General features: G+C 35.4%; 3 protein-coding genes and 2 non-coding genes across 7 annotated transcripts; 2 read left to right on the top strand and 3 right to left on the bottom strand.

Moving 5' to 3' along the window:
* Window positions 1–5,097: 5,097 nt before the first annotated feature.
* LOC136224094 (uncharacterized) lies at window positions 5,098–9,649 on the top strand. The gene is made up of 3 exons (XM_066012348.1): window positions 5,098–5,660; window positions 6,422–6,589; window positions 7,824–9,649. Exons 1-3 carry the CDS (start codon window positions 5,112–5,114, stop codon window positions 9,510–9,512), a joined length of 2,406 nt encoding a protein of 801 aa, XP_065868420.1. The 5' UTR covers window positions 5,098–5,111; the 3' UTR covers window positions 9,513–9,649.
* A 3,192-nt stretch (window positions 9,650–12,841) lies between these two features.
* Window positions 12,842–12,913, bottom strand: TRNAH-GUG (transfer RNA histidin (anticodon GUG)). The gene has a single exon. It is a non-coding gene; the product is annotated as a tRNA-His (tRNA).
* Window positions 12,914–49,253: 36,340 nt separating this feature from the next.
* LOC136225241 (small nucleolar RNA R71) lies at window positions 49,254–49,360 on the bottom strand. Its single transcript, XR_010686967.1, has one exon. It is a non-coding gene; the product is annotated as a small nucleolar RNA R71 (small nucleolar RNA).
* Window positions 49,361–58,056: 8,696 nt separating this feature from the next.
* LOC136222673 (UDP-glucuronic acid decarboxylase 6) lies at window positions 58,057–62,478 on the top strand. 3 transcript variants are annotated; one of them, XM_066010403.1, is made up of 14 exons: window positions 58,057–58,214; window positions 58,412–58,523; window positions 58,640–58,748; window positions 59,466–59,552; window positions 59,703–59,790; window positions 60,056–60,147; window positions 60,644–60,708; window positions 60,797–60,885; window positions 61,161–61,238; window positions 61,328–61,421; window positions 61,594–61,660; window positions 61,756–61,819; window positions 61,917–61,957; window positions 62,080–62,478. In XM_066010403.1, exons 3-14 carry the CDS (start codon window positions 58,659–58,661, stop codon window positions 62,263–62,265), a joined length of 1,041 nt encoding a protein of 346 aa, XP_065866475.1. In that variant the 5' UTR covers window positions 58,057–58,214; window positions 58,412–58,523; window positions 58,640–58,658; the 3' UTR covers window positions 62,266–62,478. The 3 variants fall into 3 exon arrangements, with proteins under 3 accessions (XP_065866475.1, XP_065866477.1, XP_065866476.1); XM_066010405.1 differs by having other exon boundaries at window positions 58,066–58,214; window positions 58,463–58,523; XM_066010404.1 differs by lacking the exon at window positions 58,057–58,214 and having other exon boundaries at window positions 58,225–58,523.
* Window positions 62,479–67,341: 4,863 nt separating this feature from the next.
* Window positions 67,342–67,775, bottom strand: LOC136224957 (ATP synthase small subunit 6-A, mitochondrial). Its single transcript, XM_066013383.1, has 2 exons — window positions 67,514–67,775; window positions 67,342–67,388 (listed from the first exon to the last, which is right to left on the bottom strand). The coding sequence occupies exons 1-2, from the start codon at window positions 67,632–67,634 to the stop codon at window positions 67,342–67,344; spliced, it is 168 nt and encodes a 55-aa protein (XP_065869455.1). The 5' UTR covers window positions 67,635–67,775.
* Between the last annotated feature and the right edge of the window lie 4,314 nt (window positions 67,776–72,089).

The following is a 72,089-nucleotide window of genomic DNA, read 5'->3' as shown; positions in this document are numbered from 1 at the left end:
ATTTTTTACCACTATCATTAACAATAAAACTCAAATTAGTTCGTAAATTAATCCAACAACCCATTAATTAGATTTACAAAAACCTTCAATCAAATTAAAATTAACCTCTTGTTTTTATTTATTAATTTTAAATTTTAAATTTTAAATATTTAATCTCTTGCTTGAAGTACCATGTTCTAAGCACGATGGAAGATAGCAGTCAAGCAAGAAAAAACAATACAGATCCTTAGGTTTGACGTACGTGGATCATAGTCAACCCCATATTATGGATTATATTTTAAAACTACGCGGATGTGGATTATTTATTAAAATACTGAAAAGATTACAAATATAAATATTTACTATTCCATTTGCAAAAACGAAAAAAGAAAAAATGATCTGTTACAATTTTTATATCACAACAACTCTTTCTTTCTTTGTATAGTAATAGTACCACGTGTGCAGAAATCTAGATTGCCCTGGATTAAATAATAATAATAATTTCTACCAAAAAAAAAAAAAAAAAAAATAATAATAATAATAATAATAATCTTACCAAAAAAAAATAAAAAAATAATAATAATAATAATAATAATGTAGTGATATTCAAAACGATTTTTATTGATCGGTAGTATTATTTCCGAAGTATCTCGCATTGGTGATACATTACAGCAGAACTATTTTTTAGAAAATAGTTGCAAAGAAACTGCCATTATATTTCTTTATTTAAATAAAAGCGTGCACATAATTTGATCAATTTTTTGATTATGTAGCCCAATTCTGGAAAATTGATATACATATTTAATTTATATATATATATATACAATAGACATATTTAAATCAGTGAAGCCTGAAAGTTACTCTTATATTTATATATATATAAAGTGCCATAACATATAGTCATAGAAGACAACTTTTAGGTTTTTTCTGTTAAAAAAAATATATATATATTATTTTGAAGGGCTAGAGAAACTAAATCGGAACAGTTTTTGCGGGGGTCCTGTAATAACCCACTACGTTTTAGCGGTACACTTTCGGCGGAATAAATTCTATCAACTATATATTATATGACCAATCGTCTAAAGTTTTTTTATTTATTTAAATACCTATAAATGCATTTAGGCGCAATTAAGGAATTGATTGGATTGAGGCTTTTAAAAGTTAAATAAGAAGTTAATTATTGAAAAAGATAGAAAGTGAATGGTTAAGTGACGGCTCCAAATAATCATTTGGTTGTTAGGGGTGATTGGGATAAAATTTGGATGACAAATATTCTTATAAAATTAGATTTTTTGTTTGGCGTCTTGCTAGAAATTGTTTGTCATTGCGTTTTAATTTGTGCAGGAAAGGATTATTGATCCCGGTGGATAGGTGTGTTGTATGTGGTGATGATCTTGAAGATGCTTGACACCTATTCATTTTATGTCCCTTTGCTGTTAGTACTTGGAGGGATACGGGCTTATTGTTGCTTTTGCAACCTTTGGCGGATGCAGCTGATAGTTTTTTGGATTTTATTTTTGCTGCTATGATTGTTTTATCTAGGTTTAATTGGAGAAATTCCTAATGATATTGTGGAGTCTATGGAAAAATAGAAATAAGTTGTGGCAGAATGTAGTGGAAAGTTCATTCCAAGCTATTACGGTGGCTGCAGAGGTTCTGAGGGACTGGAGAAAGGCAAGAGCTGCTGCAAAGAGTGGTATTGTGGGGGCTGCAGTGAGTCTTTCTGAAGTTCAATGGAGGAAGCCGTCTTCGGATCTAAAATGTAATGTGGATGCGGTCTGTTTTGGGGATACCATGCAGGTTGGGATAGGCGTTGTTTTAAGAGACAAGGATGGAAGGTTTGTTGCAGCTAGAACCCAACTGTGGTTGGATTACCGTCGGTGCAAGAATGTGGGCTTTGGCACTTTTTTCATCAATGAAATGGGTAACGGAGGAGGGATATAGTCATGTGGTTTTTGAGTCGGATGCGAAATCTGTGGTCTATGCTATTAATTCCAGAACTGACGATATATCGGAGTTTGGTTCATTGGTGTCCTGTTGTCGCTCTCTTCTTCTTAACAACAATTATTCTGTTTGTTTTGTAAGGCGACAAGCGAATGAGGTGGCTCACTCTTTAGGCCACAATCATTAAAATACAAAATTATGCGACCATCATTAAACCATCTCTAACTTATTTAATATTGTTCTTACAAATGACTTTGGGAAGAAATATTTCTTTGTGAAGTGGAAATACTGTTTTTGCAAAGTAACTATAAGAACGATATTGATACTATGATATTGCTACGTCCTGTGTTAGAGGTAAAACCGTCATCGTTAATCCATTACAATCATACTTGGCATGTAAGTCATTTAAAAAAAAACTCTATCGAGATCAAACCCTAAACAAAGAAAGAGAGAAGAAAATCAATAGCAAACAAGAAACATAATATGAAGAATAACTAAAAAATGCAAAAGTAGAAACTTGAAAAAAAAAACTTCATCAAGTATTTAAAGAGAGGCAAGTCATGTAAAAAGAAAATTGTACGAACACGCAAATATAATTGGTAAATGTAGACACATGAACATGGACAAAGCATGGAGGCGAGGGAGAATCTACATATGAATGGAGAAAGCGTTTTACAAGTATAAATTGTTAGGAATAATTGAAATTATGATAAACGAAAAAAATAAGCAAACACATAAAAATTGTTTACCCAATTCGCCACTCAATATGAATGGCTACGTTTGGGGGCACTACCAAGCCAGAATATTTACTATAATGAATGAGATACAGATTACAGAGAAAGAAGTTACATTTATACTCTCGAAACCCTAACCGTCTAGGGGCCCAGTTGGATCGCTGCAGTTGGGCCCATCACTTCAGTTGGGCCTATATATATTAGTCTCCATAAGCCCAACATAAATGAGTAAATTTATTCAAGTCGTGAGTAATACACTAAGTCACTTTATAATTAAATGTCTTAATTATAATCTCCCTGAACAAATACTATTGGATATTCTCGTTCCAACAAGGATGTACGATGTAAGGATGATCTTAGAAATCAGACTGTATTGAAATAAATAACCTTCAGAACACATGGACCAATAAAAATTCACTCTCAATTCTCTTTGGATCAAGACCTTTGATTCAAACTTAAAATTAAGGAATATCATTTCTTGTATTATTACTAACTATCTAAATATGTTCACTACGCGGAAGCTGACACATGTCCAAAAAAATTAGAGTAAAAATCTTCACCGACCACGAGATTTTTTCCTAACACCCTATAGAGAATATGACTTCATAATCAAGTTACATACACATTTATTACAATTATTACTCAATTATGCTAATTTAAATATCAGAGTGGAGTTCTCAGTCAACGGTCTCATCTTAATTTTTTTTTTTCTTATTATTTCATACATGTAATGAGTTCTCGCTATCACGGACACACTATCTCATATATTCAGTACTATCACCTATTTGACTTTTTTTTTTTTTATGACTTTGAATAAACATAAGCTAACAATAGAGATTTTACTATACACACGACCCACGAATTATATGATATAATTTCTCAATCTGAAACTTAAAGTGTACCAATTAAATACACTGGCAATTAAAGTTTGTAATTCTATTAGTATTTTATTTAATTATGTATATCACACTCTAATGGGCTGGTGGATGTAAAAAAAAAGTATATACATGCTCTTACTTTCTCAAGCCAACTTGGTTTAAAAATTAACCCAAATTAAAAACCACTAATTCGGCTCTTGATTGATTGATCGGCTGAGCCAATCTTATAGCAGTAATTCTCATCAATATTAAAAAAAAAAAAATTATCCTTTCTAATTCATGAATTAAGGCCTTGTTCTTTATTACTTAATTTCAGTAACAATCAGTTCAGTTCAGTTCAGTAGTAATCAGTTCAGTTCAGTTCATTTCAGTATTCAGTTTCAGTATTCAGTTTCAGTATTCAATAATTTATCATTATTTATTATAATTATTATATATTATTATTATTTATATATAATTTATTATTATTATCATTATTTATTTATAATTTCAGCAATTTATTATAATTATTATAATTTATTATATATTAATTTATCTATTTTCATTATAATTATATTTATATATAATTTATGTTTTGTCATTATATATATTATCATTATTTATTATAATTATAATTATTTGGTGCAACTTATTTGCAAATTTTGCGAAAAGTAAATAAATATTATATTAATACGTTTACATTACAATGCTCTAAAAAATTAACTGGCTCAACTACCTTAATATATCAAATAGTGCAATTTTATCCCTAATATTAGAAGCCAATAGCAATTTTACCCTTAACATTGATAAATTGAGTCAAGATTTTGTATTCATATGAAAATTCATATTTAGACGTTAGGAGTAAAATAACCCCGGACCCAAAACGTTAAAGGTATTTTTGTACCTTAATACTTAATTGTAATAAAAAGTTAAGAGTGTGTATTCATATAAAAATTTGTATTTAATTTCATAGGCTTTAAATTATATATAAATTTGTGTTTGTATGTAATTTATATTTTTAATTTAAATTAGACTCATTTTTATTTAATGTCATAGGATTTTATCGAGCCTAGATTTTATTTGATATTTAATTTAGTTTAATCTTTAATAATATGTTTATTTATTATTGATATTATTTTTTTTGGTAGAAATATTATTATTATTATTATTATTATTATTATAAGCTTATTAATGTCCAATATTATCATTAAATTATTTTAAAGTCTAATATCATCATTATTGTTACGTTCGATTAAATTCGGTTAAGTTCGGTATCATTCAGTTAAGTTCAGTAGCATTCAGTTAAATTCAGTTCAGTTCAGTTCAGTTCAGTAGCATTCAGTTCAGTTCAGTTTTTTTCAGTAATAAAGAACAGAGCCTAAATACTAAGTACCAAATCAAAATTATTTGAAATCATACATCACCCCACAAATAAACCCCAAATGGGCCCCACCATACCTTATTTGTGGCTCATAAATTTCCACTTCAATTTTAAAAACTCCCTCCTCTCCTATCCTCTCTCTTTATATATATATCTACACAGCCCCTTAAATATTACTACTCATTCTTGCCTTTCTAAACTACACAAACAACCACAATGCCAACCCAACCAACCAACTCGTCGGAACGGGCACGAATGGTCTGGCGACGTTGCCTAGTCTCCGCCTTCCGTACCGGTCTAGCCTGCACCATAGTAGGTTGCTTAACCTTATACGGTCCAGCCTCTATCCACCATCAAGTAGCTTTTCCAGCATTCTCCTACGTCACCGCAATACTTATAGTTAACGACGCAACATTTGGGGACGCAATACACGGATGTTGGATAGCGCTTTACGCTACATTTCAGAGTCTAGGACCGGCTATGTTGAGCCTGTGGTTGATTGGTCCGGCCCGGTTTAGTAGTTATACTATTTCGGTAGCGGTGGGGTTGGGGGGGTTGATAGTGGTTTTACCTGAAGGGACAACTTTGTTGGGTAAAAGAATAGCATTGGGTCAGATAGTTATTGTTTATGTTATAGCTTATATAAATGGTGGAAGAGTTGAGGCTGTAATGCATCCTTTGCATGTGGCTGCCAGTACTTCTATTGGTGTTTTGGCTTGTGTTCTTGCCTTGCTTTTGCCATTTCCCAGATTGGCCTGTGGTGAGGTAATTTTTTTTTTAACTTTACCTCTTACAGTAAAATTATTATTATTTTTATTGTATGCACCATCTTTTGTTTTTGTTTTTATATATATTATACCATGCTTCATGCAGGAAGTGCCCATAATGGTAGATTTATTTGTTTGGTATTTAATACAAAATTTAATTATTATTTTTAAGGGGTTAAGTGTTTAATCTAATTAGAACTCCACTTGTATATATATCTTTGGAGTTGTACCAAAAAATAATGTATTGAAAAATAATGCCACCCAAGTAATTACTGAACACTATAGCATTAGATATTTCATATAAAAGAAATTTATTTTAAAATGTTGAGTTATCGGTAGATATTTGCTTCACATTTCAAATGGTTTTAACGTGAATTATATAGTGTGTTAAATATTTTATTATTGAGTCTTATGGCTTTTTATATATGTGAGTCAATCATCTCTCTTTAGGGTATCTTTTTGGTTTGTGTTAGACCTTTATTTACATTGTGATAAACCATTATATTTTAATAACGGGCCACCCATAAGTATGCAGTTGGTGTTTTAAGGAGTTCGGAACATGAAAAGAATGTGTTAGATATCTCATATTATTAATTATGGAGCTATATATACATATGACTCGTTATTATTATATCTATCAAATCTAATAATATTAGATGTAATGGTGACTGACCAATTTATATTTTTTCTTACAAGAGGTACTTTTGCATTAATATGTTAACTATATATTAATTTAAATTCATGTATATGTTTGTGCAGTTGAAAGAGAATTGCAAGTTGCTTGGTGAAAATTATTCAGAGAGGCTGAAGCTGTATGTGAAGGCATTCTGTGAACAAGATAGTTCAGTAGCCTTATTGTCTATCTCTCAGGCTAAATCTTTGGCTATTGCTTCAAACAAACTTCTCCCCAACATCAAAAGATACCAAGTAAGCCATATAGCCTTTTATATTAAATGGAAAAAAATAAAATTTTGTCCATGTATTTGCACAATTGATCAGTTTAGTCCTATATTCAATTCTAACATATAGCTCATGTACTTTAATTTTTCTCATAATTTGACAATTGACTGTCGACAGTTATATAGCACTATTAGAAGATTTATGGTCACACTTTATCCTCTGATTGCGTCACAATGCACATTCTTAGATTTTAGAAAAATTAAAGTAAATAATCTATTAGTTTATGGGTTTTTTTATTATTATGCTATTCATTCTTGTATTATCAAAAGTACGTTACAAGGTCTTTAAATTATTTTTCGTCAACAATTTAGTCCATTCTGTTAAAAACCATCCAAAAAATTGTTAACCACATTGGATGGAAAGATTAAATTGTTAACAGAAATAAAACTTAAAATTCTTATAATGCTTATTTTAAGAATTGAGGATCAAAATGACTCATGAAATTGATAAGGATAATCTAAATTGAAATTTAGATATCAATTCAAGACTCGTGAAATTTACAAAATAGATTTGCTTCTCTTTTTTTGTTCCTACAAACAGAATTGTTCTATTTTTACTAAAAACTAAAAAAAAATAGTAATTCTTTCTCGGATAATCTAAATTGAAATTTAGATATTAATTATATTTGATGATTTAAGTCAAATACAATCAATTTTAATATCTAAAAAATTTATTAAATTTGGCCAATTTGTCAGATATTACTAACTTTATAACTAAATTACCTAAACTTTAACTTAACTAATTCTGTTTATCAATTTTGAGAGGGTATTTGACTCTTAATTATTATTTTTATAATATGAGAGACTAACTAGTGTAATAGATCATGAAATCATTTGAACTAAAAAATTAAGCTACTCATATTAATATCTAACACACCTCATACTTGGATGTTTAGAGTTTGAAACGTGCACAACACAAACATATATTAACATGTTTTGCGATTAAATTAACAAATAGAGACTGTTTGGAAGCGAACCCTAAACCACTAATCAACCAGACTCTAGTACATGATACCATTTGAACAAAAGCTTAAGGCTAATAATTATATTTCCACTTCATATATATCATAAAAATCAAAGTAGAAAGGCTTTAATAACAAGTTGTGGCAAATACAAGATGTGCCCAAATTATTATTTTTTTCTTTCTTATTAAGTAGCTAGATTTTCATATCATTAATATGTTTCTTGTTCTTGGTGAACAGGCAAGCATGAAATGGGAGAAACTTCCATTCAAAATATTGAGGCCATATTATGCAAATTCAGCAGCAAGACTACAAGAAGTAGAGATACCCTTAAAAGGAATGGAAATGGCTTTAAATACCATCTCTTCCTTTCCTGTGAGAATGATGGAAGGAGAGAACAAAGCAAGTTCACAACAACTTAAGGAACATCTTAACCTTACATTAAAACAAATGAAAAACACTTCCCCTAATTGTGATTCTGTAACTGTTCCTGAATCAAATGCTCAAACCATCACTCAATCTTTTCAAACTCTCCAAATTATCCCAGAAGATCACAAAGACTTAACCTCTCTTTTCTTCCTATTCTGCATCAAACTCCTCCGTTCCAAACCCCCCGTTTCGAAACCCGAAACGGACCTATCATCATCAAACCCTTCAACAAAGCAAACTGCAAGCTTTCTCCAAACATTAGGGAGAAACATGAAGTTTATAAACACAAAAAGACTTATCCCAGCTTTCAAATGTTGTCTCTCTTTAGGCTTAGCAACACTGTTCGGTTTATTATACAGCAAAGAGAATGGCTTTTGGTCAGCATTACCAGTAGCTATTAGTTTTGCTGCAGCAAGAGAAGCAACATTCAAAGTTTCAAACATTAAAGCACAAGGGACAGTTTTAGGAACTGTTTATGGAGTACTAGGTTGTTTTGTCTTTGAAAGATTCTTGCCTGTAAGATTCTTGTCTCTTCTTCCATGGTTCATTGTCACCAGTTTTTTAAGGCGGAGTAAAATGTATGGACAAGCCGGGGGAATTTCTGCAGCAATTGGGGCTGTTTTGATTTTGGGGAGGAAAAATTTTGGACCTACAAGTGAATTTGCCATAGCTAGAATCACTGAAACTTTCATTGGTTTAACTTGTTCAATTGTGGTTGAACTTGTTTTGCAACCTACAAGAGCAGCCTCTTTAGCTAAACTTCAACTCAGAAAAAGCTTGGAGTCACTTTCTGATTGCGTTAGCTCAATAGGGTTTGAACCAAATAAAGCTAAATTGATGGAAAGTGCCCAAAAGTCACTGAAATTGGAAGTTAGTGAGTTAAAAAGGTTTATTGAAGAAGCTGAGGTGGAACCCAATTTCTGGTTTATGCCTTTTCGTAGTGCTTGCTATCATACTCTTGTTGGGTCTTTGTCAAACATGGCTGATCTTTTACATTTTAGTGGTTGTGCATTCAGATTCCTTGAGCAAGAGTCACAGAAATTTGGAGTTTGGGAAGAATGTGTGAAGAAATTGGATGGTGATCTTCAGATTTTTAGGGAAATGTTGGGTTCTTTGATAAATTGTTTAGAGGATGTCACTCTAATGAAATCTCTCAAGGAACTTGACGGTCGAAACGTTTCTTGTGATCCCGAAATGGGAAAATCTCCGAGCCCGAAAATTTTTAAGATTATGGATTCGGAAGGAGATGGGATAGAGAGTATTATGGAGTCTTATCTCGAACATTCAAAAGAAGTGGGAGATAAACTCAATGCGGTTGAAGGGGAAGAGAAAAGCCAAATGGTGTTATATTTGGGGGCTTTAGGTTTTTGCTTGAACACTTTGATGAAGGAAACAAGAGAGATTGAGAAGAGAATTCAAGAAATTGTTCAGTTGGAGAATCTCGGAAAGACCATAAATTTGTATGAAATTTCATGTAAAATTCGAGCTTCACGAACTTGAAAGTTGTACCAAATTAATACAAAATGTATTACACACTAGTGTGACATGCTCTTACTACAATTTGCAAATTCACAATCTCTATACTTTATCATGATACGTATAATGTATACGTGCTAATAAGAGTAAGTGCCTCTTATCGTGTCTTAAGTAATAAAGAATAAGTAGAGATTGTTTTCCTGAAGATTATGTCTATAAGTACTAATTTATATCCAAATTTTATATTATTAAGGCAACCAATTAATAAAGATAGAATTTCTAATTAATCAAACTTAAAATAAGATAAAACAATAAAAGGAGCAAGATAAGAATGAGAAAAACTTCTATGAGATGGAAACTAGGTCTTTAAGCTTCACTTAATCTCTTATTATTTAGTAAATTCAATCAAACATTATAAGTTTTTTATCACTTTTGAGATGGTGATTCGTTCTATATAAAAACAGTATGCAATTAAAAAAGAACATGTGTCTTCTCGATAAACAATAATAGAATAATAAAAATAAAGCAAACTTCATCACTTTATGATACGGATTCGTGACGATAGAGTTGATATTAATCATAAATCAACAAAGAAAGTTTTTCACTAGCTTAACTAGTAGGAGTTAATCTCATTCAAAGGTTAGAAACCTTGCTTCTAAAGGAAATAATATTTGATTAATAAAAAGTTGTTCATTCTTATAAAACTTGGAACTTAAATACCTCTCGTAATTAAATGATAAAAGACCTTAAAGCCTTTGCTAGGGTTACAAATTCTATTTACAAACTAGGGATGATATAGGGTAAAGAAAACTTAATGGCAAATCTGTAATTAGGCCCAATGGCAAGACAACAAATAATGGGTGGCAAAACAGTAAATAGATTGAAACAGGCTGATGGCATGCTTGTCTGCTTGGTGGTCAAGGAAGTCCACACGGCGTGTGGTCTATCTTACACGTCGTGTGGCTAACAAAAGTTGGTTACTCAGCACGGTCTGGATGGTTTCCTCAATGGCCCTTCCAACAGAGTCACTCGTCTTGTGAAGAAAGCCACATGCCGCGTGAATTTGTCCAAAAGTTGATTCTGCAAGCAGGCCACACCATGTGTGCACGTCATGTGGTTCTTTATCCATCACCTCCTTCCTTCAGTATATTGCTCACACGACGTGTTGCTTAGGTCACACGTCGTGTGAGCTTCCCCTCACTCTTGCATTTGACTTCTTAAGGAGATGCCCTCATCATTATCCCCTTCTTAAAAAGAGTTGGTCGCCTTTAGTAAATTTAAGAGACCCATCCGGATTGTACGGGCTTATATCACGTACATTGAAGGACAGTGATATCTGTCCTAGCCAATTTGGAAGAGCCACGTGGTAAGAATTAGCATTGACCCTCTTGGTTACCTTATATGGACCATACTTTCTTGGCCGAAGTTTGCTACTTAGTGCACTTGCGAGCCTCTCCTTGCTTAGATATACCATCACCTCATTCCCTACTTAGAATTAAAGGTCCCTTCGGTGCTCATCAACCTTTGCCTTCAACTTCTTGTTCCTCTCTTCAAGAGCTTCCTTCACCTCCTAATGCATTTGTTGATATTCATTAGCAAGCTTATGAGCGGTCACGTTTTCTTTGTCTCCTCTCGTGAGGTCTATAATGTCTAGAGTATGATTGAGGGTCGTCCTATATACCATCTCAAAGTACGAATTTCATGTTCCCAAATGGACGGCTCCATTGTAAAAAAAAACTCTGATTAGGCCAATACCAAGTCTCGCATCCTTGGTGTATCCTTATCTTTTCTCCTCAAGAGGTTTTCCAAAGTACGGTTGACCATCTCATATTTGTCCATCAGTTTGAGGGTGGACGGTTGTGCTAAAATTCAATATAGTATCAAATAGAACCCATAAGCGATGCCAGAACCCATAAGCGATGCCAAAAATGACTTAGAAACTTTGTATATCTATTTGAAACAATATTTTTTGGTACACCATGCAACCTTACCACTTCTCGAAAAAAAAAGTTTAGCAATTGTCAAGGCATCATTGGTCTTTCAGCACGGGATAAAGTGTGCCATCTTGGAGAATCGATCAACCACTATAAAGATGGAATTCATGCCTTGTTGCGTCCTTGGTAAACCTAACACAAAGTCCATCGATAAATCCTCTCATACGGAATTTGGCATGGGTAGGGGCATAAGCAATCCCGAGTTGGTAGAGTGCCTTTTGGCAGTTTGATAAAGGTAACAATGCTCCACTAGGTAGGCTACATCCTTTTTCATTCTTGGCCAAAAGTATTTGAAACTCACCGCTTCGTAGATCTTGTCTCTCACAAAGAGCCCCTGAGGCTTTGTCTCTCCCAAAGAGCCTCCAAGGCTTCCCCCATATAGATCTCAGATTACTTTCTCCCAAATAGAGGTGCATGGTAAACATAATTGATTGCCCCACATGAGGTACTCATCAAATAGATAATACTGAAAGTATATATTTTAAACTTCTCATTTTTAAACTTTGATTCTTAAAATATATAAAAATAATAATTTACTCGTTTGGTATAATTAAAATACAAGCTAATTAAAATGACTCTCTATGTTAAACCCCTAATTTTTGTGACATGCATGTGTAATTAATTCTTTCATAACATCATGTAACCTATCCTTTTGAACTAATAGAAAAAGGAAGAACTAATACAACCGACAGATTTTTGGGCTCTTCCAAATTGGAGACCCTGGGCCTATTGCAACCCTATTCACTTATTTTAACAAAATCAGTTATAAAATGGTAAAAATTAATTATCAATATGTTACTATTTTTGATATATTATAAATAAATAATATTTATTTATTTTAATTTAAAAATTCTAGACCTTAACATATAAATCCAAAAAATTTAAAAAAAATATGTTAAATTCCTAATTTATAAATAGTAGTTCTTAAAATATATTTAAAATACTAATTTACTTCGATTTTATCTTAACATATAATTATAAAACCTTAAAAAAATATACTAAACTCCTAATTTATAAACATGAATCCTTAAAATATATTTAAAATACTAATTTACTTCTTCAAATTGATATAGATAATCTTTTAGAATTGAATTTATTTCGCATTTTTCCTTTTTCTGACTTTTTTAGGGGAAAATAGGGGGAGCATGCCTTCAAATTATATACCATTAAAAAAAAATTAAGAAAATAAGGTATATACATAATGAAAAAAGGTTAAAAACAAGAAAATGAAACAAATAAGGCCCAAGAATCTGGTAAACAAGGCCTAATCTTTCTGATCCTTAAAAGGCCCAGAAAGGCCCAAAATAAAGGATACATGAAATCCGAAAATAGCATAGCGAATTAAAAAAACCAAAAGAATGTGGCTGCTGGGATTCGAGCCCAGGTCTCCACGGCCACAACGTGGAATTCTTACCACTAAACTACAGCCACATGTGATAACATGTTCCGAACTATTTTTAATGACCCTTTGACTGTTAAAAATTCAATCTTTGCAATCTTAAAAATGAAAATTTCTATTAAAAATAAAAACTAGAAAGATACCCTTGCTTTGCTTCGGGTTAAAAAATAACTTTATGTATTTATTAAACTTAAAAATAAATTATAAAATAATAAATTTGTATTTTAAAGAAATAAAATTATCAATTATTTCATCATTAAAATATAACTTTTTCATGCAAGAAATGTGAAAAATATTGAAATAGAAAATATTCGAAGGTAAAATATAAATTTCTTTTATTTTATTAGAGTATAATAGAGTCATGTTTTTTTATGTTTATATTTTTTTTTATAAAAATTGGGACGAGGCAGAACTAGGGCGGGGTGAGCACCCATGGTCCAAGAACTGCCAAACCCGCAAATATATTAATAAAAGAAAAAAGAGTGTTTGAACAAGAGGAGATGAATGAGAACCAACAAAAGAAGGGGGAAGGAGAAAAGTTTAGGAAATTTAAGAAAAACGTAAGTAAGAAATACTACAAATGTCATCATTGATGAATCTGTGGCAAAAAGCAGGAACGGAAGGCCGCCAATTGATCACTGAGGAAGAGACTCCAAACTTTGCCAATGCATCGGCAACTCTATTACCTTCCCTAAAGATGTGAGAAAAGAGAATGTTCATCCTAGAGCAAATGTTGAGATAGTGCAACCGTTCTTGTCGAATACTCCAAGGAACATCCAAGGAACGGTGACGAATCAGATTAACTACGTACATTGAGTCTGACTCGACCCAAAGCTAGTGCCAATTTTTCTCCCAAGCAAGTTCAATTGAAAAAATAGCAGCTCTCAATTCAGCCAAATAAGCAAAAGAGGGAGAGGTAGAGAAAGCAAAACAACCTTTGGAAAAGCCTCGATAGTTGCGAAAAATACCTCCCGCTCCAGCCTCGCTAGGAGTGTCAAAAGCATAGCCGTCCACATTAACTTTAACCCATCTCGGAGGAGGTTTAAGCCAATGACCGGAATAATGTTGGGAGCAGGAGGAGGTCTAGGAGAAGCCAAAAGACGGGATAAGACAATAGCATCTCTCTGCGAAGAGCAAAAACCTTTAGAAGTGGCAAAGGACTCTTGAATCTTTTGGAAGAGGATGATCTTCGAGTGTTGAATAGAAGGAGGAACATCCTTAAAGATTGCTTCATTCCGGCAATGCCAGATTAACCATATGCAAGTGACAGCGGCAACACGTCAGATCATCAACACCTGAGAGCCAAAATGAATGCTACGAAGAGAGCTGAAGAAGTGAATGAATTGGGAATATTGAGGCAAAGAACAGTCGAAATGAATCTCAAGGGCTCTCCAGAGAGAATCTGCAAAAGAGCAGCTAATGAATAAGTGGTTAATGGACTCAGCATCCCTACCACATAGAGCACATCGAGAGGCAAAAGAGAATCCAAGACGCTGCAGGAAATCGTGAGTCGGAACTCGGCCATGCAAAACTCTCCAGAAAGTGAAGGAACGAGAAGGGGGGTGTGAGCATTCCAAATAAATTTATACCAGTCCACCGAGGAGCAAGGACTGATAACCGAATAGTACTCTTTGGCAGAGAAAATACCCTTCGTAGAGGGTTGCCAAGCGCATAAATCAAAATCATCTCTACCCCTGTGAATAGATCGAATACTGTTATCTTGCATTTTCATATAGTTTTTAATATATTTTAATTATAGAAATCATGCATTTTAAGATAGTTTTTAATATTTTATAATTATTTTATGTTTAGTTTTATGTTTTAAGAGCTAATGCTTGTTCTATGTGTTTTTAGGTATTATTTGGGGCAAAAATGCAATTATGGAATCATTATTCAAGTAAATAAAGTTGCACAGTTAGAACTACTTCTAGTTGGTGACCTCGTAGCAGTTGAAGAATGAAGACTCGTGACTCTTTAAATAAATCCTTATTGTCATAAATTCCTTAAATAACTATCCAAGGAATGTTATGAAAGTTAAAGAGTCTTTTGAATGCTCAAGAAGGAGTTACACTACTCAATGCTCCTTTTAATTACATGAAAGTTAAAAAGTAGCAAAGAAGAATTCAACTCTCCATATGTTTAAGAAGTTAAAGCAAAGAATTCAATCCTCCATTAATCTTCTCTTTAATAGCATTAAAGTTGGAGGTTACAATGAATGCATGAAGGCATGTGCAACTATAAATACCTACATTGGGAAGCATGAAAGCAGACCTGGAACAAACATGGAACAGGCCTCACCACATCTTTTTAGCTCTCTTTTAGACTTTTTGTAGTTTTCTTTTTGTTCATTTTCGTTCTACCTTTGTAACTGATTCTAGTTCTATTTCAAAGTTTATTCTCCTTCATCTTTTCTTTTCTTTTATTTAATTATGTTTTCTAGTTTGTTTTCTATTAAATTTCTTGTTTTCTTTCCATCTACCATGAGCTAATTCCTCCATAGCTAGAGCTATGGCGGATCCTAATCGAAGTAGATGATTTACTTGCAATCCAATTTCAAATTCATAATTTATTAAATAGAGAATTAAACTATGGAGCTTAATTTCCTAGTTAGATATCTGATCAATATTTAGCTAAATTACAATTAATGATTTTGGTTGACCGACACTAAGATAATTAATGGAACTACATAGTTTAGACTTGTGTCTATGCGGTACGGTTTTTCAGGGTTTAGTTTTACGACTTAACTTTGGGGTTATTTCAGAGAACTTAATGCTTTCATTATACCTTTATTCTTGACTGGGCCAAAGCTAGGATAATTGTACGTGAAATAGGATTAATCTTAACTAGACCAAAGCTTGGTTAATTACTTCAGGAAATAATCACCGTCTCTAGATTAAAACTTAAGAACTTGGATAAGATTGTTATGTGGATTATATACATTAGGTTAGGTGAAGCCTTGCTCTAGTGATTTACATCATATTTAAATCCATTTTATTTCCTTGCTTACTTCATTTAATTGTTTTAAATTATTAGTTTAATATCACAACCAATTCAAGTTTTGATTGCTTAGATAATAGAAATTCACAGAAATCAATAGATATAAACACAATCCTCGTGGGAATGATACTCTACTTACTATTTATTACTTGATAACGATAGGGTGCACTTGCCCTTAGTTTTGCACGATACATATTTCATCCATCAAATACTATCTTGAACAACTGAGGGAAGAGTACCTAAGTCAAGCCACTCCGAATTAGTCAAAAATTCATCAAACAGAATTATATCGCGAACGCTTTTCCTGTTGATCAAGACCCAATCTGTCCGCCACCGATGGAATGATCCACCGATCAGTCCAGAAGTTGAGAGTAGAAGACTGGCCAATCCTCCAAAAGGTCTGATCCCAAATGGATGAATAAACAAACTTACAAGAAGACCAAATCGAGGAAGGAGCAATGGTAGCTTTAGGCAGACCAGAGACAGCCAGGAATCTAGATTTCATCAGAGAAATAGCTAGACTGGAGCCTTGAATTAAATCCCAACACATCTTACCCAAGAGAGTCTGGTTAAAGATCCTAAAGTCCTTAATACCCAAACCTCCACCCTCCAAACTTTTGCAGCAAGTTTGCCATGGAACCGTAATTAGCTTCCTCTGATCAATACAACCCGACCAAAGGAAGTTCCTCACACTTCTATTGAGCTTCTTCAACAATCCCACAGGCCACTTATATATCAAGAAAGAGTGAACCAGAGAACCAGTAATAGCGGACTTAATTAGAGTTAAACGCCCTGCAAAGGAGAGCGAGCTACCTTTCCACTTGCTAAATTGAGATAGAAATTTGTCTGCAAGGCTGCTGAGATGATGAGCCCTTGGAGCTCTAATAAATAGAGGGACTCCTAAATAACTGAAAGGGAGAGACTCCAAACGGATACCAAGACAGTGAGCAAGACGAACCCTCCTCGGAGTACTCACCTGAGAACCAAAAAAGACAACAGATTTGTCCCAACTAACCTGCTGGCCAGAGATCTGACCATAGAGCAGGAAGAAATCCTTGAGAGCATACATGTTGCTCAAGGAAACCACCTTAAAGATGAGCATGTCATCAGCAAAAAGAAGATGAGAGGGAAAAGAGTTCCTTCCAGAGTAATACATAGGAGAATAATTACCCTCCCTCACCATTTTATCAAGCCAACGAGAGAAAAAATCCTCAGCAATTTCAAATAGAAGAGGAGAAATGGGGTCCCCTTGTCTAACCCCTCTAGAACAAGAAAAGTAACCCTTTGGAGAACCATTAATCATCACAGAAATACGAGCAGAAGCCAGAATGTTAAGGATCCAATCCCTAAAAGTGAGAGAAAAACCAAAGGAATCCAGCACAGCCAAAAGGAAGTTCCAATCTAAAGTATCAAAAGCTTTACGAATATCAATTTTTAATGCCATGTGTCCACCCAAACATTTCTTGTCAAGCAAATTAACACCCTCAGAAGCTAAGGCAATGCACTGATGAATGCTTCTACCTTTAAGGAAACCATACTGGTTGGGAGAGATAATCCTTACCGCAATAACTGCAAGGCGATCAGCAAGAATTTTTTAGATGATTTTGAAACCAAAGTTACTCATTACAATAGGCCGAAAATTCTCAATTCTGTCAGCTTCAGCAACTTTAGGAATTAGAGCCATAATACTAGAGTTTAAACCAGGCAGGATGCAACCATGATCAAAGAAAGCCTGGACCATATTGCAAACATCCTTCCCAACAATATCCCAAAAAGAAGGATAAAAAATACCCCCAAAACCATCAGGACCAGGGGCACTGTCCGGATCCATGGAAAAGACTGTCCTTAATAGCATCAACTGGGGGTTTAGAAATTAATTCCTCATTATCCAAAGAAGTTACTAAGTTGGGAATTACCTCATTAATTGGAGAAAGATCAATATGCTCCCTAGAACTACGAAAGAGATTAGAGAAATACTCTATAACATGATCAGATAAAATTCCAGTGTCAGAAGTGGGACCCTCATCACCGATCCGTAAATGATTGATGTCGGCCCAAGTCTTTCTAACTCTAGTAGAATTTTGGAAGAAACTAGTGTTCCTATCCCCCCTCTTTAAGCCACTTAACACGGCTTTGCTCTCTGTACATCATCTCCTGCCGAAGGAGTTGTAAATCAAGGTTGGAGCAGGCATCAGAAGCAGCATTACTCAACTCCGGAGAATCTCCTTGCTCAGAAATTTGCTTTTGAATATCTGCAAGATGAACTTCTGCCAGGTGAATATTAGAATCAACTCTGCCAAACACGGTTTTATTCCATTCCCTGAGAATAGGCCTAAGAGTGCGAAGTTTATGATATAAAAGTTGAGCAGGAGGGAGAGAGATGTGGGAAGTAGTCCAGTGATTAGCAATTACCCCCTTTAATGAATCATTATTGATCCACATTGCATGGAATCTGAATCTAGCAATCCTCGGTTCCCCAATTCTGCATTGAATGAGCATCGGAGAATGATCAGAACTATACCTTGCCAAAGTCGTGCAAGAGATAGAGTCGCAAAAATCCAAAAAGCCCTTAGATACTAAAGCTCTATCAAGTCGACATTCAACATGAGCCGCCCCATGTCCACTATTGGACCAAGTAAATCTCTGCCCCAAAGTATCAATATCAATAAGATCACAATCATCAATAAAGTTCCTGAATTCCCTGCAGGATCCAGCAGCAGGAGGTGAACCAAGCTTCTCATGAGAGCCCGTAATAGCATTGAAATCCCCAAACACCAACCAATTATTATTTGGAAAGGCACAACTATAAAGAGAAGACCACAACTCCCTTCTTTCAGAAGCCAGATTACTACCATAGAAAAAAGAAAGCAGAAAAGACTTATCACCCATCTGGTGTTGAACAGTAACATGTTGGGCATGAGTAGAATGAAGAGAAAGAGAAGAAGCATCCCTAGAGAGAAGCCAAAGAGTCGGCGAATCCTTATCATTCCAGGCAAAGAGAGAAAGACCTAGAGATCTCCATAACCGATCAGCAGTGTCACTAAAACAAACAAGAGGTTCTGCAAGACACAAAAAATCAGGACGATATTGTTGGCACAGAAGCTTCAGGGCTCGTTGAGTGCGATCATTATCGATGCCCCTACAGTTCCAAAATAACACAATCATTGAAACCGTACAGGCAGCTTGCCATGCCGTTTACCACTGACCTCAAGGGGAATACTGTTATCCTTGTGCTTCTTCCTTTTCTGGACTTTAGACCAAGTCTTTTCCTCAGTATCATTAACCACCTGCAAACTATCACTGTTTTCTGAATGCTCAATGATTTGCAAATTAGAAAATTCAAAATCTTGAGGATTGGGATGAGAGGTTTGCCAACCCAAGACTCTCAAATCTTTATCAAGTTGATAAGATGGAAAGCTAAGAGAAGGGGAGGCAGGGGTCGTTCCAGAATCAGAATCTAGAACTGGCTCACTTATCTTGACAGAACTATGAAGTACCATCTGCAATTCTCGGTTATTAGGCTTGTCAGACTCTCCGATGGGAACAGCCCTTTTAGAGGATTCACCAGTATCAATGTGAATTCCTGGCTTCTGTTGCCAAATTCGAGTAACCGACCTACCTCGGGGCTCGGGAGATCTCATCTTTTGCTTCCCATTTCTTTGCTTTACAATAGGTTCTTCACGGTGAAGATTCCTCCTACAAGCTCCAGCAGAATGACCAATGGAATTGCAAGTTGAGCATAAGTCAGAAAGTCTTTCATATTCAATGGAAATCCAATGCATAGAGGTGTCAGTATCCACCCTTAGCTTGTATTGAATTTCCTTAGAAAGCTCCACATCAATCAAGATACGAGCGTAATGACCCTTTTCACCCTCCACGGTATTCTTGTCAAAACGAAGGGGCACCCCAATCACCCTTGCAATGCTTGCCATGATCCGCTTATCCCAGAATTCCCAAGGGAGATTGTAGAATCAGACCCAAACATGAGCAGAAGTTGATTTGTGAGAGTCCGGATTAAATCCCGGCATCCAAGGAATGAAGCGCATAATCCCAGGCCTAAGAGCAATGACACCACGACTCCAAACAGATTGGAGAGCCTCTGCGGATGACAGAATGATGTGGTAAAAACCTCTACCCAAAGAAATCAATTTCCAATTAGGGGAACAACCCCAAATAGATGAAAGTTTGGCCTTCAAGTCCGGTTGCTTCCAAGGGGATTCCCCTTTAGCCAGAGTGATACGCCCGATAATAGAGTGCTTACAGAGATTGAGTCTTTCATTGTAAATATCCTGTTGTATTTTGACGGCTTTAAAGCCGCCTTCTTCAGATATAAGATATTGATTCATAGGGGGAGGAACATCCGGAGAGATAGCCGCAGAAGTAGCAGCATCAACAAGTGTAGCCGCATAGGACTTAGGGCCATCAGAGGGCCCGGGTCTTGAAGGAGGACAATTCATAGCTTTACTAGATCCGAGCCGGGCATTTTTCAAAAAAGAGGATCTAGAAAAAAGATGGGCAATGGAGCAATCCATCTCCATCAGACAAGCCACACAAACCCTAGGCAAAAGACCAAACCGCCCAAAAAATTAAGACAATGTATAGAATACAAAAAGAAGCCGAAAACCACCGGCGGCAGATCCGCGGCTTCTCACAGAAAAAACTCAAACAGAGCTGCAGAGAACCTGAACCCTAGCAGAATTCCAAACCCAGGTGATTATTTTTCTGATTAAAATTAGTCATCGTCTATGTAACTCAAATTATTAACAAATTTGATAAATATATTGACAAATATTGATATTTTAAATGTTTGGCTCAGGGACACAGATCCGCAAAGGACCAGATCCAGGGAAGAACATGGAGATCGGTGAAAGAAAACGGTGGCAGCAGAGCGTCGGCGAGAGGAGGAGCGGCGGAAGAGAGGCAGCGGCGCACCTATCAGATCTCCCAAACGATCTCACGAAATAAAACCAGAAGATCCTGATGCAAATCAAAACACCAGAGCTATGAAAGAACATGCAGCGACGGCGAGAGGGAGATCGGTGTAAGAGGAACGGCGGCGGCAGAGCGGCGATGGCGGTAGTGAGGCGGCGACGGCGGCGGTAGTGAGGCGACGGCGCCAAAACCCTAGCAGAGCACGGGACCTCGCAACCTTCGTGTTTAATTTTTGCAAATCCAGCTTATGTTTATGTTTATAATAGGTTATTTAAAGGTGTTTGTGTGACTCTAATTACATATTTAATCTCAATATTCGAAATAGTACAAATTTAATACTTGATTGTCTCAGACCTTTCTAACGTCAATTATATATAAAATATTTAGTGTATAACTATTATGATTATAATAACTGTTAAAATGCTAACAAATAAATCTATCATATATAAGTGTAATTACAACCTTTTTTTTGTCAAAACGTATAACAATTAAAGAACAATCAATACAATACATTAAGGTTTGTCCTTATCCCTTACACATTAAACCTTTAATAATTGGTAAATTTATATCTTAAATCCAAGTGTTGAATTTAATCAAACTATTGACTACCTTTTTATCCAATCCTATATGGAAAGATCTCCATAAAGATAAGAAACTTTATTTTTTAAAACTTTCCAATATGAATTGCAATATATATGCATCATATGTATCTCAAATATCCTTAGTCACCAAATTTTTCCTCCCAACATGCTTGTCTGTCTTTTTCTTTTCTTTTATATTTTGATAAGTGTAAGATTATGATGGTTTTATCCAATTAATATTATGTATTTTTACATAGTTTTATAATTCATTATGAAAAAATAGATAAACTTCATAATGAAAAAATAGATAACATTCTTTCAACTGTCAAAGATCTTTTTCTTTCTTGTAAGCTTGAGTAAAATAATATATTAATTCTTTGATTCTAGCACATAACCAAAATAAAAGAAAGGAAAAAATGATCAAAACTTCAAAGCTCTAGATCTTGAAGTTCTTTAGGCAACTTTATATTCTCTACTGTTAGTGTCTCAGAACATCTTTTCAAGTATTCAGAATCCGCCTTCTTTTGCATCAGTTTGGTCCTATGCAATAAAAAGAAAATAAATAAATAAAATTGAGCAATCTAATTTATTCAATTTATCCAACCCAATAATACATATTCCCTATAATTTTTCTTCGCCACAACAATTCCATCCAAAAACCAGACAAAAAATAGTGAAAAGAATGTATAAACATGATACCAAGCTCTTCTGCTTAGAACCTGACTTCAACATGGTGAGGATGAAGATTAAGCTGTTCTAGTAGAGCAATATTAAGCTTTCAAAAATTTCTTTCTCTATTGTTAAATCAATTTCTCATAAACTGTACATTTGTGTTATCCTCAAGAAACATAAAAACACAATTGTTGCTTTAGAATAAATGCAATTATTCTGTAGGATAATTAGAGAGTTCAAACACCATTTAACCATTGAAAATCTATGGATAAAGTAAAGGGTTTCAGATGCATCATTAAGAAAGTTATGATTTGATTCCCAAAATAAAGCAGGCACAAATCACATTTACTCCAATCATCTATCAAATAAACTTCAATCATGTATATTGTAATATACATTATAATATAGGTAAGTAATGAATAAAATTAAATTTTCAAAGAATGGTTAGCTTTGTACAATGTCATTAATTATGTTTTAGTTTTATAAATCAATAGCTGTAAATTTAAAACACCAAAATCATACTTAAAAAAAGCAATTCTGAATATTTGTTTTACCATCATGTCAAGGTATAATAACTAATTAATATTGAAGGCTTCACATATATAGGGACCTAATTTCACAAATTAACTTGAGTTACTATTTCTATTTATCACCAATCCAATTATAAGTAAAAAAAGAATAGCATGTGATTTAACTCAAAAGCAATAGGGTGAGAAGAACAGGGAACCATAGAATCATGCATATGAACTTTAAAAAGGGCAAAAAAATAGCCAAAGCGCCAAATTTGCAAGTTGTAAGAAAAATCAAAGCGTTCAATGTTAACGTGTCAGCTTCCACCCATCTTAAAAAAGATTGTCATTTTGAGGTCAAAGACATTTGCTTTTTTCGCTTCCCAGCTAACTAAATTAAGAAATTTCCATATTCAATAACATCATTGACTAAATTCCTAAAATATCTTCAACTAAATTCAAAAGCATCAAAAGATCTTACCCCTGTCATCCAACACATGATTTTACATATACAAATCCAAGTTTCATGATATTTTTTGGTAGCGCTGCCTCTCTGTAATGCTAGCACATTTTAACACACATTTAGCATTTAACACATGAATGCTTCAATTTACCACTTAGAGCCTTTAAACAATGGTTCAAATGCTAATCCCAGACATTTCCATTCTAAAACTGAGGAAAGGGATAATGGGAACAATATGAACTTAGATATAAAGATTTTTCACCATCCCTTGTAGAAAGATAAGAAGGAAGAGATTAAAGAAATAATCATAATAAAAAAATAGCAAAAAGAAACACAATTAAGATAGAAATATAATTAGAAAAATTCATGGCAAATATATAAAAGCATATGGAAAAAATTCGAACAAAAAATTTAAATTAACCATGAAATTTCAATTTAGCATAGCATTTGAATAAGTAGTTGTTTGTCAATGAAAATCAGGAACTACTAAAGGAATCATAAACAAACAACAAAACAAAATGCATTAGTGAGGAATAATAAGATGGAAAGAAAGAAAATGTAGAAAGAGGGAAATAGACCTTACCCAAAATCAAAGTTTACAGACCCAAGTTACAATAATATTTGATCTGGAATGAAAATAAGAGTTAACTGAGTTAGATGAAAAGTAACAAAGATACAATTATATAGAAGAAAACAAATCTTCAATCAGATATAAACGCACCCATTTTCCTATTAACAAAATGACTTGGAATTGATTGAAGTTTAAAGGTATGGATGTGTGTAGCATCGGATCTGAATCTAAACTTAAAGGCCCAAACCGCAACAACATCAGATCTGAACGGAAACTTCTAGACCCAAGCCACAACAACATGAGCCTGAAATGAAGATTGAAATCAACTAAGTTACATCATAGATCAAATAACACACACGAAAATAAAACTTAAGATAAAATAAGGATTCAGCATAAAAACCAAACCAGAAACGGATCTGTAACTCTAAGTAAAGTAGAGAATAGAAACCCATCAGGCGATCTGAGGCTGGATTCGAAAAAAACTGGAAAATTAGTGAAAACGAATTGAAGTCAGATTTAGTACAAAATAGTGAAGAAAAACTAAATAATGATATAAAAAGAAGAAAAAGAATCACATATCGGAATCATACCGGATTAAAGTTATACCACAGCACAGGTAAAAAACGGATCTACCTGTAAACAACATAAAAACCCAGTCAAAAATAGATCTCCAACTCGAGTACATAAGAGAATCGAAACTGAGAAGAATGAAACAGCGATAACGCCACCAGTGGCTGATCGGAAGACAGATTCACGGAAAAAATCTGCAAAATTACGGAAAAAGAAATGAAAGCTAAATAAGGATATAATAAGGAAAAAAGAAGCAGGAATAGGAGACATACCACCAAGGCCGGCCCTAGGCCTTGATTTTTGGAGCGCATGCCCAGGGGCCCTAAAATATTTTTTTTAGTTCACTAAATATGAAAAAAATTATAATTATTAAAGAGTAAAATGACCTACCGTTGCGCCGCTCGTCTCTGTGCGATTTCTTCCTTCTCTTCTTCTTACGATTTCTTCCTTCAAAGCCTTCTTCTTCGTTTTTGTGTCTTCCCTTCTTCCTTCTTTTTTCTCTTTTGCCGATGCTTGCCGTCTGACTTCCGTTTTGTGGCGTCATCTCCTTCTGTTCTGTCTGATGCTGCTGCTTCCTTTTGTTTTGGTGTTTGCTGCGTTTGTTTGTTTCTTTGGTAGGTAAGTAAAAGTAAATTCATAATTTATGAGTTCAAGTTAGCATAATGATTTTGCTGCTTTGGTTTTGCTGTTCTATGATTTTGGTTCTTTAATTGATTTGATTTGTGTTTTTAGATAAGCTTGATGTTTTAAATAAATTTAATTTTAGATAAGTTTGATTTGTATTTTTCTATGATTTTGATGCTTTGATTTTGTTGTGCTTTGATTTATGTTTTTCTATGTTTTAGATAAGTTTAATTTTGCATAATAATTTGCTTTGATGTGCGGTTTTTAACCAAATGAACCGAATTTTTAGAATTTTAAATTATTAGTCTGTCTATGGCAATACAAACAGATGATTTTTTTTTTTGAAAGTGAATTTGGAAGGATTTAATCTCTGTCTATGGCAATCTAGGTTAGTGTGGGTTATGGATGCGGCCGGCGGTGGTCGTATGCAACTGGATTCAAGGCTAAATGAGTTTAGATAGAGAGAAGAGAAGAAATTAGAGAGAAATGAGATGAATCCATGATGCACTGGTGGATAGAAATTAGGGAATAGGTACTTTGAAAATTGTAAAAAATGAAAAGATAAAAAGCCATTTTTGAAATTGTAAGTTCATTGAATGAAACCATGAATTTTGAATGGTTTGTCAGTGAATAACATTAGGTTTTAGGACTAGGAAGGGGAGATGTATTTTTTGTCTTTGAAAATTGGGTGCGTAATCAATAAGATAACTTAAGAAATAGGAAATTTTGTTTAGGAGGATGTAGGAATTTTTGTAGTAGTTAAGTTTATTTTATGTATTTCTATTGTTAGGGGGGGTGCCAACTTAGTTGGGATTTCCGTCAACCTCTATTTCAACATTTAAATAAATTTTATTTTTAGAAATTTTATATTGAAGGACCCAATTTTATTCTCTCGCCCCGGGCCTACAAAAGGTCAGGAACGGCTCTGCATACCACCAGTCTTTTTGATTTTTGAGGGAAACTTTGTTGCTAATCATGATTCACAAAGAAGAAACGGAAAAGGCATGGTGTGATTCACATATTAGAAACATGAAAGAAAAGGAGTAGAAATTTGAGGAGGCTATGTGAAAGATGAGGAAGGAGAGCAAGTGGAGAGAGACGGAAGAAGTGTATCCCTCAAATTAGGAATATAGAAACCCAACAAAAATTCTAAAAAAATAATAGAGGGAAAGAAAGGGCTAGAAAGAGGAGCAGCCTTAGTAGGAAAAACGGGGGAGGAGAGAAATGATTGAAAGATTAGGAGTAACCCTAAACAGGTGAGAAAAGTTTGAATTGCCCATAAAGAAACGACGTCGTTTTGATGCAAGTGTGCTAATTACATAAATGTCTACATCACTTCTTCTTGGACAGGGGCAATTTGAAGAATAAAATCAGAAAGAATTGAAATGACAAAAAAGGACAGATAAAGTGAAAGATATAGAAAGAATAAGGGGTGTAATTGGAAAATTTTGACAAAATCTTTCAATTGTACTGTTCAATCTCTTCACTTTTATAGTATATATATAATCATGCAACATTTAACTTTTAACATGTATAAATTGAAGAATAATATAAATTTTTTTTAGTAAAATTAAATTTAAATTATTATTCTTAACATAATCTTTTTTTTAATATGTTTTTAAACTCATGAGTATGGAAATTATCAATATATGAGATTTTTATTATAAACACTGAGTGTTTGAGTAAAGGATGCGTATCATTTTTCTGACAAAAATGACACATGTCATTTTTCAATAGATATTCTTGTGAGAATCAGATGCTTGCAATAATTTTCCAAATATATAGATATAGATTGTAAGAAAGGTAATTTCTTCATTTATACAACCATATTTAAATGAACGTAGATGTTTATCGTATGAAATTATTCTATATCTTGTTGTATACAATTAAATTCTATGGTGAATTTTACTATATTTAATATTGTCGCTTTATAAACTGTTGTCGTTATACATGAAGTCTTTCAATACTTTACTGTTCTACTCTTAGTTTTTATTCCCCGATAATTGTTAGTAAGTTGCATAAGATTATATTTTTATAGTGATTGATATAAAAAAACGATCTTATCAATGAAATTTAAAAGTTAGATTATTATAATAATCGAACTAAAATTTTATTCTCATTCTAAAGTGATTAAGATGAGGCTTAATTCTTCTCATGTATAAATGAAATTTATGATTAGAAAAATATTATCCTTCACAACTAAATCACTTTTTTCTCATATTCTTAAATATCTTCCGGCTTATTCTCGTTGTTTTATCGCATCCTCTTTTAAATCAAAGGTTAATTACAAATTTGGCTTAATTAAGAGGCTTGTTTATATTTTTAGACTCATTACAACATATCTTACCAAACTACACACTTTCATTGTGAATTTTCCCAAAGTACACTTACTATATAGTTCAAACCACCGACTGCAAAGTGTTATGTGAAGCAATTGCAGATTCCTCTCAACATGATAACACATGGGAACAATCGCTACTATTTTTGATGGATTTTTGCATCAATTCAATGGAAAAGGTCAGAGAGAAGGTAAGTTCCAATCTCTTTGCATTTAATAATATGAACGCATCATGTTTATGGTTTAGGGTTTGTTTGGGTTTAGGGTTTAGAGTATAGTTTTTCGTATGATTTAAAACCTTACTAGGGTTAGAGTTATGTTTAGTAGCATGTTTATACATTGAAAACTTATTTGGGATGTATTTGCATGATTGAATGTGTTAGAATCCTCTTTCAGCATCTCGGTAGTTTCATAGTCTTGAAAAACCTTATGTATTGGAAGTAATTGTGAAGGAAATTCATATCAGTCATTTGAATTCCCTTTACAGTTTCTTCCACTGCATAAGGTTTTTCATGGTTGCGAAAACAATTGAACAAAGAAGTACCTTTGCAATCCCATACACTACGAAGGGATTACAGGAACTATGAAGACAATTGTGTTTGCAGTTTTATCATCTGTTTCGCAGTTGCTTCAATTGTGAAATATTTTAAGCTTTGCCTTTGCAGTTTTATCATCTGTTTCGTAGTTGCTTCGATTGTGAAGTATTTTAAGCTTGTTTCACTTCGCAGTTCGGTTAAGTGTGAAGTGTTTTTTCCCTTACACTAAATGCCAATTTTTTTTATAACATGAAGGTTTCAACCAAGGATTCTTCTAAGAAGGATTCCAAGAAGAGAAAGAGAGGAGTACCTCTGGATGATAGCGTGAAAGGCATCCAATTCAAGTATCCTTTTAGCTTGAATACAAAGGCATCAATCGCAGTTAGGGTTGACTTAGATGTAATGAATAAAGTCAATAATAAATTCTCAAAAAAATAGATGGAAATGTTTCACAAGTAGTTGTTTCAGATATTTGGTGGATATAGAACTGTACACATTATCTACCCCCATATGTCATGGTGTAATAAATAGAGAGACTACTCCACCAAAAACGAAACATAGAGAGATGTGGTTCAACGTCAAAGGGTTTGAACTCAAATTTTGAGATTGGGAGTTTGGACTTATCACCAGGTTGATATTTGGTGATATGAAGCCTGTTTTGCAAAGGACGGGTAATTTAAAGAAGAATAAATTGAGAGACATGTACTTTGGAGGAAGTCGGATCTTAATGAACAAATAAATATATGAAACTTTCGAGAACACAAATTGGCAGGACAAAGAAAACAGTGATGTAGTATTTATGGTGATGTTGTATGGTATACATCGCATCTTCTTCACTAGTGATATCTCATTCAATCCATAACAATATCATCGATCTCACTGATATATGAGTTCAAACAATAGCAATGAAAGTTCACACATAATGAAAGAGTACATCTTCACATCCTAGAGCTTAGAGAACTTGTTATTATACTCAAAGGTTGTGTTGTATTTAGTAGTGGATGATGAAAATTCAACTTAGTATGCCCAGTATTCCTGCACCTGCTACATGTTCTGGGAACTACATGTTCTGGGAACTACATCTTCACCTTGAGATGGTATTCTATTCTGACTTCTTGGTTGACCGAAAGGTGCACCACCTTTTATAAAAGGGAGAACTTTTATAGGAGGATCACATTTTGTCCATTCTGACCGGTGTCCAACTGGATATATAAACTCAATGTAAGATGATTTCACTACTTTGTTGGTATTGTAACGATCTTTCCACTAGTATGCATTACTTAGTCGATGCTCACGCGTAACTTTGCATAGATGTTTACATGGAAATTGTGAAAGTTTCCATTTCCTACACATGTATGTTCTTGCATTTTAAGTCGACAACTTTGTTCGATCTCCAATCTGAAATGTGTGACTGTTGACTCTATAAAACGTACAAGTGACTTCTTTGTTCACATGACTTATAATTTTCTTCTTAGTCCAATATAACAAATATGTGATTATCACGCTCCTGAAAGCCAAAGTTGTTATGTTAAAATATCAGGTTAAGTTGCACAAATTACACTATATGGGTATGGCCATGTAGTTTTCGAAATCTAAAAAATGCCTCGTTAAAATAAAAAATTCTATAAGCTTTAGCAGCTCGCCAATACACCTTATCTATCTTTCTCATTTTCCAGAATTTGGCCTTCACATTCATTCTTAGCTGCTGACAACAGCATCCATATATCACATTTGGAAACACCAAGTTCACTGCATAATCAATTTATTGTGTCTATCCAATATTATGGCAACATTATCAACATCGCTAATCCATTCTCTTAGCTTGGTAATAAACCAAGTACATGCTTCATTGCTTTCGTTCGGTCCAACCCCAAAAGCAAGAGGATATATCTCATTATTACCATCTTTGCCAACTGCAATGTACAATTTTCCAGGATATTTACCTTTCAGAAAAGTTGTATTGTCATATCATTTCGTTCTTTTCTCAAAGTATTTGTTTTGTTTTGGATCAACATATGAGTAGAATAACTTAAACAAAAACCCAAATTCAATTTTCCACCACCTATATAACATTAGAAGCCTAGTAGTTTGGTAGTTGGGTATAAATCATGTGGATTTGATACCTGGACTTTTCAGATTTATTACTTAATAACGACGGGATACACTTATCCCTTAGTGAGCCTTTGAGCATCAGCTCGTGGCGTATCAGCCAACTTATTCAATTCTCTATAATACTCTATATCATGCCCTTCACTCTTGTGAAATTCGCAGTATAAGTCGTTATGTCTTCGTCTTGATGCCTTCAGCTTCGGGGGATGTTGGATGTGTTGTTGATGCGCATTTTACGTATACGTGCATATGAAGGCAAGTGTACCTTAATCGTGTATCAAGTAATAAAGTGAAAGTAGAGTATCATTCCCACGAGGATGGTGATTATAAGTACTAATCTCTTTGCTTACTATCTATTATTTAAACAATCAAAAGGTAGAGGTTGTTGGACAACCAAACTAAGACTTAAGCAAGAAATGAAATGAAAATTATACAAATTTGGTGAGAGATTACTTGTATTGAAAGAAACTAAGACTTCTAGCTTCACTTAACCTCTTTGCTTGGTAATAACACTTAACCCCTTTTAAGTTGTTTTATCCTTTTTAAGATGGCGATTTTTCTTATTAACTAATAGATTCTCGAGATTGGCTCTAAACTCTCGATTAATTACTTTGCCTTGGTCCGGCTCAAGTAATTAATCTAGAGAAGTATTAAGTTTTATTAATATAAACCTTTTTAACCTACTTTACCTTGGTCCGGCTAAAGTGATTACTTAAGATTCAAGAAAAACCGCTCAAGTAATTAGTTCTAAAATTTTGATTAATTACTTTCCTTTGGTCCAACTCAAGTAATTAATCCAAAGAAACATTAAGTTTTCTTAGTTCCAAACCTTCGATTTATTGCTTTCTCTTGGTCCAGCTCAAGTAATAAATCTAAGATTTGTAATAAGATTCATGAAAAACCTTGGAAAACCAATAAGCCACACTAAATGGTCATTAGGTCCAACTTATGAATTTTGGTTAATCAATTTAATCACGGTTAATATAAACAATTAATTATATTCAAGTAGGAATTGGGCCCATCACCTACAAACATTAAGAATCAGAAGTTAGTTCTAAAAAAGGATAAACATAGCTTAAATAGGTTAAACATAATTACCACATAATTAAGGTTAATATCCGATTTTAGCCTTAGTTAAGGGGGTTTTAGCCAATAATTAGATTAAAACACACCTTAGAAAGATAGATAATGGAGTTCATAGTAATAAAAGAGATTGAAGTTTAGAAGAAACCGTAATGATGATTGTCAAACAAACTTCTTCGGTAACTTAAAACTTACTTTTATTGGATGAACTTTTGCACAAACAACAATTTGAGCACAACAAAAATCACAACAACACAAACAACTGATTCTTAAAGAGAAGAATCAGCAAAATAACATTATAGAGGGAGGAATTTAGCCTAAGCTTGGTGTGTCTTCAAATGGCTCCCAAAGTCTCCTTTTATAGTAAAATTGCACACATAATTCCAAAGACCAGGTCTCCTTATGGCCTCCCACTCTCTAATATTTTGAATTCATCCTTTAAGAGAGGGTGGTGGAAGACTTTGACAATTTAGGAATTGAAATGTGTAAAGGTGAAGGAATCATAGGCTTCAATATGTTCATCAACTTGGGATAATTTATAAGCATGTACACTTCGAATTTGGAGATGATTGTTGTTAGTCATTTGTACATCTTTCTCTTAGCTTTCCAAAGCATTTTGAATCGCCTTAATCCGAGTTCGTATGAGGGAGATAAGTTGAAAATACGAAAATATGTCAAATCCTAGTGTGAACAATTGGACTTTTATCTTACAGCACCCATCTGTGATGAAGTTAATGCCGGATTGTTGGTCCCGTGTGATTAGTTCCAAGGGGGGGTTAGGAACTAATGTAACTTTTTCGCTAATTAATCTTGCTGACTTGATAATTTTAGTGAGTTTATTAACTCAGCTTTGGTCAGCTTGGCCGATCTTAGTGTAAGACAGCTTTAGTCAGATGTTGACCGAGACGGTTTCACTTGTGAGTTGAGAATTGACACTTTTGTGGTCAGCTTCCAACTCAGCACTATAATTTACTCAGTGTCAGCTTTAAACAGTTTATATGCTGAGTAAATATAACAAGCAACACATGCATATATATATATATATATATATATATATATATATATTAAGAGAGTTAGAAATTACTCAGTATGACTTATCCTGGTTCGGCCTCTCTGCCTACGTCCAGTCCCCGGACTCCTCCTGGCTTTTAGAATCCAATACTGAGCTCTTTAAAGGTAGAGCACAACCTGGTTACAAGGCAGTTGAATATGCAAGAGTACCTTCCTCTATTCGTCTACTCAACTCCTACTAAGTGCTACAACCCAGCACCTAGATTTCTCTACAACTGAGTATTTACAACCAAATACTCAGCACAACACTCTCAATTCACAATTGATACGATTTGTTCTTTTTCAGCTAAAGAACACTTTAGATGATTACAAAACAATCAATCTAGCATTTACACAGGAATAGAAAGTTGGTGTAAGATTTCTTTCTTGTTTTTTAGTGCTTTGAGCTTGTATTTTTCTCTCTTGTATATTCTGTAATTCGACAATGATCCAAGAGGATTGCTTGTCCTTTTATAGTTGTATTTTGAGGATCAAATGATTTGAATTTGATTTTTCCGTTGAATCCAAAATGGATCTTTTGGGGGACAATCTTCTGGTCAGCTTCAGATGTGCAGGCCAATCATGTTTTCTGATTTCTTCAGATGTCAGGCTTGTCTTCTTCCTACAGGCTTTGTCTTCTTGCGGCAGTTTGTCTTATAGCAACGAACAGTTGACCCATGCATCTCGGAATTTGGCTTTTGCATAATTCCAAGGCTTCAATTATTGGTGCAGACAGTTGTCGGATTTGTCTTTTAGCTAACGAATCATTCATGCTGTCCTGAAGATCACTCAGCTTCACTTTGATAGTCATTGTCTTTGATTGTCATCAAATCTCATACTGAGTTCTTTTTCACTCAGCTTCCATGGTCAGCTTCGTTTTGCAAGATCTAGTTCTGAAGCAGACTTCTTTTATGCTGAGTTCCGTTCCACTCAGCTTCTTTAATCAGCTTCATCTTTAAGCTGTTGTTTTGAAGATGACTTATCTTCTCTTGTGCTGAGTTGCTCTTCACTTAGCATGTGTTGTGTTCTCATGCTGACTTTGTCCTGTCTTTATTTCCTTTAGCATTTATGTTTATACTCAATATTGAACAAACGGATTAGTACAATTAATCAAAGCATTTAAATTTAATTGTCTCTTAATCATGGATTAAACTTAAATGATTTTGTCAAATCAAAATCTTGTGGAAAGGTGTTTCAACAAACTCCCCCATTTTGATGTTGGCAAAATATTTAATTTATGGAACTCAGTATTGAAATTCCCATGATTGAATTACTTTTTATTCTTCTGAAATTACTCCCCCGTAAGGGTTGCATATATTGTCTTAACTTAACTCTAAACCTTCTAAGATTTAATTGAGTAATAAGGGAAGACCAGTTTATACTGACTTAGTTCAATTCTAGACCTTCTAAGATCTAATTCAGATGAGCCTAGGTCAACTTTCAGAAGAGTTCAATGTTTACTCAGTTTGATACATGAATAGTTTTGGTATCAGAGTTTATGTGTGCTGAGTATATTTTTAATTTGAATTTATTTGTTTGTTCAATTTTAGATAGATCAGCATATAGTATAATAGTAAGCATCACTTATGAAAAACAATGTGAATGAAAAGATGCTTAAGATGATATAAATGGTCAGCATACAAAATACACAAGTCAATTTCTTAAAGCTAATCTATTTTCTATTGACTTGAGTTATCCCTTTGCCTTTGTCTTTCCTCTTTTGCTGACTGCCTGAAGTTTCTCCTGCCTTTGGCTGAGTTCCATCAGCTTGTTCTTTCTCCCCCGTTTTGCCACCATCAGGCGGAGGTGGGATGAAGGTTTCATTAAGAGCAGCATGAGTCAGCTTGACCGAATATGCCTTGAGACGTTTCGTGCTTTCAAATAACCCATCAAACACTGGGACTCCATCATCCAGAACTGAACCGGGGACTCGAACAGATCTGCTGATCATACTGAGTATGTATTCCTGTGATTTACTTAGCCATGATATTGCATCAGTTAGCTGGGCATAAGATTGATGGTACATTCGAAGTACAGCCTTGTCATAAATGTCACGCTGAGCGTTTGTGTGACGCACATGTCAAAATAAGCTTTGAGTAGTTTGTAGAATAGTATTGGTTTTAACCAAGTCAGTTTCTATTTCCTCTTTACTCAGGTTTAGGAGACGGACAGCTTCGCTAATCTCATCCATCAAACATTGGGAAGTTGAGGAGAGAAGGTCTCAAGTGCCAGTCAGCTCAGAAGTCAGCTTGGTAAAATAGTGACTTAACTCAGCAGAGGTAGCATAGCCCATGTTGACTGCAGGTAGAGCATTGATTTGTCCCTGAAGTGAATTCATATGATTCACCATCATCAATAATAGTTCGGCCAGCTTGACAAATGATTCTTGCTTGGGTTGCTGTGTTTGGACCGTGGTTATGACACTTACTAGATCTTTGAGATTTTTTATCTTATTGAGAAGCTGAGTGACAGACGAGAATTCTTGTGACTCAGCATTGGCAGACCCAGCAGCATCGGCATGGGAAGTGTTTAAATCCTGGAGAAGATTTTGAGCCGAGTCAATGATGCGACGTCCAGACTCAGTTGCATGAAGATAGGCATATTGTGCTTCAGGATTTAGTTCAGTGGCCGGGATTCTAGTAGCACCAGATGGGGAAGGTGTTTGGTGTTGTCCTTGAGTGGAAGTGCCAGTATGGTCAACAGCTGGACTTTGATTTTGATTAGCAGCAGGAACTGACTGCTCAATATTCTGCGAAATGTGATGGGAAGGAGGTGGATCCACAGAGATATTTACCTGCTCAACATTGACTTGAGTTGGTGCAGAAAGAGGCACCTCAGGTTGGGCAGGATTTTCCTTAGCTTGCTTGTCTCCTTGAGCAGCTAGGACTTTGAGCTCTTGCTCGGCATTGATTGGATTTTCTAGAGGCTTGGCGTGTTGCTCAGCATGAGTAACAGAGGCTTGATTTTCCTCAGTATTCGCGGAGAAGAATTTGAATTGTAAGTCAGTGAGGTTGGTGATGGGATCCCTTAGAGGCGAGTCGCCCATCAGATCAATAACCGGCGATTTGTAGGCCTTTTTCTTTAACCTTCTTAACTTCTTAGCCTTTGGAGGGGATGGGTCAGCTTGAATAGATTCAAGAGATTCAGAAGGTGAGTTGACCCTTAAGTCAGTATCAACTGTCGTACTCAGCACAGTTGGATTGACTTGCTCAATATTCATTGTTTGCTATTGCTCAGCATGAGCTTCTTGACCCTCAACATCATCATGTTGACCTTCATCGGTTCTAAGTTCTTCTGCTTCTTGATCAGCAGGAATTTGCTCAAGGTCAATCTCTTGGCTTCTTATAAAGTGAGAATCATCAGGAACTGCAAAACCGAAAGGGACAGCATCAACTAGACTCAGATTAGAAGTTTTCTTCTTCTTCTTCAGAGGAGTTTCCTCACTTTCTAGTTCCTCAGGCTCATCTTACCTCTTTCTTTTCTCTGCTGACTTAGCCTGCTCCGCATTAACTTGCTTCCCCTTTGATACAAACCAGATTTTCTTGGAGACAGCATCAACATCTTTTGAGCTAGTTTGGATTGCTTTCCGTTTCTTCTCTCGCTTGGTTTGGTCAGCAGGTTCGGCTATGGCGATGTTCTCTTCCTGAGGTTGCTCATCATCAACTTCCTTCTGAATTTCCTCGATGACCCCTTTTCCCTTCATGGGCTTGATGGGTTGGTCATATACTAACCCGAACAACAATGCAGCCGTGATTTCAGTTCCCCAGGTTTCTGTTTCATTAATCAAGTCGATTTGATGATCTTCGAGGATTCTGGTAATAAGAGAACCCAGCCTGAGCTTGATAGTACTTCGTTGAAGTGCTCCTACCAGAAATACGGACATGTTGAGAGGGCTGTAGGTCAGCATGTGCCAAATGAAGCACTGCTCGAAGTTTGAAGCTGATGATGCTGAGTTGATTTTTGGGAAGATGAAGTTAGTCAGGAGATAGTGAGCCATCTTTTGATTTTGACCCATGCATGTACTGGGTATTTCTCCTTTGTGATTCGCTGGTTTACAGAACGTTGCAATGTGATCAAGCTTTTCCTTGGTAGTCCTGAATTCCGTTCCAGTGTTTGGCAGATTTAGTAAGGTTGCGAGATAGGATGGGGTAATTGTTATCTTCTTACCTTTGACGTGGGTTACCAGATGGTCAGCATCCTTTCCGTCAGCACAGAGGTTGGAGTAAAATTCCCGCACTAACCTAGGGTAGGTTCTACCAGGCAGTGAAAAGAGTCCAGCCCATTCATTTTTCTCAATCCATTCACAGAACGGTTGCTCATCCGTTATGAAGCTCGGAGAGAACCATCGACATCGAAGAACCTCATGATTCTTTACGCTCGGGTACACTTTAACAAAGAATTTTTCATTGGGCTGCTTGTCCTTCTTTTTCTTCTTCTTCTTTGAACAGGTTGCGAGGTCAGTTTTAGGGTTTTTGCTGGGTGTTTGGTCATGCTGACCTTGTCCTTTAGTGGGAGTTTCGCTATACTCCTGCTGAGGAGGAGACTTAGGGTTTACATCGGTGTGGTCGTCGTTGTAACCACCACCGGAGAGATTTTGGGAATCCGACATGATTACGAATTCTTTGAGAGGATTTTGGAATTTAGAGAGAGAGGGATTTTAATGCCAAGGATTTCGAATGTAAAGAGTGATAAGTGGGGATTCTTCCACTATTTATAAGGGTTCGAATTGATCCTATTCGTTGAACTAGCCGTTTTACCTCGAGATGATCAATCGACAGAGATTCTGGCATTTATGACACGTTCGGCGCATGGGTTTTCTAATTATTGCTTACGTTATCCTAGGCTATTTAATACATGTGCTAGCATTTAATGTTTAATTGATTTTCACTCAGTATTAAGAATGTCAGACGTTTGGGATTCTGAGTAGCCAGTTTTACGTAGGATAGTTGTTTGTGAGCTTAGTAACTTAGCTTAGGATAATCACTCAGCATGTATGTCTACTCAGCATAGGGTGATTTCATGTCATTTTTAACTCATCATGCAACAGTTACTAATTTATCACAAATCATTCAGCATGGTAATCACTCAACATTCAATTAAGCACATAGAATTATTGAAGAGGATTAGACATACCGATAGCTTCCCTTAATATGTTAAATTGCTCACGAGCCAAGGGATTCGTAAAGATATCCGCAAGTTGTTCATTTGTTGATACGTAGGTCAGCTTGATCTTACCCTTGAGTACATGATCTCTGATGAAGTGATGCCTTATGTTGACATGCTTCATCCTGCTGTGTTGGATTGGATTCTTAGATAAGTCAATGGCACTCTTGTTGTCACATTTGACCTCTATTGTTTCTGTTTTGACACCATAATCCTCAAGTTGTTGCTTAATCCATAAGACTTGGGCCACACAGCTTCCAGCAGCAATGTACTCAGTTTCAGTTGTTGACAAGGCCACTGATGACTGCTTCTTACTAAACCACGAAACCAGACAACTTCCTAGGAAATGACATCCTCCTGAAGTGCTTTTTCGTTCTAGCTTATCTCGTCCATAGTCAGCATCAGTGTATCCAATCAGTGTGAAGTCACTTGTATTTGGATACCACAAACCTGCATTAACTGAGCTCTGCAAATATCTGAAAATTCTTTTTACAGCTATTAAGTGAGATTCCCTGGGGTCAGCTTGGTATCTTGCGCAATAACATACTGAGTACTGAATGTCAGGTCTACTGGCAGTAAGATAAAGTAGAGAGCCTATCATACCTCGATATAACTTGATGTCTACTGACTTACCTTTCTCGTCAGCACAAAGGACTGTGTCAGTACCCATTGGGGTTGATATGGGCTTGCATTCTTCCATATCGAATTTCTTTAGCATTTCTCTGGCATACTTAGACTGACTAATGAAGATGCCATTCTTACCTTGCTTGATTTGAAGTCCAATGAAGAAGTTGAGTTCGCCCATCATAGACATTTCGAACTCAGTTTACATCTGTTTACTAAACTCTTTGCACATAGAATCGTCAGTAGCACCAAAAATTATGTCATCTACGTAAATTTGTGCAAGTAGGGTATTTTTACCCTTTTTCTTAATGAACAAGGTTGTGTCAGCTTTGCCTCTAATATAATTCCTGGTCAGCAGGAAGTTGGTCAACCTCTCATACCAAGCTCTTGGAGTTTGCTTTAGGCCATATAGGGCCTTTTTGAGTTTATAAACGTAGTTTGGAAATTTTGGATCTTCAAACCCTGGAGGCTGACTAACATATACCTCTTTGTTTATAAAGCCATTAAGAAATGCACTCTTAACATCCATTTGATATAATTTAAAGTTCATAAAACTAGCATAGGCACATAGTATACGTATAGCTTCTAACCTAGCAACGGGTGCAAAGGTTTCACCGTAGTCAATGCCCTCTTGCTGACTATAGCCTTGGGCTACAAGTCGGGCTTTATTTCTGACTATGTTGCCTTGCTCATCTAATTTATTTCTAAAGACCCACTTAGTTCCTATGGTCTTTTGATTCCTAGGTTTAGGTACTAAATCTCATACCTCATTTCTTGTGAATTGATCAAGCTCTTCTTGTATGGCGTTGATCTAATATTCATCGTGCTCAGCATCAGCAAAGTTCTTTGGCTCATGCATTGAGATGAAGGAAACATTGTTGAGATACTTTCTAAGCTGATCTCTTGTCATCAGCTTATTGTCAGCAGCATCAAGAATGGACTTCTCCGAATATCCTCTTGGGATTTTTATTTCTTTGGGCAATGTTGAGTTGTTTGGAACAGGTGTTTCTACAATCTCTACAGGAATAGATTGGTCAGCAAAGGTTATTTCAATTTCTTGCTTACCTTTGGTCAGCCCTTGTATTGATGACTCAGATGCTCCATTTTGGTCAGCGGAAGCTGAGCTTGGTTCATCTTCCTCGAGCTGAGTTGACTTTCCTGCAGGGTCAGCTTCATCGAACTCAATATGGACAGACTCTTCTACAACTTGAGTTCGTTTATTATACACCCTATATGCTTTACTGTTAGTTGAGTACCCTAAAAATATCGCTTCGTCAGCTTTAGCATCAAATTTTGCAAGATTATCTTTTGTGTTGAGTATAAAACATTTACACCCAAAGGCACGAAAGTAGCCAATGTTGGGCTTTCGTCCTTTCCAAAGTTCATATGGGGTTTTCTTAAGAATAGGTCTAACTAAAGCCCTATTGAGAATGTAGCATGCTGTGTGGACAGCTTCACCCCAGAAATACTTTGGAAGCCTATTTTCACTCAGCATTGTCCTATCTATTTCGACAATTGTTCTGTTCTTCCTTTCAACAACCCCATTTTGTTGAGGTGTTCTAGGAGCAGAGAAATTGTGGTCAATACCACTGGCTTCACAGAATTCATCAAACTGTTGGTTTTTTAATTCTCCACCATTGTCACTTCTAATATGAGCTACTCTTAGGTCTTTGTCATTTTCAAGCTTTTTAATCAATGTGGTGAACATCTCAAATGTTTCATCCTTGCTACTCAGCAAGATGATCCAAGTGTACCGAGAGAAATCATCTACAATGACTAAGGAGAACTTCTTACCGCCCAAGCTGAGTGGCTGGACAGGTCCGAAAAGATCCAAGTGTAGTAATTCCAGTGGCCTCTTGGTTGAGACAATATTTTTACTTTGAAATGACCTTTTTGTTTGTTTACCTTGCTGACAAGCATTACACAATTGATCTTTTTCAAATTTTAACTTGGGCAATCCCTCAACTAATTGCTTTCTTGCTAACTTGGCTAGGAGGTCCATGCTTACATGACCAAGTCTCCTATGCCATAGCCATGAGTTATCCTCCTTTGACACTAAGCATATATTTGTTGAAAATTGTTTTTCCAAACTCAACATATACATATTGTCAACACGAGGGGCAGTTAAAATCAAATTATTTGTTTTACCCTCGAGTATCCGACACTGAGTGGAGTCAAATACAACCTGTCTACCGCTGTCGCAGAGCTGAGCTACGCTCAATAGGTTATACTTGAGACCTTTAACTAAGGAGACTGACTCAATAGTGGGATTTCCTCCAATAGTACCTGACCCTATTATCTTACCCTTCTTATTGTCTCCAAAGCTTACATTACCACCTCGTTTAAGCTCTAGTGTGATGAACTGTGTTTCATCACCAGTCATGTGCCTCGAGCATGCGCTGTCAATATACCAAAGCTTTGACTTCTCCACGCACCCCAGGCTTACCTGCATTGTGAATCATTCATCTTTAGGTACCCAATTCTTTTTGGGTCCTCGTTTGTTAGTGTAAACAGGTGCTATATCATGTTTTAATTTGTGACGGCATACTTTTATAGTGTGGCCACTTTTACCACAGAAGTCACAATGAATTACCCTTTAAGGGTGATGCTGAGTGTGATCAGCATTATTATGCTGAGCATGCCAACATACCTTAGTGGTATGCCCTTTCTTTCCGCAGAAGTCACATTGGACAATCCGCTTGTTATACCAACACACATCTCTTGTGTGTCCTCTTTTCCCGCAACATTCACATTGAGTAAACTGTTTATGCTACCAGCACCTGAGTACTCAGCATGGGATTTATTCTTGATTGAACCTTTTATTTGGCTCTGTAGGGTAGTGACATCCTTTTTCAGTTTCTTTGAATCTGATTGGACCTCCGAGACAAACTTATGCATAAGTTCTATGTTACTATGCAAAGTTGAATTGTCTTGGAGAAGATATCGGAGGTCACTGAGCTTGACCTCTTCAATCTCATCACACCGCCTGCTGAGTGCCTTTACTTTCTTATTGCACTTTTTAGTTAGCGCATATAAATCACTCAGGGCGTTTATCATCTCATTTCTAAGCAAAAGTAAGGATGTTACCTCATTATTGTGTTCCTCCTGGTCAGTTTCATCAGAGAGGTCAGCTTGCTCAGAATAAGTGCGATCAGCATCATCGGCCATGAAGCATATATTTGCCGTTTCATTTGCATCACCTTCAGATGAGGTTGACTCATCACTATCACTCCATGTGGCCATCATTGCCTTCTTGCTTCCCTTCTTCTCTTTCTTTAGATTTGGGCAGCTTGATGATAGGGGTCAAAAAACCCTATCTTTGGGTACGGTTTTAGGATGGTTTTTAGCGTTATTTAGTTAATAAGCGAGCAATTCTCGCATTTAAATGCTTTTGTGTGAGTTAGTTAGAAATTGGAAATGTTCTATTTACTTTTCGTTGTTTAGGCTCGTTTTATGATCAATTTAGGCAAATACGGCCAAAATGGCATGCATATTATAATTCCGTTATCTTTTGAAGCTAATTGATCTGTCAAAAGTCGCACCAAACGAAGCGTTTGCTCAAAATAAGCGATTGGCGGGTCAATTTAGCCTTTGGACTAATGCTATCTGGAGTTTTTGTGCATGCGCAGGGATAAGTTCGGGCGAAAAACACACTTTTGGCATTCAGCGACCGCGCAGAGGCGTGCCGGGCAAGACTGCTCGATGAACTGGCCTATTTAGGCCAGCTCGCCGAGCTGGCTATGCCAGCTCGCCGAGCAGGCTGTGCCTGCTCGGGTGAGCAGGGAGCCTGCTCGCCGAGCAGCTCGCCCTGCTCGGCGAGCAGACCTGCGGGAATTGGTCAAAAAGACCAATTCCGCCCCCACGACTCCACGACCGGCCCCACAACTTCCTACCTGCATAAGGACACGAAATAGGTCAAGAAAAGGGCCCGAGCCGCGCCTATAAATAGGATTTTTCCAATGTAAATTATACATCTTTCATTAATTGTAAATTACTTTAGCTTTCCCCTTGAATTTCCTCTCCATCTCCTCCATCTTCTTCGACCTCCATTGAAGCTCCTTCAAAGCTGTTCTTCGAGGAATATTCAAGGTCCGTCCTTAAGACCTAGGAAGCCGATTGCAAAGTAGACAGGTTCCTTGAAAGGGATTTTCATATCTCCTTTTACCTTTCCTTGTTTGTACTCTTTGATACAATCTATGAATCCTAGGCTAATTGTATCCTGTGATATTATTCTTCATCTTTAATAATATTTTAGCTCTTGTTTTGTTCTATGCTTATTTGTTTAATCTTTGTCTTACGCTTTATTCAATTGGTTTAACTCATTCAAAAGCCCCAAAATCTAGTAGGCACATATTGTGAGCTGAATCTGACCTAGTCAGAGCCTAGGAGATTGACGACCTCTTAGTTGATTAAGCCCAAATTGCTGAGCCTTAGACCTAGTTTCGGCCTTATAAGGGAATCACGCACTAGGAACTTCAGGAGGGTAAGTAGGGTTAATCGCCTTGAATACAAGTGACTTAGATTAGGTTTTTAATCAATAGACCTAATAACCTAACTTCATTATTATCGTTCATACCATGTTCCTTCGGGTAATTGCATTAGTGAAAGATCACCTAGGAGTAGTATAACTTAATTAGGAGTAGTTTAACTTAATTAGGCGTAGAATAACTTAGTTAGAATTAGTATAATTTAGCTAGGTGTAGCGTAATTCAACCTAGGAGTAGATTAACTTAAACAAACAAACTCAAAACCCACAAAGCCTAGATAACACCTGAGACCAAGTAATTCGATACTTGTGGTAAATAAGTCCTGTGGATTCGATACCTGGACTTTCCACATTTATTACTTGATAACGACGGGGTACACTTATCCATAAGATCGGCCTTCCTCCACAACCGCAGAAGGCCGCGTCACTTGACTTAATGTGCCCAGTTTGATGGCACTCAAAGCACGTGACAGATTTGGAGATGTCCTTTTTGTATTTTTCACTGGACTCAACTTTGTACCTGTCATTTCTTCTGAATAGCCTCTTACTGTTCTTTTTATTCTTTCTGAATAGCTTCTTCATTTTCTTTATGAACATGGCCATTTCCTCATCGTCTGATGAGTCAGCTTCGGTTGAGTCAGCTTTCATGACAAGTGATTTTTGTTTCTTGTCTTCTGACTTTTCTTTCTCTTTTGCTTCAAAGTTCTTCATTGAGATCTCATGAGTCAGCAGAGATCCGATCAGCTCGTCATACTTATATGTGGTCAAGTCTTGAGCTTCCTCCACAGCCGTTTTCTTAGCTTGCCAGCTTTTTGGTAAGCTTCTCAAGATTTTCTTCACTTGTTCTTCTTCAGTGAAGTTTTTGCCGAGTCTCTTTAGCTCGTTTACGATGTTGGTGAATCTAGCGTTCATTCCGGAGATGTCCTCATTGTCATTCATTTCGAACAGCTCGTACAGTCTCATGTGTTGATTCACCTTTGATTCCTTGACCTTGCTTATTCCTTCGTAGGTTACTTCAAGCTTTTTCCAGATCTCTTGTGCTGACTCACAACCTGATATTTTATTGTATTCTGCAGCATCTAGAGCACAGTGAAGCATATTGATAGCCGAAGCATTATTTTGTAATTTTCTAAGGTCATCTTCTGACCACTCAGTTTCACTCTTGACAACTTTCTCATTGTCAACAGTTTTATATGGCACGTAAGGGCCTTGTACAATTGCAAGCCATGCACTTATGTTTGTGGCTTGAATAAAGTTTTTCATCCTATTCTTCCAGAATGCATAATTTGAACCAAAGAATATGGGAGGCCGACTAATTGATAGTCCCTCAGGGAGTATCTGTGTTGTTTGGTTCCCGGGAAGGAAACGAGTGCTGTTCTCAGCCATTTATCGGGATCAGCTCAAGATAGTTATATCTTTGAGTAGTGAGCTTAGGCTCTGATACCACTTGTTGGTCCCGTGTGATTAGTTCCAAGGGGGGGTTAGGAACTAATGTAACTTTTTCGCTAATTAATCTTGCTGACTTGATAATTTTAGTGAGTTTATTAACTCAGCTTTGGTCAGCTTGGCCGATCTTAGTGTAAGACAGCTTTAGTCAGATGTTGACCGAGACTGTTTCACTTGTGAGTTGGGAATTGACACTTTTGAGGCCAACTTCCAACTCAGCACTCTAATTTACTCAGTGTCAGCTTTAAACAGTTTATATGCTGAGTAAATATAACAAGCAACACATGCACATATATATATTAAGAGAGTTAGAAATTACTCAGTATGACTTATCCTGGTTCGGCCTCTCTGCCTACGTCCAGTCCCCAGACTCCTTCGGGCTTTTAGAATCCAATACTGAGCTCTTTAAAGGTAGAGCACAAACCGGTTACAAGGCAGTTGAATATGCAAGAGTACCTTCCTCTATTCGTCTACTCAAATCCTACTAAGTGCTACAACCCAGCACCTAGATTTCTCTACCACTGAGTATTTACAACCAAATACTCAGCACAACACTCTCAATTCACAATTGATACAATTTGCTCTTTTTCAGCTAAAGAACACTTTAGATGATTACAAAACAATCAATCTAGCATTTACACAGGAATAGAAAGTTGGTGTAAGATTTCTTTCTTGTTTTTGAGTGCTTTGAGCTTGTATTTTTCTCTCTTGTATATTCTGTAATTCGACAATGATCCAGGAGGATTGCTTGTCCTTTTATAGTTGTATTTTGAGGAACAAATGATTTGAATTTGATTTGTCCGTTGAATCCAAAACGGCTCTTTTGGGGGACAATCTTCTGGTCAGCTTCAGATGTGCAGGCCAATCATGTTTTCTGATTTCTTCAGATGTCAGACTTGTCTTCTTCCTACAGGCTTTATCTTCTTGCGGCAGTTTGTCTTATAGCAACGAACAGTTGGCCCATGCATCTCGGAATTTGGCTTTTGCGTAATTCCAAGGCTTCAATTATTAGTGCAGACAGTTGTCGGATTTGTCTTTTAGCTAACGGATCATTCATGCTGTCCTGAAGATCACTCAGCTTCACTTCGATAGTCATTGTCTTTGATTGTCATCAAATCTCATACTGAGTTCTTTTTCACTCAGCTTCCATGGTCAGCTTCATTCTGCAAGATCTAGTTCTGAAGCAGACTTCTTTTATGCTGAGTTCTGTTCCACTCAGCTTCATCTTTAAGCTGTTGTTTTGAAGATGACTTATCTTCTCTTGTGTTGAGTTGCTCTTCACTCAGCATGTGTTGTGTTCTCATGCTGACTTTGTCCTGTCTTTATTTCCTTTTGCATTTATGGTTATACTCAATATTGAACAAACGGATTAGTACAATTAAATCAAAGCACTTAAATTTAATTGTCTCTTAATCATGGATTAAACTTAAATGATTTTGTCAAATCAAAATCTTGTGGAAAGGTGTTTCAACACGGATGTCACTAAAACTCCTTTTTTCTGGTCCCTTTTTACTCCGAGTTGTCGCCTTAAGTCCCAACTTGGTTATTTGTGCCGAAAACCTTGCGAAAGTGCCTAAAAAACACACAAAGTAGCTTAGATACATAAAATGAATAAAATATACAAAAACCATTATTAAAATTTATTAAAATGGTGTGAAATAACTAGTAATTAAATACTAAAAATGCTATAAATTACGACGATAATAGTTGTCTATTTGACTCCACCCAATAGAGAATCTCATTTCTAAGAGCGTTCATGAGAGCATAATTTCGATCTGATTGCTCCTTAGACTGTTCATGCTTGTTCCTGCTACTATCGTGCTTGGACTCCTTCAACTGATGTGCCGAACTTAATCTCTCCTTCAGCAATGGGTTTAGCTTATGGATATCCCATTTTACAAAGTCCCTGACTGTCCTCATCAAATCAGGGAAGGCCCTTAGTCGTCTTGTTGTCAGCTCTTATGAAAGATCCTTGCTTTGGCAATTACTTGACATTACCTTAACAACTCCATCAATGTTTAGATGTTTAATCTAGATGGACGTGCATTGGAACCTTTCTACCCATTCCTTCAATGACTCACTAGCCTCCTGCACCAGATAATTCAAATCTTATATCATCTTACTCTCTAAGATAGAGGTGATGAAATGATCGGCGAATTCCTTGGACATTTGCTTGAAGGATCTAGTAAAGTCGGGCAACAGCTGGTCATACCAGTAGGTAGTTGAATCTTTTAAAGTTGTTGAAACTAATTAGTATATGAGGGCATTTATCATTGTCATAGTCTGAAGAGCCCTAATAAAAAAATTCACATAAAGAGTAGGGTCATTTATACCGTTATAATCTTTAAGAAGTGGATACTTGAATCCTCTTGGCATGGGTTGACTCAAGATTTCTGTGTTGAGAGGAGTATCCACATCCATAGTCTTTGGTATTCTTGATTCTAACCCTTCATCCTTCATGGCATGCCAAAGCTCCTTTCAGATAAGATTATAAACTTCCTTCTTTAAAGAACTTCCCTGTTCTACCTTCGGCTTTGGTGGAATCATGATGAATGTCTCGACATCATTTTGGAGATCTGGAACTTTCAAATTTTAGAATCTTCTTAGAGATGAAGGTGACTGATAACACCTTTGACATGAAGGACTAACGTGCTTCTCCTTAGATCTCCCACAATCACTTCAGGATGATATTCCTCTAAGAATCATCTATTCTTTGGACAAGTTCAGACGTTATGGTGTCATATAACAAGTTGTTGATCCGTGCCTATCTCCATACCTATCAGCTTCTATTACTTCCTTCAACTCAACTCGCATGACTTCCATCTGAGTTGCATGCTCCACTCTAAGAATGTTCAGGGACTTCTGAACAGATATGATGTTATATATCAACTGTTTCGTAAGGCCATCCATAAACCAATGTTGCTCATGATCTAAGAATCCCAAACAAGCGTCAATCCTCTGATCTAGAGCTAGAGAAATGTGTAATGGTTCCAGTGGATTATTACTAGAATCCATTAGGCCACGATTAGGTGCAGTCAATGTGCTTGGAATATCTGTAGTTCGTTGGAGATTTGGTTGAACTACGAAACTGTGTAAATGAGCCATTTCTACGAAAATCGTCCATACACACCATACCAAATTGTTGGTCCCGTGTAACATAGTATGATTAGTTCCAATGGGGGGTTAGGAACTAATGTAACTTCTTTGCTTAATAATACTAAAATGTTTGATAATTTAACTCAACTTTAGGTCAACAAGGCTGAGTGAGGTGTGAGACAACTTTAATCAGAAACTGACTAGAGCTGTTTCAATTGTGAATTGAGAAGTAAAACTTTAGGTCATCTTCCAACTCGGCACTCTGATTGCTCAGCGTCAACTGTTAAGCCCAAAATATACCTAAAATATCATAGATAAATACGTTAAATTTACATTGAAATCGTGCTAATTATATTCATTTAGAGTACTTTTACGTCTTTATTTACTTCTTTGATGCAAGGTACCTAATTATTTGGTTAAATCCAAATAGGAGCTAAAACGGAGCAAAAACGAGGGAAAAACCTAAGTTACGTGCCAAAAATACGTATTAATCAGAGGACCGACTCAAGGAGACGAGAAGCAGCCGAGAGACGGGGAAGAATGCCCCTATCGCGACTGAGATTTTCAGAATCTCAGTCGCGACACGCGAATACCAGTCACCGGAAAATCGAAGTTTTCAGCTCGCCCCTTCACCCCCTGTCGCGACTGAGATTCTCGGAATCTCATATGAGACAGCGAAGAATTCTGCACAGATTTCACATGTTTAATTCCAAAAAACGTGCATGTTCGTTTGGATAAAAGCGACCCTTCACCAGTGGACACGACCCTTCAATTACAACCCTTCACCAACTATAAATAAGTGATCCATTTCAGAAATCAATGTTGTTGGCTAAGTTAGAAAAGTTAGAGAAATCAGAGAGTTGTTATGTTGAGTTTCTGATTCAGAAAGAGTCAGAAGGTTAGATTTCATTTCTGTATAAACAAACTTGATGTACACAAGTTGTTATTAGATTAGTTATAAACACAGTAGTATTAGTTTAGTTTCAAAGGTTGATCAGAGATAAGTTTTCATTCTGGTAGTGGACTGACCGGTCTCTATTCCGAAGATTCAGCGAGAAGAACTAACGGCTGAAGTGCAAAAGGGTCTGACAAACCTACGGAGTTTGAGGGAAAGATTGACAACCCGAATCTCAAAGATTTCGTCAAAATGCTATCCATGTTTCTTCCTCTCTGTTAACTTGTGAAGATTCACAATTCACTAATAATATATTTATTTTATTCAATACATTCTTCATGTTGTTATTTTGATATTGTTCTGACAAAATGATTTTCAAAATGATAAATTAGTGTTTTTATTAAAACGTTTTATACAATCATATTTATAAAGAAACTTTGTTGAACACTTGAAAGAATTAGTTTTTACGGAAGATATGATCGTGACCGCGGCTTATCGGATATAAAATACTAATTTGATTAAGGTAGAAATCTGCTCCGACCCAGAGAGATTTCTACGGTTCAAAGCCATTTAATTGCATAAATTCTTGTATTATTACATGTTCATAATCTTACCAAAGTTATAGTTGCTTTCTTTGCTTAATGAAAATAAGTTTTATACCTTTGATTTATTCCAAATGCGAAAGCGTCTGTCTTGTAATCAAAATCTCAAGACAGAATTGTTCTCTAAGTTCAATATAACATTCTCATCTAACCCTAATTAGTCCAAACCAATATAATCAATTAAACGATTTTCTTGAGTTAAACCTAAAGACGTGAATAAAACTGAATTGAATAAGTTTTTAGTTAAAAAGCGTTCCCTGTGGGTTCGATATCTTTTATTACTACAAGCGTATACCGTGCACTTGCGGAAATCACTCAACAAGTTTTTGGCGCCGTTGCCGGGGAACGCCAAAATTTTTAACAAAATTTTAGATTTTTCTTGTTTTATTTCGAATCTAGGTTTATACATACTTATTTTAATTTTTGTAATTTATTAATTTTAATTTACTAATTTATTTATTTTTCAAATTCTGCTTTGTAGGTAGTTTCGGTTCGTGCAAGATTTCAGGTTCATACGCAGTTCTCGAAGTTCAGGCATTGTACCAGACCCTATAGACCCAGAAATTGAAAAAACCATTAGAAAGAACAAGAAAAACAAGAAAAACAAAAATAAGACTCCAGTAAAAATAAACACCGAGCCAGAAAAAATGGCAGACCCACCAACACTTATGGATTACGCTAGGCCAGGTGTGGCCGGTGTAACCAATAGTATCATTAGACCCAGAATTACCGCAAACCAATTTGAAATTAAGCCAGCTTTGCTTAATATGTTGCAAAATAATGTAACATTTTACGGGTTACCTAACGAAAATCCTAACACCCATTTGACAAATTTCCTTGAAATTTGTGACACTTTTAAAATCCCAGATGTGACTGCCGAAGCAATCAAACTTCGCCTTTTTCCTTTCACTTTGAAGGATAGAGCCAAAGAGTGGTTAACTTCGATGTCAGGCGCAACGTTTGCAACTTGGGAACAATTAGCCAAAACATTTTTATCGAAATATTTTCCTTTAGCAAAAACCGCAAGAGTCATAAAAGAGTTAACATCTTTTTCTCAAAATGATAATGAGACTCTTTATGAGACTTGGGAACATTTTAGAGAACTTCAACGTTTATGCCCACACCACCAATTACCCGCTGAACTTTTAATGTAAACATTTTATAATGGACTAAATCCTACAACTAGAGGTTCATTAGATGCTATGTCGGGAGGGCTATTTATGAAGAAGACATCAGCCCAAGCAAGAGAACTTTTGGAGGAAATGCAATCAACAGCAGTATGTGGCCCACGGAACGTGGACATATATACCGGTGGCCAAACCATCATCCTCAACCTCATCATCAGTTAAAGGTATAGTAGAACTTGATCCAGTCGCAATGTTACAAGCCCAATTTTCTGCCTTATCACACAAAATTGATAAGTTTATGGCACCATACGATACCAATGGTAATCTAATCCAAACGGATGTGGATTATGAAAATATGAGTGAGATCGAACAGGTAAATTTTGTCCAAGGGCAAAACCAAACTAATAATCTTTATTCTAATACTTATAATTCTGGATGGAGGAATCATCCTAACTTTAACTGGAAAGATAATAATAATGCAAATGCTAATCAAAATCGTACCAGTAATTATCAAAATCAGTCAAGAGATACGATTAGCACTTTATCTTCTAAAATTGACAAATTCATAGATGCTATCAGTGGAAAAATAAGTAATCACGACGATGGTTTTAAACGGATCGAAAATAAATTCGACCAGCTTATTAAAAACCACTCATCTAGCATCCATAATTTGGAGGTTCAAATTGGTCAACTTGCTAAATCAATTCCATCCCGAAAAGAGGGAAGTCTTCCCAGCCATACGGAAGAAAATCCGAAAGAGCAGGTAAAGGCTATCACTCTTCGTTCAGGGAAAAATTATCTAGGTCCGAAAATGCCCGGAAATGCAACATTACCAGGAACTAATTTACCAAAGTCCAAAGAAGATATCTTAAACATAAAAAGTTCACCAATTGACTCAAGTACAAAAACTTTTGTACCCAAACCACCTTTTTCGCACAAAGTCCGAAATAAGGACTATGACAAACAACTTTTAACGTTTTTAGACAAACTTAAAAATTTGCACATTAATTTGACGTTCATGGATGCAATCACGCAAATTCCTAACTATGGTAAGTTTTTAAAGGATTTAATTTCAAAGAAAATCAGTTGGGAAGGAATTTCATCCATTTCGTTAACTGAAGATTGTAGTTCAATTGTGTCAAGTAATTTGCCCACTAAACTTAAAGATCCCGGATGTTTTACTATTCCATGTAAGTTGGGAGATATTGAATTCCCAAGTTGTCTTTGTGATTTAGGAGCAAGTATAAACTTAATGCCGTTGTCTATTTTTAACAAGTTAGGTTTAGAAGAAGATATCAAACGTACCAATATGGTTTTGCAATTAGCGGATCAAACCACTAAGAGACCATATGGTATAATTGAAGATGTTTTAGTCAAAGTCGATAAATTTATTTTTCCTACCGATTTTGTTATATTAGATTTTGCATATGACGTTAATTGTCCACTAATTTTTGGTAGACCGTTTATGAACACAGGACGTGCTCTAGTAGATGTGTCGGAAGGAAAAGTAGTTTTGAGGATATGAGAAGAAGATAAGATCGAGTTTAATATGAACAAAGCGATGAAATATCCTATGGAGGAATTCGCTTGTATGAAACTTGATTTAGTTGAAGAATGTGTCAATGACGTTATTCAAAATGACGAAATAATAGAACCTATAATGGGTGAAGAATTAGAAGATAAGGACCCAGAGCCTTTGATTCGAGAAGATGGACCAGTTCCGCCTTCGATTGTAATACCCCCTAAATTAGAACTTAAAGAATTACCCAGTCATTTGAGGTACGCTTTCTTAGGTGAAGGCGATTCTCTACCTATAATTATCTCTAACAAGTTAACAAATGATCAAGAAGAAAAATTGAAAGAAGTTGTTAGAAATAGGATAGGAAGTATGGGTTGGCAAATTTCAGACTTGAAAGGAATTAATCCTAGTATCGTAATGCACAGAATTCACTTAGAAGAAGATAAGCCACCTAAAGCGGATAGGCAAAGACGCTTAAATCCGAACATGAAAGAAGTAGTCAAAAATGAGATTACTAAACTTTTAGACAATGAAATCATTTATCCGATCTCGGCTAGTGAATGGGTTAGTCCAATCCATTGTGTACCTAAAAAGGGAGGCATAACTGTTGTAAGGAATGACGAAGGTGAATTAATACCTACACGAACCACCACCGGTTGGAGGGTTTGTATAGACTATAGGAACCTAAACAAAGCAACTAGGAAAGATCATTTTCCTCTACCTTTCATCGATCAAATGATCGAAAGGATAGCCGGTCATGCATTTTATTGTTTCCTAGACGGTTATTCCGGATTCTTTCAAATTTACATTTACCCGGATGACCAAGACAAAACAACCTTCACATGTACTTATGGAACATTTGCATATAGGAGAATGCCCTTTGGTCTATGTAATGCACCAGCAACATTTCAACGTTGTATGACAGCAATATTTAATGATTTCATTAAAGATATAATGGAAGTTTTTATGGATGACTTTTCAGTTTATGGAGATTCTTTCGATGCATGTTTATAGAACTTAGATAAAGTATTGTCTAGATGTGAAGAAACAAATTTAGTATTAAATTGGGGAAAATGTCATTTCATGGTAGACGAAGGAATTGTTTTAGGTCATAAGATATCTGAAAAAGGTTTAGAACTGGATAGAGCAAAGACTTCAGTTATAGAAAAATTACCCCCACCAACTACTGTTAAGGGAGTAAGGTCATTTTTAGGTCATGCAGGTTTTTACAGAAGGTTTATAAAGAACTTTTCTGTAATCTCCAAACCACTTACTAATTTGTTTATGAAAGATTCGACTTTTGATTTTAATGAGGATTGTTTACAAGCTTTCAATACATTGAAAACAGCTTTAGTCAGTACACCTATAATATCAAAACCCGATTGGAATTTACCTTTCGAAATTATGTGCGATGCAAGTGATTTAGCTGTAGGATGTGTATTAGGTCAAAGGAAGGATAAGAAACTTCATGTTATATATTATGCAGGTCACATATTATCCGGTGCACAGTTAAATTACACCACAACTGAAAAAGAAATGCTAGCGGTAGTTTTTGCATGTGATAAGTTTAGGTCGTACCTGCTAGGATCTAAAGTCATCATTTATACCGATCATGCAGCTTTAAGATATTTATTTGCTAAGAAATATGCAAAACCGCGTCTTATTAGATGGGTCTTATTATTGCAAGAATTTGACATAGAAATTAAAGATAAAAAGGGAATTGAAAACCTTGTCGCCAATCATCTATCAAAACTTGAAGATGAAAACGGTCTCATCGGTGAAACATTAGGCATTCGAGATGATTTCCCCGATGAATATCTCATGCAAGTAAAAAGTGTCATAGCACCATGGTATGCGGATATAGCCAATTACTTAGTTGCTCATGTTGTACCAGATGGATTAAATTCTCAGCAACAGATGAAATTCTTTTCGGAAGTTAAGAGATATTTTTGGGAAGATCCATTTTTATTCAAAACATGCGGTGATGGAATGCTTAGGATGACTCTATAATGTTGGAATGTCATGCAAGCGCTTATGGAGGTCATAACAGCGTAAGCAAAACAGTATCTAGAATATTAGAATGTGGATTCTTTTGGCCTACTCTGTTTAAAGACGTCCGTTCATTTATTATCCGTTGTAATAAATGTCAAAGAACCGAGAATTTAGGAAGGAAGGATGAGATGCCTCGAATAAACATGTTGGAAGTTGAAAGCTTCGACGTGTGGGGAATCGATTTCATGGGTCCTTTTCCTACTTCTTTTGGCAAAAATTATATATTAGTAGCCGTAGACTATGTTTCAAAGTGGGTTGAAGCAACTGCAACCCCGACAAATGATTCTAAGGTAGTTGTTAAGTTTTTAAATGAAATATTCTGTCGATTTGGAATCCCTAGAGTTATGGTAAGCGATGGAGGTACTCATTTCATAAATAGAAGCTTTGAGTCGCTTATGAGAAAATACGGAGTACACCACCGTGTATCTACGTCATACCATCCTCAAACGAATGGTCAAGCGGAAATATCAAATAAAGAACTCAAATGGATACTTGAGAAAACAGTTTCGTCTTCTAGAAGAGACTGGGCACATAAACTTAACGATGCGTTATGGGCATACCGTACTGCATTTAAAACACCTATAGGAATGACACCTTATAGATTAGTCTATGGTAAAGCTTATCATTTACCAGTAGAGTTAGAACATAAAGCATTTTGGGCTATAAAAACCCTTAATTATGATTTGCAAAGCGCAGGAAAAAAGCGTTTGTTCGACTTAAACGCGTTGGATGAATTACGCTACTTATCCTACGAAAATGCAAGGGTTTATAAGGAAAAAGTTAAAAAGTGGCATGATGCCAGAATCAAAATTAAAAGCTTTAATGTTGGGGATAAAGTTTTACTTTTTAATTCCAGATTAAATTTATTTCCAGGTAAGCTCAAGTCTAGATGGAATGGACCATTTGTGGTTGTTAAAACATTTGATTATGGAGCTTTAGAGCTAGAACACTCTAATGGCGATCGATTTAAGGTTAATGGTAATCGATGCAAAATTTATTACGAAGGAGCTCCAATTCAAGCAATTGAATTCGTGGACGAATTCTATGAAAATTAATTTATTTAGTTTTCATATTTTTAATTTTTAGTTTTTCTTAGGGTTAATTACAAATAACTACCCTGTGGTTTGACCGATTTGCGATGTGGTATTTGTGGTATTTTCTTTTGCAAACACAACCCTATGGTTGCAAAATTTTACATGTTTTTTTTACTTTGCCAAATTTGATCGATAACGACTTCGAAATAAAAAATTTCAAGCTGTGGTATTCTTGAAAATTTTCATTTCGAAGTCATTATCGGCCAAATTTGGCAAAGTAAAAAAAACATGTAAAATTTTACAACCATAGGGTTGTGTTTGCAAAAAAAATACCACAGGTACCACATCGCAAATCGGCCAAACCACAGGGTAGTTATTTGTAATTAACCCTAAGAAAAACTAAAAATTAAAAATATGAAAACTAAATAAATTAATTTTCATAGAATTCGTCCACGAATTCGTCCACATCGCAAATCGGCCAAACCACAGGGTAGTTATTTGTAATTAACCTTTTTGAAAAGAAGTTGTGTTTTTCTCCCTCACACTTCATTATATGCTACATGACACATGGAGGACACATGTTGTCTTAATGTTACAATATTATAATAATAAGAGAATTTAAACTAATTAATTATTATTATTTTTAATCATTATTCATTAATATTTATCCTAATGATAGGTTGACATAAAATATAAAATATAGACAAATTTTCATATGTCATTAAATGGTTTAGCACTACCGTTTTTTTTTTTTTTTTGAATTTGATTTCAAATTTATTGTACCCCTACAATCACATATACATGATTTGGTAATAAAAATAACTATTTGTATCCTTTTAATTATAACATTTTATAAAAGTTACATCCCAAATCCCTCTAGAGCCCAAACCTCCGTTTCTCCGGGAATCTCATTGCTATTACTCAAACAAGCATGAAACGTATGTTTGCATATTCGTCCATAGGTCAAATCGGATATGTAATTATTGGAATAATTGGTTAAATCTAAAAACATTAAATTAAATCCGATAAATTAAACCCGATAGAATATTTAAATTCGTAATTAATTAACACTATAAAGATTATATTATAATTTATATTGAAGTTCAGAATTTTAGACACGGACGTTACATGTTTCAACACAAATGATGTCTTCAATATTGAATACACTCTTACTATCTGCCTTCCTATGACCTGAATCAACAGTAAACAATCAAGGAGGGGCCGGAATCCGGCGTCCCCACTCTGATGCTTAAGTGAGTAAGATACTCAGGAAAAAGTAATAACTTGAAAGTGCTTAATCGGAGATTGTGAATAGTGAACATACCTAGAGTTCACTTTCCAAGGCTATTTATAGATATTACATACCTAAAGTGTAATGCACTTTACACATGTCAACTCCCGATTGGGTTCGGCCAAGCACCTTTTCACGTGTAGACCGTCAATTGGCTCTGGACTCCTTTCCTTTTATGTCACTCCGTAATTTTTGGGGGAGCTATGGATTAGGAGTGTGGCTTTGACATCAAAAGCTCCCATTGGTCCACATGTGAAACTAGGTACCTTCTTGTTGAAGCTTTCTATTTAACCGCTCAATCCAGCTTCTTCAGCCTGTTTTGATATGGGCCTTTGGTATAGGCACATTAGATTGATTCGGTTGGGCCTTTGTTCCAATCTTAATTCTTTTATCCTATATCAACACGTATCCAGATATCAAAGGTATCTTCGTGAAAGGAAAGGCACATCCCAATCAATCTAAAGATAGCTTATGTTAGAGGAAAACAGTTTCTGGCGTTCCTCTAACAAAGATCTTTGAATTTAGCAGAGGAAGCTGCATTCCACATTTTGAACCACCAATGGAAGGGTTGGCCATAGAGATGAATGAAGGACATCATAAGAAATTTATACCCATTTCTAACCGTATAGATTCATATCCGATCAAAAATCCAAACCCAACTATGAGCTCGTGGGCAATTAGAAACATAATCTGCAAGATTAAAATTTCATCTTTAGGAGTAAGGCGATTAAGGACCTCAAGATTCCACTCAGTATGAAATACATTAGACCTAATATTTATTCATTGTGAATATATTTAAACTTTTCCAAAAACATTAGGAATATATTTGAGGCAACGTTTGTTTCGTAGGGTTCAAGAAATGGTAAGAGAAAGAGAATACATGATTCATTTTGTTGTTGTTTATTCCATCAATTTAATAATTCATTTACTCTATTTTCTTTTTAGATAAACTTCAACCTCCTCTAACTTGATTACCTAGCCCTCGTGGGGTTTTTATTCTCATTTCCGGCCTATCCTGCCTTGTCTTTCCATCCTTTCATAAAATTTAGAAAAAAATACAAAAATAAATCTTGTGGTTTAGGTCATTTTCAAACATAAACTATGTGGTTTAAAAGTTGACAAATAGGTAACTTAAGGTTGATTCTGTTAGCAAACACAATACAAACTGACTAATGGTCTTAAAAAGTCAAAATTATAGTCAAAGTCAAAAGTTAAAAGGTTATTTTTGTCTTTATATTTAATTATTTTATAAATTAACTCATTTATTATCTAATTATTATAAACAAACACCAAAACAAGAACCATAAATCATTGAGTTGCAAAATTGAAATTGTTTGGCTATAGATTAATTATCTCGTTCTTCGTTGCAATCCTCTCGTTTTCATGTTTCGATTATTTGAATCCTCAATCTTTTCTCTGATTCTTGTTTGTACCGAGTTATAAAATTGAAACTGTTTGGCTACCTGTTCTTCGTTTTTGTACATATTGTATTTGGTTTAACAGGGAAACAGAAAAGAATCGCAGAGTATTACGCGAGGCAGGAGAATCTCCTCAAAGAGTTCAATAAAGTAGACACATTCACTTAGCTTGGGATTTTACCAGAAGTTCTAACAGAGGTTCGAATCAATATTTTCTAAATTTTGAATTTTGAATTTCGAAATCATTTTGGCGGGGTATGAACTACAGAGTGAAATGAAGACGATGGAGAGGAATGTGAAGATCGTGATCTATGCATCAAACATAGCAAACATGGTGTTGTTCCTGGCAAAAGTATATGCGTCAGTAGTTAGTAGATCAACGACGATGATAGCATCAATAATTAATTCTTTAGTTTGATTTATGGTTCTTGTTTTGAGGTTTGTTTGTGATAATTATATAATAAGAGAGTTAATTTTATAAAATAATTAAATATAAAGAAAAAAATAACCTTTTGCCTTTGAATTTGACTACCATTTTGATTTTTTTTAACATCATTAATCAGTGTATTTGCTAACAGAATTAACCTTAATGTACATGTTTATCAAATTTTAAATCACATCATTTATGTTTGAAAATTACATAAACCACATAGTTTATTTTTGTATTTTCCTCTAAAATTTACTTTAGCCCCAATTTTAATTTTTAATTCTCAATTTGGCTTTTTGTTTATTTATTTTTACTTTTTACTTTGGACTAATTTACTTTTGATCCTTATACTTATTTATTTTTATTTTTTACCCTATACTAATTTCACTTTTGCTCCACTATTTTATTTAAATTTTTACTTCAAAAATTATTTTTTTACTAACATTTTATTTCAGTTTTTATATTAATTTTTAATTATTTTAAAATTATTATTTTCTTTTTAAAATATCTACATTTTCTTTTATTAATTTTATTTAAATCTCTTCAATTTCATCGTATCTTAAATTTAATGATTGAAATAATTGAATTAATTTTTATAATTACAAGTAATTAGTTTATTAATATACATAATATAGGTATAAAAAATGATTGTTAAAAGAATCCATAATTTTAATTGATTCTCTCAATTGAATCCGTCACAAAATGAATTATGATATATCATTCTTTCTATGCAACATAGACATTAACACAAAATAGAGACACCACACAAAAGAAATTTATGGTAACTCCTTTCATTTCCCATATATCCCTTTCTATATTCATTTTGGTTATCCCTACTCCAATCCAACTAATAGTTCTTACTTATATTTTCCTATTTTATATATTGATGAAATTTTATTTTTATTTAAAAAGAAAAACCTTAAAATTGCAAAATCAAATAAGAAAAATACATATATGAAAGTAACACGCATCCCCAACAACAGTAGAAGGAAGGAGGAGTTTGATTCCAAAGAATATTTCCCCATTTTAATTGCATTCAAACCCCCGGATTTACCTTCTTAATTTTTTGATTATAAATGTGAAACAATACTACTCAATCTCCGATTGCGAAATTTCAGGTCTGTCTTTCTCTCTTTTTTAATTAGTTTGGTGTGATTTCTGATATGGGTTCTTAGGTACATTTGTTATCAAGCAGCCATCATCGATTTCTTCCTTCAATTACTTTTCGTAAATTTGAAGGCTTTGCTTTTCTGTCTTCATATCTGTTCGAGTTAACGTGATTTTGAAGCCTCTAATTATTTGATTATTAATTTAGTATTTGGTGAAACAAGTTTTGATTGCTCTACTCCTCCATCACTATAAATAGCTCTCTCTGATCTCCTCACTCTTCAGTACTCTGAATTACACAGAGCAAATCACACTTCTGGGTAATTGTTTTTCTCACCTGATTTCTTAATTTTGTAAATCTGTGAATGAGATTTATGTATGCTTTGATGTCTGTTTGAGCATTATTATGGTGATTGATTAGAGATAACTGTGTCAGGTTTCTGAGATCTGAAGATATGGCAGACGATTCTTCAAATGGAAACCACCAAACAACAACAAAGCCACCTCCAACTCCATCTCCTCTTCGTAACTCCAAGTTTTTTCAGGTAAGATTGAATCTTTCATAGCTATTTCATTGTTCTACTTGCTAAAGTTCTGATTTTGAACTTTGCAATGTCTTCATATATTTCCCCTTCATTGATGCCGTTTCTCGTTTATTGAAGAAAACGGTTGTTTACAGAGGAATACAAAGTAGGGAAGAGTTAATTAGGAATTTCTCTCATGATTTCAAATTTTGGGTACAAAGTTGAGAAACCTTAATGGAGTTGCTGTTACTGCCCACCATTGTATTTGTGGTGGAACTAATTGAATCCTCGGATGAAAAGATATGAATAATAGATGTTATACTTATAGTAAATTGTTTCCTGATTAGTTATTTCCTTGTCAAATTTTGTCATGTGCTCTCTAATTAAAATGAATGCTAAACATACCAAAACTAGCTCACAAGTAATGTTGATTGATTTGTTTCTGAATATGGTTTCTAGAGATAAAATCGATCTATCATCATTTCAAACGAGCCCCTTTGAGACTAAGGATCATTATAATGTTATAGAAAAGATCTCCAAAAATCCTGGTTATATCTACTTCCTCAGATCCATATTGGTGAATTGTTCCTAGTATGTGAGTTCTATACTTCTATTTCAAGTTTTTGGTAGAATTAGATTCCTACTTTTAATTTGCTGTGCCTATATTTTATTATACAATTGTCTCTTATTACTTTGATCTGTATGCTCTTAAATTACGATTTCTACTTCTTATGACAGTCCAATATGAGAATCTTGGTTACTGGAGGAGCTGGGTTCATTGGGTCACATTTGGTTGACAAACTAATGGAAAATGAGAAAAACGAAGTAAGCATGTTTTCTTAACCTAATCTCAGATATTTTTTCTGCTTAGGTAGATCAGTTCCGTGATCTCTAGGATGCTATTTTATTATCAAGTGGTGGTAGATCATTGGAAAGGTGTTGATTTCCAAGATGATTTTTGTATTTGCTACTCAGGTCGTAGTTGCTGATAACTACTTCACTGGATCAAAGGACAATCTTAAGAAATGGATAGGCCATCCAAGATTCGAGTTGATTCGTCATGGTATGTTATTATATTCAGGTGTAATTCAGGATTATGAACTGCAATTATCCATTGATCCTCTGAAAAACACAACAATTTTGATCTTGCTTTTTCCCATAGTTTTCCTCAATACAAACCATGATTACATACCGGTTTATGTTTTATAGCCTGACTCTGTGCTATCATCTACAATATGTCGTATTGCTGATAACTTCTTTTATAATTCACAGTGTTAATTGGGATAGTTGTCTTTATGTTTGTGACATCTCTTTATGTTTATTCCTAGATGTCACGGAGCCATTGTTGATTGAGGTTGATCAGATTTACCATCTTGCATGCCCTGCCTCCCCCATTTTTTACAAGTATAATCCTGTAAAGGTATGTGATCATGCAATCTGCTTTTAACTTATATGCTACATTCTTTATATATATAAGCTTTGCCATGTCCTTGTTACGTGAAAACTAATTTGGGTCTTCTTCTTTTTTTTGGCGCTCCACAAATTGCACATGTAAGGAAATTGTTTTGCCATCGTATGATAACTGGATCATATATATAAACTTTGCCATATTCTTGTTACGTGCCTATAACTGGACGTGATGATTAATGTGTATCCTATTCAATTCTTATTTTGGACAATCAGTAGTATGGAGTTATGAAACCTGTGGATCTAGTGTTGTATTTCATACTTCCTAATGGTTTATATATGATACTGAAGTGTCATATTTACTTGTTTATGAATACCGATTGATGTCTGACGTTTCAAGCTAAGTGCTGCTTAAGGATGTAGAAAGGACAGCAGCTTTATTATTTTTATTTATATTGTATCGTAGATCCTCTACTTATCTGATTGGGAATTACATAAAATGTTAACAGACAATAAAAACAAATGTGATCGGCACGCTGAACATGCTAGGTCTTGCAAAGCGAGTTGGGGCAAGGTTAGGGGATCTCTTTATGCATTTATCACTTTTACTACTCTTTACGAGACTATACTTGATTTCCTAATTTTATAATATTGTGAAACAGAATTTTGCTTACATCAACTTCAGAGGTGTATGGTGATCCTCTAATCCATCCTCAACCAGAGAGTTACTGGGGCAATGTTAACCCAATAGGTAATTTTCTCTCGTCCCAGAACCAATATCTTTTGGGCAACCAGAACCGGATTGACAATAATCAATGAAATAAAATAGAAAATCCAATCATTGTTTCATTCTTTAATTTCTACTGCAATAACTTTATTTTTATCCTGTTGTTGCTTGCGTGCACAATTAGTGAACTTCTATTCGGTTTGATGTATAAACTGTGTTTCCTTTGCACCTTCGTCCAGTTGCACATTATCAATGATTTACTGTATTCATAATCAAGTTCGTTGTTTTTTGTACTCCAGGGGTCCGAAGCTGCTATGACGAGGGAAAACGTGTGGCTGAGACTTTGATGTTTGATTATCATAGACAGCATGGAATAGGTAAAATAATTATCTTTCCTTCTTACTGGACAGTTCTTTTTGGTAGTTAATACCAACTTATATGATATTCTTTTATATTCTTGTGTTAGAAATTCGCATTGCTAGAATTTTCAACACATATGGACCCCGCATGAATATTGATGATGGGCGTGTTGTCAGCAATTTCATTGCTCAAGCCCTTCGGTAAGTTTCCCTCAACCATTTCCATAGCTTAATAATGTATAAGCATACTGGTTGCTCCTTTTTTTCATCTGCCTTTCATGTCGTAAGGCCTGAATTCAGTGTTTTGTTTTCCATTAATGTTTCCTTCAGGCCTATCAATGCTTTCTTCTCAATTATATTTTGTACTTTGTAGTGGTGAACCATTGACAGTCCAGAAACCCGGAACTCAAACTCGCAGTTTCTGTTATGTTTCTGATATGGTAAGCAGAACTTGAAACTTCTTTGCTTGGATTGCCAAGTGTTCATATAAAGGTCTTTTACAAAGTCTGTGTAATGTTTTATTAACCGTTATCAGGTTGATGGCCTCATTCGACTCATGGGAGGAGAAAACACTGGACCGATCAATATCGGAAATCCAGGTAATCCTGCTATTAGATGCGTTGATCAAGATAATTCTTCTTCTTGTACTCATGATTAGGTCCTAATATTGTACGTTTTCTTTTTGTACTTCTCCAGGAGAATTTACAATGATTGAACTTGCCGAGAATGTGAAGCAGGTTAGTATAATTTTTCAGTTGCTTTTCTCATTGCCAATATGCTTTAACATTTGTGACAGTAACAATTATAAGTCTCAACCCCTTTTAAAAGCCGCTTTAAAATCACACAACATTGCGTGTAGCTCGTAAGTCCTGATGTGGAGATAAAGATGGTCGAGAATACTCCGGATGATCCACGACAGAGGAAACCTGACATCACGAAAGCAAAAGAATTGTTGGGTTGGGAACCAAAAGTGAAGTTGCAGGATGGCCTTCCCCTTATGGAAGAAGATTTCCGAACGAGGCTAGAAATCCCACGAAAGAATTGATAACCATGATCAAAATCGAAAGACGACAGTTCCTTGTGATCAGTGCTTCTCCATTTTTACCCTTATTTTTATTGTGCCAATGATAGGAAATAAATGGTGATGAATAAATCGCCATTTTTTGTTTATTCCTACAATTATCAATATTCAATACTGAAAGCTTTATTTAGGAAATTCACCATCACAAGGTTAATATAAGCTTTGTATTTTCCTTTAGCTGCTGTTTTTCTTTTTTTTTTTTTTTTTTTGCCTAAATTTTGTTGAGACAGCCATCAATAAAAAAAGGGCGGCCCGGTCGCATTACGCGTCCCCGCTGAGCGAGGGTCCGGGGAGGGGTCCCACCACAAGGGTGTATTGGGGGCAAGCCTTCCCTTGCCAATTTAATTGGCAAGAGGCCGCTCCTAAGACTCGAACCCGTGACCTCTGGTCACACGACAACAACGTTTTACCGTTGCGCCAAGGCTCGCCCTCTTGAGACAGCCATCAATAAATAGATATTTTTTGAGTTTCACTGTACTGGTTTTGCTGTTCCCTTGAATTGAATTGATTGTTGTCCTAGTGCTCTATGAGAATTGTAAGGATGTCATGGAGACCCTGAAACAGCAAATCAAGCTTAAATGCTAAACTCATTTGAGAAATCAGAATCTATTACGGCTCACCTGCAGATGACACAGGTTCAACAAAATGCTACCCAAATGCGACATGCCCTATTTTGATGGGTCTGATGTTGACAACTGGGTCAGGAAATGCCAAGAATACTTCTAGTTTTTCGAAGTTGCAATTGAGATGAAGATGGGACACTTCATTGGCTTATCTCATCCTTTCAACGCAACAACTGTGGCCCAAGTCTTTCTTGATAACATATTCAAGTGACATGGGACTCCTAAGTCAATTGTCTCTGATAGAGACAAAATCTTCACATGAGTCTTTCAACCCCCAAACAGATGGCCTATCCCAGAGGCTCAATCAATGCTTGGAAAACTACTTAAGAAGCATTCTCTCAATAACAAAAAATGGTCAAATGACTCAGCTTGGGTGAGTATTGGTATAATTCAGCTTATCATAGCGCCATTAAGATGTCACCCTTCCAAGCTTTATATGGCACAGTCCCCCAATCACCTATCTCAAAGACAAAGATGACTTCATATCTCAAAGAATGCTGCATGTCTTCTGCTCAAAACAGAATATAACAGGTTGCTGATAAAAAAATATATAATGATATGGAAATTTTTTGTTGATTTTCTTGAAGCTTCAACCCTACAGACAAGTCATCAAGCTCCTTTAAACTATCTGTTCACTATTATGGGGCTTTCCAAGTGAAGGAGAAGGTTGTAAGGTAGCTTACAAGTTGCAATTTCCTCCAACTTGTAAAATCCATGATGTTTTCCGCAGTTCCTTAATGGAAAAAAAACTTGCTCCAGCAATTCCTCCATTGACTACCTTACCCTCAACGGTTGTTGGTGAATTTGTAATCCAACCAGCAAAGGTGTTGAATTATCCTAATGCAATCATTAAAGACAAAGTAGTTCCTCAACTTTTGATTCACCGGAAGGGCAATGCATACAATCGATACTACATGGAAAGATCAAACTACTATTGCAGCTCAATTTTCTGAGTTTTTTCATTCTTGGAACGATAATGTAGTAAAGGATGGGGTATCGTCACGTACAAAAGAAGACTTAAAGGGTTGAATGTGTAATTATTCAGGTTCCTTTTATCAGTTTCAGTTATTTCTGTTATTTTAATATTGCAATTGTCATGTTTTTTCCTAAAAGCTTTTAGTTTAGGAGTTGTGTAGCTAGAATTATAGCTAAGTTAGTTTTGTATTCTGGTGAATTATTAGCCATAAACATTCTTCTCTTTTGCTACTAAGTCCATGAGCTTATTAATGTGATTTTAAGGCAAGTACAACGCTAAAAATATGGCTTTTGCAATTAAAAGTCTCTCAATGTCTTTATAAAACAGTTGGAATGTAAAACCCCTAAAATCAAAAAAAAAAAAAAAAAAAAAAAACTCAAGAGGTGTTTTGGTCAAGATCCAAAAAGCGGTGTGTTTTCACGAATGACAACGTAGAATGAGATTTTAAAAATTAACAAAAAAAATGCTAATAAGAAGAAAGCATAAAGTTGTTATTCAGTCGTATCAAGTGAGTTATTAACAAAATTACATTAATAGTCTTTGCTTATACCCTAGCTGGCAGGGCTGGAGCTAGCCCAAGGCAGCGCCTGGAGGGCAGAAACCCTCAGCTGCCGGCTCCACCAATGAATGGGAGTGGTGTCACCCCTAATATTGGTTTATATTTATATTATCATTTCAATTTTTCAAAACAGTTTGAGTTTGTTTAAGATGTATGATTCATTGTAAGAGATAATGTACTTAAAACTTCTAAGTATATTGGGATTGGAGTTTGAGGGAAGAAAATCTGTTGTCCCCTTTCTATGTCCCTTTCACAAAAAGTGGTCCTTTTTTTATTGTATGGGTCCCTTTAACTCACAAAATATATTATTTTAATTAAGTAGGGACCACTTTTTGTAAGAGGAACATAGAAAGACACACTAAAATAGGGACAGCAGATTTTCTTCCGAGTTTGAGTGTCGGTTCCTGTAGAAGTTTCTTTGCCCTTTATTTTGCTTGTCTGAACTAAGACATTCTAGCATGGAAAGACCGAGACCTTTCTTTTCTTTCGGTGACAATACTATTTAGTGACCAGGAATTATAGGAACTTTACTGAAAACCAGGTTAAGGGAAGAAGGCTTCTGGGCTAAGAGGCCTAAACTCATTAACATATTTTTGGTTCCGCTTGTAAAATCATGCTGCCTTTAGCATCATTGACTCTGACTCAGTTCCACGAGTTACTTTTAATTTTTTAATAACTATATTATCGTTATTAACTACTTACAAGTTACAATAGACTTATGATCTTTTAAACCCCTTTCAACTCATTTTTTTTCATATATATATATATATATATATATATATATATATATATATATTACTTTCGAGATTAAAACAATTTGATTTTTGAATTAAATTATAATTTATGAAATTTATACTAAAAATAGAAAAATAAATAAGGAAATTAATGTTGGACCGATAAAAAAATTTAAATATATGTCCACTCCTTGACGGCTGAGTATTGTTAATTTCTTTTCTTTTATTACACCAAAATGGCAAAATTTTAATTGGACACTATAGACAGCTATGGCAATTGGCAGATGATATAATACCTCAATTTGTCCACTATAAGAATGATTTCTTTCATCATTAAATCCCAAACAATTCAATTTCAAATTGTTCTCCATCTCTAAGTTCATAACCCTGAGTATCTTCATCAAATATTTATCTAGGACATAAGTCTTGTTCAGGTAGACTATACTAAAAAATTCTCCCATTATAAGAGTTTAAATTTAGGAGTCCTAATAAGAATGACTTAAATCCAATTTCATCAAATTCTTTCTTCCAAAATAAGAAAATTCAGGCAAAAAATCAATCAAATTGAGTTCCTCATAAAATCAGCTTTAAAACAAATGCAACTGAATGAATTTCCTTTCGTTCTATTACTGTACTTCTAGTATGTTGCTTTCTATTAATTTATACCTGACCTTTGAACATAATTCGAGGTAACGAACAGAAATAGATTAGGAACAGACTTTCATATCCAACAGGGTTAATTTTGGTGTTGAATATTGATGCCCAAACCAGATTAATTAGAATGATATTGTAAATTTCAAAAAGAAGCATTCTTACAAAGGCAGAACATCAAACCATCTGGTAATTTCAACTTTTTTTCCACCGATAACCAGTTCAAGTATGTAATTAACAAAAGATGTAATCACAAAAGGCCATCCAAATAGATGTTATAAGAGCAAAAAAACTGCTAATGAAAAATGACAATTGGAGTATCTAGAACATCTCTCTGTTATTATAGACCAAAGAAACAGATCAAATCCATTTCCTTACAATCCAGTGCTGATAACTATTACCTGCAAGACAAACAATGAATCAGTGTCGTGCATAAACAAAGTACTGTGTTTTAGTAGCAAACCTGCAAATATTACAAGTCATAATCATCAACCAAATGCATTTATTTTATTTTTAAGTAAATATACTTCATCTTGATCAATTCAACAAAGAATTTATAACAATAACAACTACTCCACCACATTTCAGAAGAAACTAACACCATCCGAAACATAACATCATTAACAATTCCCCATCAATGATGAATATTAAAAGAGCTGTGCGATGACAGCAAAGTTGTGGTCACTATATTTCAAAATGGAATCAGATCTCATCATTTCGGAAGGAACATATCGAACCACTAGATGTCTAATATCAAAACTTAATTCAACATTTATATAATCATAACTTTTAATCTTTAGTCAATCATAGCAGTTCAAACAATAGCATCACAATGATACTAAGATCCATTCAGTCATATCACAACTGAAATTATTCACCAATGCATTGTTAGGACCTAGGTTAATCAGCACCGTTCCACAGCCCCCTCTTCATGAAATTGAATTGGAAAATTAGTTCATACCCCAATTTCAATGGGATTTCTGGATGGGGTCGCATGCCAAACTATTAAAATGCCAGGAAGATCATATGGACTGAAAAGGGTATGCTGGCTTTAGTAGAATTGAGTTCCTATCCCATGTTTTCTGAAGAGTACTATCCTCGACTGGAATAAAATTTTGCCTAAACCTACTTATAACCGCAAGAACATATATATGCACTTGCAATGGTATTTTGGATTATAATTCATCACTAGATGGTGGCAGATTGACTTTGATCAGCTTGCACCAAACTGAGATTCATGCCACTTGAATCAGACGAAAGCCGCAAAATATTTTTCAAGAGAAGAAATGACATCACGCTTCAGATTTGTGTTACAAAAACAAGGGGAAAAAACCTATGCTCAACTTTCCAGCCTATCTATAATCCCCAAATCCTAAATCCAAACAGCATATTTTCAGGTAAAATAATGACAAAAATTTGGCAGATGTAACAAGCTGGATCAAAACAAAGGGGAAAAGAAGAAAAAAAAAACTAAATCTAGGGTTTCAATATTGAAATTTACCTCTTGTGCTTCTGGACGAAGGGAGATTTCTTCGCATCCTCCTCTGCAAATCAACAGGAAAATCCGATTCAATAACAGAGATCGTTTAAATCATGTGATACCTAGAGTTATTAATGTAATTTAAACGCTTGAAAAAAAGGAAAAAGAAGCATAGTTCAGAAATGGTACCAGTAAGGCCAAGAGATATCTTGGTAATAATGGTTCCAGTGACGGCGAAACCGACCAGGAACGGCCAGGTACGCTTAAACTCTCGCTTGAAGAAGACGGGCCATGGATCGAACAAACGCATCTTTCTATCTCTTTCGCTGGTTTGCTTCGCTTTTTTTCTACTCAGATGGAGAGCAGCGGCTTGAGAAAGGGAGAGAGAGAGACTTGTAACTTATGGGAGATAATTATTGTTGCAGCCGTCTGATTTCTCGTTCAGCCTTGGCTTCGAGGGAAATCGGACGGCTTATGATCACTCATTATACTGCACGATCCATTGTTCTAGATGGACTTGATGCTTTAGGCTCATGGAAGTGGGCCTGCGTGAGCCCATTTTTTAAAGAGTGAAGAAGAATTTAGGGAAAATTACACAAAAAATTCATATTTTAAAAACTATTTACAACTATGTCAAGTCATAATTTTGTATTATGTCAAATTAGTAAAATCAGTATTTTTAATATATTTTAAGGATTAAAATTTATAAATTAAAAATCTAGAATATATTTCTTAGAGTTTATGATTTATGAATTAGAGTCTAAATTTTTTAAATTATGGTGTAAAATCATAATATATATAGAATAATGTCATATTAAGAAATTAAGTTTGGTGATATGACTTCGTTGTAATTTTGTATTTAATTATGATATTTATGTATTTGACCAAGAATTTACGCGGGTTAGTTACATGAAATTAACAAATTCATAATGGTCATTCTAAAAGTACATTTTGTCTCTAATTGATTCTAAATTTGTCAAAGATTAGTAAATTTATATTGTATATATGTTGTGAATAACACATCCTTTAGATATGGTGTTCGACATGTGTGCCATTATAGATAAAAAAATACCATCGAGTCATTCTTTATGCTCTCCCATAATTGAAGAACGTATCCCTTAGATATAGTGTTCGACATTGGAAGAATTGCAAGGAGGCAGAAAAACTATAAACACCAGTGTACACAAACGATTTTTTTATTAGATCCTTCAACTAATGTCTTTCTATGCAATTATTGTTTCTAGTCTTTTCTTGGTTTTTGAAATATGTAAACTTACAAAAAATTGTTAAAGTGTAGAACACATTCAACATATTAATTAAATTCGCGTGTTCTTTTTTTTGTGATTGCGTTGATTCTTACTTAATTTCTCTTTAATCTTAAAGACTCGATAGTAAAATAATATTATTAAAGAAAAGATGTGAAGGAAAATGAGAATTAAAAAGAAGAAGGTGAAATATGTCTGAAGTCTCGAGTAAGTAAGGATTTGACACTATAAGAATTACAAACACCATGGATAAGAGGGGCGGGGAGAAAAAAAGCAGCAAGTTGAAATAAGCGACGGTAATGAGATGATTTAACTAATGGTAACTGATATAACCATAACACACGTAACCCTTTATCTACCTAAATAACCGTACCCACGTTCAGGACGGTATCTTACCGATAGCTCACAAGTAACTTCTTCCCTTATTCCTATAAATAGGTTTAAGTTCGAAGGAGAAAGGGTTGGCTTTTAGAGAGAGAAAATAATACTATATTTTGACGGTATCTGACTTAAGCATCGGAGCGTTTGTGGGAATCCTCGAGGAACGTCTATGTCATCACCCTGTTTGGAAGGACCGCCTTCCTTCAGAGATTCATCGATTGATCTCTCATTCAATAAATTTATTGTTTAGTTCAGGCTACAACAATTGGCGCCGTCTATGGGAAATTTCGATCAAAAAGCCATTCATTCAACGTCATCTACTTTTCGTAAACAAAAGGGATGCCTCCCAAGAGATCTCAAGTTCCACCTTCTCAAACATCCCATATTCCGGACGAGCACGATGCACGCCAAGCCAATGAAGAAGAACGTGTTGAACACGTTGAAGATCAACATGGCCCATCAAGAGCTAATCCGCCCACCGTTCCCTTAGCGGATTATGAGGAGTTGAAGAAAAAATTTGAGGAAAATAATAATCGACTCCAAGAGTTAATGCTTTTTGTTCAAGAAGAGATGCGGGACAAAGAATTTTGGAACAAAGAAAAGCGTCCTGAAGTCGAGTTACCACACGATGAAATCTCAGAACCACGTGAAGGAGGAAAGCGTAAGGGAAACAACTTAAAGATCCATGAGGTTGTGGAAAGTTCTTGGAAAGAAAATTCGAAAGCACGTGAAAAGGCCGGAGAGGAATCCATGCTCAGCGCGAAAGAGACAGTAGATCTTAAAAGGATGATCAAGCAGGTATTAGAACAAAAGAAGTTGGTTCTGAACAGTGACGAACAAATAGCAAGAAAAGTCCCCTTTTCAGGGGAGATCATGAATAAGCCTCTCCCTCGAAAGTTCAAGATGCCACAACTCATCACTTACTCCGGAAAAGGCGATCCTTATGATCATATGCAGAATTATGAGGCAATAATGCTATTGCATGGATGGGAAGACGCTATAATGTGCCGAGCTTTCTCACTCACTTTATCAGATCATGCTCGTACTTGGTTCAATAGCTTAAAGGAAAGCTCCATCTCCAACTTTGATCAGTTGAGAAAAGAATTCATAAAAGCATTCATCATCAACACCAAAAGGAAGAAGGATGCAACGTATCTCCTTACAATAAAGCAAGATGAAAGAGAAAGCTTGAAAGATTATGTAGAAAGGTTTCGTGCTGCAACTCTCGAGATTCATGATCTCCAAGTTGGAATGGCGGTTGCGGGAGTACTTCAGGGAACAAGATCGCGGGATCTCCAAAAATCTCTTTCCTATGATCAACCTTCAACCTTGGGCGATTTGTTCAGCAGGGCTAATAAATTCATCCTTTCCGAAGATGTGATGAGGAATATAGGGGCGAGAGGAAATGAAGATAAAAAAAGGAAGGAGATGGATGAGGTTGATGATGTAAAAAAGGGAAATGGGAGAAGAAATGAAGCAAGACATGCTCCAAAGTTGAGATATGAGAATTTCACACCTTTACTCCAACCACGTTCCAATATGCTGGCAGCCATTGAAAGATCTGGACTCCTTACATTCCCTCCCAAAACTGACAGAACTATGGGCAAATTTACGGATGCTTATTATCGATTCCACAAAACTCATGGTCACTCAACTGATCGATGTAGGCAATTGATGAATGAAATAGAATCATTGGTACGACAAGGTAAGCTTGAAAATTTTGTCTATGCAGAAATGTGGGAAGGGAAAAACCACGAAACTTAAAGGAAGAAAGATACATGGAAAACAGAGAAAAGGATGGTCGAACATACGCCAAAGGGAAGGAAGACAAAAAAGATAAAGCCATAGCTCTTGATAACAAGCCGGCGTATCCAGCAATAAATGTTATTTCTAGAGGGGAAACTTTGGCTGGTGAATCCTCTTCATCAAGGAAAGCTTATGCTAGACAAGATTATGAAGTCAATAATGTGATGAAAGTTCAGGAAGAAGAGTCCATAACTTTTACTCCTGCAGATCAAGGAAATGTGGTTGTACCCCATGATGATGCATTGGTGATTTCTGCTATCATAATGAAGTTTCCAGTAGAAAGAATTCTCATTGACAGTGGGAGTTCGGTCAACCTCCTCTATTGGAATTGTTTTGAGAAGATGAACTTGTCTTTAGATAGATTGAAGAGGGTGTCGGCTCCACTCTTTAGCTTCTCAGGGGAAGCCGTCCAGGTGGCAGGGTCTATCCAATTACCAATCACGTTGGGCGACGAACCTTGTAATATTACGAGGATGGTGAATTTTATGGTAGTCAAATCAATATCTCTAGCCTACAATGTGATACTAGGAAGACCACTGATTATCGGCATGGGAGCCATGATATCGCCAGGATACTTATTGATGAAGTTTCCTACACCAAACGGCATAGGACAAGTGAGAGGGGATCAAAAGAAAGCTCGCAATTGCTACGTTTCTTCCATTAAAGGAAAGCATGGTGTAAGTGCAGAAATAATGGCAATTTCAGAAGAATCTGATAACAAGCCAAAACCGAAGCCAGTTGAAGAAGTTGAAGCAATACGATTGAAAGAGGATGATCCGGAAAAAATAACATATGTTGGGAGTAAAATGACAGAAGAAGTGAAGGGTGAAGTAATCACATGCCTTAAGAGAAATGTGGACGTGTTTGCTTGGGTTCCTGCAGATATGCCTGGCATAAGTTTGGATGTAGCTTCCCACCACTTGAATGTTGATCCAAACATCAAGCCAATCAAGCAAAAGAAAAGGAGAATCGCTCCAGCGAGGCAAAAGGCTTTAGAAGAAGAAGTTGATAAATTACTGGAGGCAAACTTTATTCGAGAAGTGTACTACCCTGATTGGCTTGCAAATATTGTGATGGTGAAGAAACCCAACGGAAAGTGGAGAATATGCATAGATTTCACTGATTTAAACAAGGCTTGTCCAAAGGATTCATATCCTTTGCCTCCAATTGACAAAATGGTGGATGAAACCTCTGGATACGAGTTATTGAGCTTTGTAGATGCATACATGGGATACCATCAAATCAAGATGAATCCATCTGATGAAGAAAAAACTGCATTTATCACTGAGAAGGGCACATACTGCTACAAGGTT

Source organism: Euphorbia lathyris, chromosome 3, assembly GCF_963576675.1.
Source record: "Euphorbia lathyris chromosome 3, ddEupLath1.1, whole genome shotgun sequence".
NCBI classification, from domain to species: domain Eukaryota; kingdom Viridiplantae; phylum Streptophyta; class Magnoliopsida; order Malpighiales; family Euphorbiaceae; genus Euphorbia; species Euphorbia lathyris.
The sequence above is the reverse complement of the archived record's forward strand: the minus strand, read 5'-3'. Positions and strand labels throughout refer to the sequence as shown.

What these genes read in the sequence shown, in the direction of transcription:
- LOC136224094 (XM_066012348.1), top strand. Translation starts at nt 5,112, where the DNA reads ATGCCAACCCAACCAACCAACTCGTCGGAACGGGCACGAATGGTCTGG. An exon ending in CCAGATTGGCCTGTGGTGAG is followed by an intron (nt 5,661 to 6,421) that starts GTAATTTTTTTT and finishes ATGTTTGTGCAG; the next exon opens with TTGAAAGAGAATTGCAAGTT. An exon ending in CCAACATCAAAAGATACCAA is followed by an intron (nt 6,590 to 7,823) that starts GTAAGCCATATA and finishes CTTGGTGAACAG; the next exon opens with GCAAGCATGAAATGGGAGAA.
- LOC136222673 (XM_066010403.1), top strand. Translation starts at nt 58,659, where the DNA reads ATGGCAGACGATTCTTCAAATGGAAACCACCAAACAACAACAAAGCCA. An exon ending in GCAAAGCGAGTTGGGGCAAG is followed by an intron (nt 60,709 to 60,796) that starts GTTAGGGGATCT and finishes ATTGTGAAACAG; the next exon opens with AATTTTGCTTACATCAACTT. An exon ending in TCTGTTATGTTTCTGATATG is followed by an intron (nt 61,661 to 61,755) that starts GTAAGCAGAACT and finishes AACCGTTATCAG; the next exon opens with GTTGATGGCCTCATTCGACT.
- LOC136224957 (XM_066013383.1), bottom strand. Translation starts at nt 67,634, where the DNA reads ATGCGTTTGTTCGATCCATGGCCCGTCTTCTTCAAGCGAGAGTTTAAG. An exon ending in GATATCTCTTGGCCTTACTG is followed by an intron (nt 67,389 to 67,513) that starts GTACCATTTCTG and finishes GTTGATTTGCAG; the next exon opens with AGGAGGATGCGAAGAAATCT.